Raw genomic sequence first — 72,089 nt, 5'->3', positions numbered from 1 at the left:
AAACCGGCTGTATCCCACCAAGGCAGGGTGGCCCAAAAAGAAAAACGAAAGTTTCTCTTTTTAAATTTAGTAATTTATACGGGAGAAGGGGTTACTAGCCCCTTGCTCCTGGCATTTTAGTCGCCTCTTACAACACGCATGGCTTACGGAGGAAGAATTCTGTTCCACTTCCCCATGGAGATAAGAGGAAATAAACAAGAACAAGAACTAGAAAGAAAATCGAAGAAAACCCAGAGGGGTGTGTATATATACGCTTGTACATGTATGTGTAGTGTGACCTGAGTGTAAGTAGAAGTAGCAAGACGTACCTGAAATTTTGCATGTTCATGAGACAGAAAAAAGGACACCAGCAATCCTACCATCATGTAAAACAATTACAGGCTTTCGTGTTACACTCACTTGGCAGGACGGTAGTACCTCCCTGGGCGGTTGCTGTCTACCAACCTACTACCTAGAAAGACAGTATATATGACTAATTTTGTTAAGACACTGGCTGTTTCCCACCAAGGGAGGGTGACCTGAAAAAGAATAAACACTTTATCATTCACTACATCACTGTCTTGCCAGAGGCACGTTCACACTTCAGTTATAAAACTGCAACATAACGCCCATCCTCCAGAGTGCAGGCAATGTACTTTCCCACCTCCTGGATTTGGTCAAGTCTGGCTAACTGGTTTTCCTGAATTCCTTCATAAATGTTACCTTCCTCACACTCCAAGTCATAAAAACTATTTGTCTCCACTTGCTCCTAACATGCTTGCTGGGAGTCCAAGCCCCTTGCACACAAAACCTTCTTTACCCCCTATCCCACTTTCCTTCCACTACAGATTCGTACATCCTCCAAGTCATTTAATTTTTGTTTCGTTCTCTGTTAATGCCTGAACTACCTCAACCCTCCGTATAATACTTTTAAATACCTTGATCCTCCTAATCTTCAAGCTATGGATTCTCTGCATTAAATTCACACTGCACAATGCCCTCGGACACATCTGCACTGCCTCCAGCCTTCTCCTTGTTACATCATTCACCAGCGATGCTTCACACCCATACAAGAGTGTTGGTACCACTATACTCTCATACATCCTAGGGAAAACTACTTTATCTCCTCAGTGCACCACTCAGGTTTTTCTCCCTCTCTAATTCTGATTCACATTGCTTTTCATCAGGCCATCTGCTGAAAAGTTCACTCTCCAATATGTGATTATTCATTTCCTTCACACACCTTCCTCGAATCTGATATCCAGTCTTTCAGTACCTAAATTTTTTATCCTCATCACCTTGCTCTTCACTGTGTTCACTTTTAATTCTTTTTTTTTTTTTTTTGCCTACCTATCAAAACTCGTCCACCAACCTATTGGCATAATCTCCCAAAAGCACAGTGTCATCAGCAAAAAGCAACTGTGATGAGTTATAATTTGTGTTAGATTCTTTATCTTTTAACCCCACACCTCTTGCCAACACCCAAGCAATTACTTCTCTTACAACACCATCGATAAATACGTACATTGAAAAACCTTGGTGACATCTTGTGCGATTAACAATCGTAAGTTCATTCATGAAGAAAGGTAATGACAAAACTGGTTCAGTGAGCTTGAGTTTTGTGTAGTGATTATGCTGCATCTTTACAAGTCCTATTCAAAGTTGATATAGTGGGTGATCACACAAGTTATTTTTTACACTATGGTAATTTAGTAAGGTTTCCTGTGTAATTTTAAGTGATTTTATTAGAAGTGTGAGGTCAGTATTACGTAGATAATGAGTTTGGGAAAACTTGCAGTAAGGTTGCCGTCACTTGCTAGATTATTTAAAGTTGGGATTTTGCTAGCTAGTATGTTGTGTGTTTCTGCAGGGTGGAGGTGAGGTTCATGTGGTTGAGTTAAGATAATATCTCTGGTTTTGAAGAGTTTTTTTTTTAGAGATTTTGCCACCGAAGTGGCTAGTTTATTGTGCACCCCGTATCCATTCTGTGGACGGTAGCGCAAGAACATGTGGATACACAAAAGGCCTAGGAACTAGGCCCCAAAGGGTTAACAGGAATACATATGGATTTATATCTACATATCTATAGTTCACTTATCTGTTACAAGCAAATTTAGGAAATTTGCTTAGTATATCTGGTATCTTATTTTCATTAATAAGATATCTTGACATGTCACATAGGTTATTATACTATCTGTCTCTGTATTCCTCAATAAGTGGACAATTAAGCACATAGTGTTCAAGACAGTGACCATATGTCTTATATAATTTACATTTAGTTTGATCATCATCTGTGTGTTTCCCAAACTGCCAGAAGTACTTGTAACCAAGCCTAAGCCTGGCCACTAAAACATCAGTCAGTCTGTTCACATTGCACGTTGCTCCATAAACATACTTATCTACGTTCATGTTATCATAGTGGGTTATAGATCTACTCAGGCTTCTAACTGCATTCCTATAACAATAATTTTCATTATTTACCTCTCTCCTAATATTATTCCTAATGTTAGACACAGATTTTTTTTTTTTCAACAAGTCGGCCATCTCCCACCGAGGCAGGGTGACCCAAAAAAGAAAGAAAATACTTTCATCATCATTCAACACACTCACACATTATCACTGTTTTTGCAGATACACCAAAGTTATATTCTACATTCTCCTTCTGGGTACTCTTCTTGGCTAACATATCAACTTTATCATGAAATCTTTTTCAAAATATTTTTTTTTAACAGTGGCCATCTCTGACTGAGGTAGGGTGGCCCAGAAATGAAACACATTTTGACCATCATTCACTCTATCACTGTCTTGCCAGATGCATGCAGATACCCCTCCAGACAGCAAATATTGGGACCCCCTCCTTCAGGACTAGTTGAGCTGTTTTTTCTGAATCCATTCACATTTGTTTACCTTGGTCAGAACCCAACAGCTTGTTAAGTGCCTTCACTCGTTATGTAACACACTTGCACAGACCTGTTGTATGTCGAAGCCGCCTCACACACAAGATCTCTCTTAACCCATATCTCCAACCTTTCCTAGGGTGAGGCCTCTCCAACCTTCCCTCCACAACAGATTTATATAGCCTCCAAATCATCCTATTTTGTGGGATCCTCTGTAAATGTACAAATGACCTCAGTTCTCTCCATAATAGTTTTAGCAATCCCAAATCTATAAACTTTGAATTCTCTACATAATAATGACACCACACATTGCCCTCAGAGATGACATCTGCACTGCCTCCAGCCTCATCCCGTGTGTAACATTCACAACCCATGCTCGACATGTATATAAAAGTGTTGGTATCACTTGACTGTGGGGATCGTCTTTCATAGATCCGTCCACTGACAAGATCATTCCTAAATATCTGAAGACATTCTGTCCATACTCCCTGCAGCGTTTCACTATCTAATTTATTTGTTACTCTTGTAATCTTGGTCTTCTGTGTCAACTGCTACAAGTCCCGTTTTGTATTAGATTGTGATATTTAAATCCCACAACTCTCCTGAGTAGCCTATCATTAACTTCTGTGACAACCCCATCTATAAATGTTTAATAGCATTGGTGACATCTTGTGTCCCTATTTAAGACCTATGTTTAGTGACAATTTCCCCCTAACCCAAGCCTTAGTATTCTGAAAAATATTCAACTGTTTGTAATCTACATCTGCCGGATTGCTCCCCTGTCATATTTATTTTCTAATTCCATGAATGTAACATAAACTTGCTTCTTCTTTTAACAAACTGGCCGTATCCCACCAAGGCGGGGTGGCCCAAAAAGGAAAACGAAAGTTTCTCTTTTTAAATTTAGTAATCTATACAGGAGAAGGGATTACTAGCTCCCGGCATTTTAGTTGCCTCTTACAACACGCATGGCTTACGGAGGAAGAATTCTGTTCCACTTCCCCATGGAGGATAAACTTGCTTACCTTTATTAAAATATTTTTCATATGTATGCTTGAATGTCAACAGTTGGCCTACATGTGCCTAAGCCTCCTTTTTCATCTGTGATCATTCTCTCTTAGTATGCTCAACAGGATAATTTCCACACACTTTTGTTTATACAAAGGAACTATATGCTTTGTGCCAATCCCTAGGTACCTTTTCTTTGATAGATGTATTGAAGGGAAGTACCATTGACTTTGAAAGTATATCACAAACTGCTTTAAACATTTGTCAAGGTTGCAGCTGGTCTGCACTGCCACATGCATCTTGTATTTAATAACTAGTAAACGATGTTTTACTTTCCTTGGCTCCTCAAGGAAGGTTCCTTGATGTTGGTGAGGGGCTCTTGATTTAGGGAATTGGATCTGTGCTCCAGTTCCCCAAATTAAGCCTGAATGCCTTCCACATCCCCCCCCCCAGGCGCTGTATAATCCTCCGAGTTTAGCGCTTCCCCTTTGATTATAATAATACTTTCCTTGGTTCGTTAACCTATGTCAGCCATTTTGAGGGGTGTTAATGTTGCACTTTTGTAATTGTGCCTCTGGCAAGACAGTGATGATGGTGAAAGTTTTTTTTCGAGCCACCCTGCCTTGGTGGGACACAGCCAATGTGTTAATAATGATAAAAAAATACTTTGTGTTCGTTAAATTCATTTGTGTTGTAGGCTCAAGATATTGTAACTAAAAAAAAGCATACCTGGTTGAATCTTGACAAAATTTGTTGATAGTACATCATTCACCAGTGATGTGAATATACTCCTCCTTTATATTGCTTGTGCTTCATAAAAACCTCTGGTACAGTAATTTTTTGTATATGAACATTCAACCCTCATACATGTGTACACTTATAAAACCGATACTAATTTAACCTCCTCATTACTTAGACTTTCGCTCGCCCATCTTTCTCTCAGTAGTACCTTATATCTTAGCCTAAGCGCCTCCTCCTCTAACCTATAAGCTGTCAGTCGCTGATGCAATTCTCTTCGTACCCCATATATATTTTACTTTCACTGTAGCTACAACTAAAGAATAGTGTGATATATCTCATCCCTATATAAACATACACATATAGAATTGAACTGATAAACTTTAGTGAAACAAACTATTGTCATTATGACATATATTTAGGCATTTTTTTTAAACATGTATTAGATAATATCAAACCTTTTTCGAAAGTTCTCATTTACCTGTGGGAGGACAAACTTGCGTACTGCTCCCTCTTCAAAAGTTCCCGCCACAATTAGTTTCTCACTAAACACCTCCCAAAATGTCTCTCTTCTGTACACTTCTCCAGGTGCATAAACAATATAACCCACTTTCCATACATACAGTGGACCCCCGGTAATCAGCCATAATCCGTTCCTGAAGGTCAGCCGATAACCAGGGGTCCACTGTATAAGCCTTGACTGTAGACATACAACCAGGCTTACATTATTGTGAAAGTGCACAAATAATTTTATTTGTTTCCCCGCTGCAAACTGTACAAATTATGCACACAAATTACATATAATCTGACCAATTGACAGCAATCATGATTTGCAGTAATAGTGACGTAGCTGTATTTTTCCTGCCATAGCTTTAGTGCATATGCTATTATCATGTATAGGATTAATGTGTAACATGAGATGTCCACTGTTGATAACTCCTTATACATATAATGCGTGTTGTAAGAGGCGACTAAAATGCCGGGAGAAAGGGGCTAGTAACCCCTTCTCCCGTATAAATTACTAAATTTAAAAGAGAAACTTTCGTTTTTCTTTTTGGGCCACCCTACCTTGGTGGGATATGGCTGGTGTGTTGAAAGAAAGAGTATATATATATTATGGAGAGTGATAGTATTTGAAGTTGTTTAGTCATATCATTGTTACATGTACATGAAATAATCTGCCCAGAGAATAATGAAACTTAAGCCAATGTTTTGGTCAACTTTGACCATTAACTATTTAACTGACCCAATTTGATGTAAATGGTGTCATAAGTTTCCAAGTGCAGGTTATTTGTATCACTCAGTGTATTGGCTGTGTTAAAAACAGTTCATTAGATTGTTTTGTTTAAAGTGTATCTAGTACAGTGGACCCCCGCATAACGATCACCTCTCACTACGACCAATTATGTAAGTGCGTTTGTACGTGTATGTTTAACGGTCTGAAATAGACTAATCTACTTCACAATATTCCTTATGGGAACAAATTCGGTTAGTACTGGCACCTGAACATACTTCTGGAATGAAAAAATATCGTTAACCGGGGGTCCACTGTACAGTGGACCCCCGGTTAACGATATTTTTTCACTCCATAAGTATGTTCAGGTGCCAGTACTGACCGAATTTGTTCCCATAAGGAATATTGTGAAGTAGATTATTCCTTTCAGACCCCCAAACATACACGTACAAACGCACTTACATAAATACACTTACATAATTGGTCGCATTTGGAGGTAATCGTTATGCGGGGGTCCACTGTACTTATAAAGGCTACACGTCACCTGTTCATTCCCATTTGAATCCTTAAAGAATATATTATAGGAAGGTTTTAGCTGATCTATACAACTCGTTGAAAGGTTGTCTTGTGTAGCAGTGATGTATTAAATTGTTAGATCTCACAAATGATGGAATGTCCTTTGGTCGTCCTGAGTGACAAAACTATTAACACAGCAAGAAGTGGAGGGTAATACATTTTGTATTTAAGGCAAGAGAAATGTATAGTTCTATGGTATACTACTGGAGGTATTATCATGGTAGCAGTGAAGATAGTGCAAGGTGAGGGTAGAAATTGGTGGCTTCAGTGGAGAGTGGTAAATGCTTCCTTTATCATAGACACTCACACCGTAATGGTATCGTTGGTAAATATAGCCTTTCCTCGCTTAACGCAGGAGTTCCGTTCCTAAGGCCATGTCAGTAAACAAATCTGTCACTAAGTGACAGATTCGTTTACTGACATGGTAGTGGGTTTGTGCCAACAATCTTTGATATTCTTTTAATGTCACCTTTGCACCATATTTTTGAATGTATTAAACAGAACAGAGGAAATCGGCTCTAACATACATTATTTAGGTATGCAGGCTGGTCAGAAAGACTGTTGTAAGTCCAAGCCGTCAATAAACGAGTACCTTGCTGAGTGAGGAGAGGCTGTATTCACTTTTGTAAGTCCAAGCCGTCAATAAACGAGTACCTTGCTGAGTGAGGAGAGGCTGTATTCACTTGACACTTGGTAATCCTGTACTCGGAAATACGTACTCAAGTTGATGAGTGGTAAATGTGTTGTTGTTACTTCGTAAATCTGCCCTCACAACTTTGTAATCTTATCTTGGAACATAATTATTTAATGGAATGCCACTTTGTATTAACATGTTAGAAACTTAAGTGTGTGTTATATATAGCAGTAGTTTAAATATACTAGATGTCTATATTTATATTGCTTTGGATAAAAAATGTATTTTATGAGGAGCTAAACTAGGCAAGTGGGTTTAACGCTTAATTCTGTTTGTAATAATGTTTGTCAAGGAATAATAAGTAGGGAAAGAAATGTTTATAGAATATAGGCAAGCTACGTTTACTTGATGTGATTATTGAAAGCTGGATTACGGAAATACAGTGGTACCCTGAGTTTCGGCCGTAATTCATTCCAGAAGGCTGTTTAAGTGTGATTACCGAACAAATTTGTTCCCTAAGGAATAATGTAAATTAGATTAGTCCATTTCAGACCCCCAAAAATACACTTGCAATAATTATTCGAGTTGGGAGCTGTACAAAACTCGGGATACCAGTGTATATAAGAACAAGAAATTTGCATAAATGGAAGGAAGAGCTATAAGAGGCAGATGTTTTCTAAATGAGTGTCGTGCTGGTAATAATGACCCTGGTGGGTTTAGCACACTGTTCTCATTAGAAATAAATACACTTGTCATTCCATGACTAGATTTGTAGTTTATATTGCTTGGCATAGTTAGTGTTTTACTAAGAGGTGTAGGTTTAATACTTAGCTGTGATTGTTATAATATTGTACAAAGAATTAGTAGGAAAAGAGACTGCTATATAATATAAATATATTTGATATAAGTACATGGAGTAATGAAATTTTTCTGAAAAGATTTGTACATATGGATGGTAGAGCTATAATAATAGATAAATGTTGTATGTGTAAGAAAGAGGTGTATTGCTGATATGTTTAGTAGGAGAACAAATGAGGTACTGAGAAAGAGAACAGGTTAAGTTTTTTGTGTAAATTAGGTTAGGTAATGAAGACCGTAATGGTGGCAGCTCCTGGTGTATATGTTTACCCTGAGTAAATGTGTGCAGTGACTGAGAGGAGTAATGTGCAAGGTGTTCACCAGCTCTGAAATTGTTTGATGATTTAATTATTATTTCTAAAAAGTTTGTAATTGTTTTCTACCATGTTATTTCTTGATTATAAAATGCAATTAGTGTTATAATTACAGGCAGTGGTGTGCCTCTTATAGTGACAGCAATAGCACTTCCAAGATATCTGGAAGGCCAGTCTATAATTTTTATATATTCCTATAGATAATAAATAGTACATGGTCTAATATTTCTATTTTTTTTCCTATTGATTTATTTAATTATATGATAAAAGAAATGAATATTAATTGACATTCAAATAATGAAAATAGATTGTCCACATCTGAAGTGAATTCAGATTGAAGTTATAATGAGAAAAATGAATTCTTTTGACTAGTACATGAATCATTTTCACTAGTAAAATTTAATTCCTTAGATCATTTATCTTCCCAGTCCTTGGATTGACTATTATTCTCAAGGAATGGAATGAATTCATAGCTTTGCACCATAAATAATTGAATTCCCACCTATTGGCTTAGTAGTCAATTATGAAAATTAATGTGAATATAGTTATATGAGCCCTTGAAGAATTAGATCTTCAATATGTATTGCCTCCCATCCCTACTTAGGCTCTGTATAACTTCTTTGGCTTTAGTACTGTTCTCAATCCCCTTCCTTAGTAGATTTGAGGTTTCAATCTTTTTAAATGTGAAGATAATTATAGGAACTAGATATTTCCTCTTGTTCCTTGGACTAACACTTAGAGGTTTCTTCTCTTCCCTCAAAGGTCTATGTAGGTGAGGGGCTCTATCTTTACTTGGATCAAACCCCAGTGCCATTATCTATTACCTTTGGTGCTGTATTACTCAAATATTTATTGCCTCACATACAAGCTGTATGAACCCTATAAGTCTGACATCCGACCACAACGGAGAGAGACAGTGATAAACACTTCTTCATAATCTCCCTGGGCCACGACACAGTCTTTCAGAATTTTTTTAACAAGTCGGCCGTCTCCCACCAAGGCAGGGTGACCCAAAAAGAAAATACTTTCATCATCGTTCAACACTTTCACCTCACTCACACATAATCACTGTTTTTGCAGAGGTGCTCAGAACACAACAGTTTTGAAGCATATATGTATAAAGATACACAACATATCCCAAAACCCCTCCTTTAGAGTGCAGGCATTGTACTTCTGATTTCCAGGACTCAAGTCCAGCTATATAAAAATAACCGGACTTGAGTCCTGGAAATGGGAAGTACAATGCCTTCACTCTAAAGGAGGGGTTTTGGGATATTAGCAGTTTGGAGGGATATGTTGTGTATCTTTATACGTATATGCTTCTAAACTGTTGTGTTCTGCGCACCTCTGCAAAAACAGTGATTATGTGTGATTGAGGTGAAAGTGTTGAATGATGATGAAATTATTTTCTTTTTGGGTCACCCTGCCTCGGTGGGAGATGGCCGACTTGTTGAAAAAAAATTTTCTGAAAGACTGTGTCCTGGCCCAGGGAGATTATGAAGAAGTGTGTATATCATTGACAAAACATTTTCCAACCTGATCTGTGAGCAAAGTAACATTTATGAAGGGGTTCAGGGAAACCGGCAGGCCGGACTTGAGTCCTGGAGATGGGAAGTACAGTGCCTGCACTCTGAAGGAGGGGTGTTAATGTTGCAGTTTAAAAACTGTAGTGTAAAGCACCCTTCTGGCAAGTGAATGATGGTGAAAGTTTTTCTTTTTCAGGCCACCCTGCCTTGGTGGGAATCAGCCAGTGTGATAATAAAATAATAATAATAAAATCTGTGTTTATTACTAAACACACATACTTTCTACAATGTTGAATTATATGCACATAGGAGAGAGGAACATATGGCATTGTTTTAGTCCAACTTGGACCATATAACAGACAGGGACAGGACAAGAAACGTAGTAGAGTCAGACACAGAGCTAAGCGTCCAAAAACACGAGGGAGGAGAAAAAAGAATCGGGTTAAATCACAGCTGTTTGGAACATTCTAATGTCATGGGAAAGGCATCTACAGAGACAAAGCCAGCACTGAGATTCATACAAGGGAGGATTCAACCAGACAGTAACTGTGAAACTTAGAAGTAGGGTAAACAGTTTTAGCAGAAGACCAGTCAATAGGATGACTGTAATCTCTGACATTACAGAAAAGAGCATTGTTGGTGTCAGCAACCCTAACACTAATATTGTGCTCCTTGAGTCTGTCAGAAAGAGAACAGCCAGTTTCTCCAAATTATTCAAGAGGAACAAGGAGAGGTATGAACTAGATTGGTGCAAAAATTAAGTTTGATGTCTAAGGAACAGAGAGATTTGTTGAGACTGGAAATATAGGGAAGGCAGGAGTAGTGTTTAGCACATGAGAAGGGTAGCCAAGATGAGAGAATGAATTACAAAGAGTGGAAATTTCCAATTCAAGGAACTGAGGGTCACAAATGTGGAAATAAGAACACTTTCCTTGACAGAGGGAGAATGTACATGCCACTGTGCATAGGCTTGCGGTACATGGAAAAAAACAAAACCTGTATCCGAGCGGTGGCCATGAACATCAAGGAAAGAATTAAGATTCCCATTCACCTTTAAACTTAGTGGAAGGGGCAAAATTAGGGTATCAAGAAATGGTTGGAAGACACTAGAGTCTTGAGAGGAAAGATGTCATCTAATTAGGGAAGGCTGCACACCAATAATAGGTCACAGTATTGCGCCTTTTTGTTATTTATTGAATTACATTTAGGGGAATGAAATGCAATCATATTCAATTCAAAGACAGGGAGGATAGGATGAGTCCATAGTGACCCAGAAAGCAAAATATTCTAAGGTAATTAGGCAGAGAAATACAGAATTATAGCAGCCACAAAGAATATAATAGAAGTACAATGTTGCCTGCACTTTAAAGGAGGGGTTTGGGATATTGGCAGTTTGGAGGGATATGTTGTGTATCTTTATATGTATATGCTTCTAAACTGTTGTATTCTGAGCACCTCTGCAAAAACAGTGATAATGTGTGAGTGAGGTGAAAGTGTTGAATGATGATGAAAGTATTTTCTTTTTGGGGATTTTCTTTCTTTTTTGGGTCACCCTGCCTCGGTGGGAGACGGCCGACTTGTTGAAAAAAAAAAAAAAAAAAAATACATTTCACTCAACTAAAGACACCAAGGACTGGAGGTCATACATCTTGTGAAAAGTGAAGAACAGGAGCTATACCTTACATCAAGCAACCTTCTGGATTTGTTGTTCTTGACCACACACTGCCTTCTTTATGCAGAGATCAATCCAGTCCTGCAATGAACATATACATTTATTAATCAATGACTATGATATTTCTCTATGAGGTTAACAAAAAGATTAGGTGATATCAGATTGGAGGGAGAGAGTATGGAGGAGGTGAATGTATTCAGATATTTGGGGGTGGACGTGTCAGCGGATGGGTCTATGAAAGATGAGGTGAATCATAGAATTGATGAGGGGAAAAGGGTGAGTGGTGCACTTAGGAGTCTGTGGAGACAAAGAACTTTGTCCTTGGAGGCAAAGAGGGGAATGTATGAGAGTATAGTTTTACCAACGCTCTTATATGGGTGTGAAGCGTGGGTGATGAATGTTGCAGCGAGGAGAAGGCTGGAGGCAGTGGAGATGTCATGTCTGAGGGCAATGTGTGGTGTGAATATAATGCAGAGAATTCGTAGTTTGGAAGTTAGGAGGAGGTGCGGGATTACCAAAACTGTTGTCCAGAGGGCTGAGGAAGGGTTGTTGAGGTGGTTCAGACATGTAGAGAGAATGGAGCGAAACAGAGTGACTTCAAGAGTGTATCAGTCTGTAGTGGAAGGAAGGCGGGGTAGGGGTCGGCCTAGGAAAGGTGGGAGAGAGGGGGTAAAGGAGGTTTTGTGTGTGAGGAGCTTGGACTTCCAGCAGGCATGTTTGATAGGAGTGAATGGAGACAAATGGTTTTTAATACTTGACGTGCTGTTGGAGTGTGAGCAAAGTAACATTTATGAAGGGATTCAGGGAAACCGGCAGGCCGGACTTGAGTCCTGGAGATGGGAAGTACAGTGCCTGCACTCTGAAGGAGGGGTGTTAATGTTGCAGTTTAAAAACTGTAGTGTAAAGCACCCTTCTGGCAAGACAGTGATGGAGTGAATGATGGTGAAAATTTTTCTTTTTCGGGCCACCCTGCCTTGGTGGCCACCCTGCCTTGGTGGGCCAACCTGCCTTGGTGGCCACCCTGCCTTGGTGGGAATCGGCCAGTGTGTTAATAAAAAAATAATCTGAAATTTTGTCAACTTTTCAGGCAAAATAGAAAAATGAAAGACTAATGAGCGATCTGGTTACTGCTATTTATGGGACACTATGGTGACACATGTACATTTCAATCCCACCTTTTCTCAGTTCACCAAATTAGATAAATACTACTCTCCCTTACCTATACGGACTCTAATACGTGTTTCCACCAAGTGCCCTGTTCAATACATGATTTGACCAGCAATGCTTTCTCACTCATATATGATACATTCACCTGTAATCTATGATCATGTCGTCTTTATCTTTCAATGATACCATATTTCCTTATAAATGCATGACCATTTAGTTAGGATTCTAGCTAACAGAACTTGGGCAGCAGTTTTATCCCTCTCTGAATCCTGGTTGGATGATACGGTGACTGATGACTAAGGTTACAATATAAAACTCTTACATAGGAATAGAAAAGGTAGCAGGATATGTACCTATATAAGAAGTGACTTAATCTACAAACCAAGACCTGACCTAAATGACAATAAACTGGAGATTCTAAAGTTTGAAGAGTTGCTTCCCAAGACCAAACCGATCTCAGTAGGAACTAGTTACTGCCCTCCCACCCATGACCAGTTCTTTGAGGACATTTCGAGAATCTTGTCCGGACTTGATAAAAATTGGGCGACTTCAGTATCTGTTTTCAACGGCAAAATAACAGTCTATGTAAAAGGTATCAGCAAATTCTAGGCTTAAATAGTTACACTCAACTAATTAATACACCAACCCACATCACACAGTTCTCAGCCACCCTAATTGACAACATACTTTGTAACTGTGCTCAGAACATTGGTCAATAAGGCGTGATTATTTCATCATTAGGGACAACCTCCCACCATGGCAGGGTGACCTGAAAAAGAAAAAACAGTCTTTTTACATTTAGTAATTTCTACAGGGGAAGTTGTTACTAGCCCTTTACTCCTGGCATTTCAATTGCCTCTTACAACATGCAAGACTTGAGGAGGAAGGATTCTAACCCACTACCCCTTGGAGACTCGTTACATATCCATGGTTTCAATTTACTGTGGCCTGAGAATAATGGCACAAGAGTAGTGACGGTGACAGTTCGTCAAAGCCACCGTCAAGTGCTTCTCATGAGTGAATAAAGTGATAATTCTTCACCTTTGCATAATTTATCAATTAAACTTTATCATAGGTATGAAAAATGACTTATATATAGGGTCTGCTACTATCCATGGAAGGTCTTGGAACACATCGCCTGCAGATACAAGGGGGCTACAGTAAGTCCTTGACTTACCAACATGTTGGGGCCTAGTAACCCCTTCTCCTGTATAAATTGCTAAATTTAAAAAGAGAATCTTTCGTTTTTCTTTTTGGGTCACCCTGCCTCGGTGGGATACGGCCATTTTGTTAACCCTTTCAGGGTCCGTCCCGTAGATCTATGGCTTCACGTTGAGTGTCCAAACCGTAGATCTATGCCAAAATTCTAGCGCCGTCAAATTTAGCGCGAAAGCGCTCATAGGCCTACATGTGAGAGAACGGGTCTGCGTGGTGGGTGTGCACCATAAACAAAAAATCTAGGTGCCCGCATAGCATTGTGGGAACGCCGGCTCAGTTACCCTTGTTCACCATGCCTCGTCGCAAGTCAGCTCTCACTCCCCGGAAAACTGGGACTCTCCTCTTCCTATCTGATAGTTCTGACACTGATGAAAGTGGAAATGACGAATTCTACGGCTTTGATCAGTTAGTGACCGAAAAGAATGACCAGGATATCGATAATAGTGCAGAAAACCCTGACTATCCTCAACCTTCTACCTCTGGTGTGGGCACTCGTGACTCACGGTCGGGTGTTCCTCAACGCAAGAGAAAACTAATATTTTCGCGTGGCCAGGCCTCTGACTTCAGTAATGATGATGATAGTGACGTGGATTGTGATTTTATTGCGCTCGACGATCATTCGAGTAGTGATAGTGAGGAATCATATTCACCAGTGAAGCGTCTGTATGTTCGTCGCCGCATGCGCTCGGGTAATGTACCCTATGCTGTGCCCAGGGGACGGAGTACATCCCGTGGCCCTACACCAGTTTTAGGTAGTGATCGTGAGGATGATGTGGCTACACTTGGCATGGATAGACCACAGGCATCAGTGGATGGTGTTAGTGGCACCGCCATGCGTGACTCACCAGCCCAGGGTGGGACCCACGCTGCTGACTCGTCAGTTCAAGGACAAAGCGGAGCGTCAGCCACCAGCCCACCACAACCACCCGCACAACCAGCCTATGATGTCCAGTATCCACCAGCAAACCGTATGTGGGATTGTCAGCAAAATCCCAATTTTGTTCCCAAGCCTCACCACTTTGATGACTCTCAAAGTGGAATTCTACCTACTTGTCCCCTTGGAACCACGGCCAATGAACTGGAATTCTTTGAATTATTCTTTGACCAGCCATTGATGGAAACTATTGTCAGGGAAAGTAATAAGTATTTTGAGTACACCATGGCAAATATGATCATATCACCACAGTCACGACTACACAGGTGGAAAGAGACAACTGTTGCAGAAATGTATTTGTTTTTTGCAACAATAATGCTTATGCCTCATGTCTAAAAGCATACTGGTCCACAGATCGGCTAATTTCTACCCCGGTCTTCAGTGAAATCATACCAGTGAACAGGTTTATCTTACTCTTACGTATGTTGCACTTCTCTGACAAAACCAGGCCTGACAGAACTGACAGGTTATACAAGATTAGAAATGTTTTCATGTATCTCAAACAAAAGTTCAGCATATACTTTTATCCATTCAAGAATCTTGTAATTGACGAGTCTTTGATTTTGTTCAAAGGTAGACTGTCATTCAAGCAGTATATACCGAGCAAGAGGAAACGCTTTGGTATAAAACTGTTTGTACTCTGTGACTGTGACAGTGGCCTGGTGTTGGATATTGTTGTATACACGGGAAGTAAAACATTGAAAGATACCAAGATGTTATTGGGTATCTCAGGTGACGTAGTGAGAAACATGATGGCACCTTATCTTGGTAAGGGGCATACATTATATACCGATAACTGGTACACAAGCCCATTACTCAGTGATTTCATGCGAGTGAACAAGACAGATGTGTGTGGCACAGTGCGTTCTAATCATAAACATATGCCCAGGCTCAACGCAGGTGCTCGTGGTGATGACGTGCAGGTGTTTACTGCCAATGACATCATGGCATTACGGTGGCATGACAAACGAGATGTCACATTGTTGACAACCATTCACCGTAATGAAATGCAAGACAGTGGCAAAGTTGATCGAGTGACTAATGAACGTATTCGAAAACCAGTGACAGTGATTGATTATACACAAAACATGCGCTTGGTTGACAAATGTGACATGCAGATTGGTTTTGTTGACTGTGTTCGTAAGAGTTACAAGTGGTACATGAAACTTTTCTTCCATCTCATGGACATTTCAATGCTCAATGCATATAATATTTACCAAATAAAGACTGGCAACAGACCACCGTATGGTGAATTTTGTTTGTCTGTTGTCAGACAACTCATAATGAAGTACCAGGTAACAACACCTGTTATACAACAAGGTCCTCGAATTCCTCAGAATATACCCAAGCGTTTGAGGAGGGAAGGTGATCATTTCATAATACAGCTTCCTTCAACTCAGAAGAAATGCATCGTCTGTGCACAAACAAAACGACGGCAACAAAGACGCAAAGACACTCGGTTTATGTGTGAGGAATGTAAGGTGCCTCTGTGCATGGTGCCTTGTTTCAAGGAGTTCCACAAGCTCCAGCAGTTCTAAAACCATGTCCAGTGATTGTAAATATATGATAGAACATTAGTATTATACAATATTTGTGCATGTTTATTGTAATAAACAACAGTGGTAAACAATAATATGATAATAACTTTAGTGCGGTTATTGTGTTCAATACAGTGAGTTTATATATATACATTATATACAGTATTGGTCTCTCAGGCCCCAAATGTTAGTAGGAATAGAAAAAAATTGGAAAAGAAAAGAAAAAACTATAAAAACCGCTAAATAATGTAACGCGCATATGTGGAATTCGTCGATGTTGCCACCACCACATCATTTTGGACAAACTTCTTGGCACTGTATCTCGGTAAGTACTGATCAGAATTTTTTTTTTTTGTCTTATTACCTTCACAAAAATATGCTCTTTAATTCTGTAAGAAAAAATATTTTTTTTTTTTTTTTAAATTTCTTGGACACTGGAGCACCACTTCAGATTTTGGCCTTGGACCCTGAAGGGGTTAAAAGAAGACGATGTACAATAAGCATGAGTGAGCGTGTTAGACAGGAGTGAATGGTTTTTAGGACTTGACAAACTGTTGGAGTGTGAGTAAAGTAATGTTTAGCGAAGGAATTCAGGAAAAGCGGTTAGCCGGGCTTGAATCCTAGAAATGAGAAGTACAATGCCTTCACTTTAAAGGAAAGGTTCGGGTTGTTGACAGTTTGAAGTGACATCTAAACTGCTGTATCTGAGTGCCTCTGCAAAGACAATGATTATGTACGAGTGGTGTAGAATGATGATGAAAGGTTTTTCTTTTAGGGTCACTCAGCCTCGGCCAATGTGTTAAAAAAATTAATACACAATAAACAAGATTCTCAACATTTTTGTAAGTCGAGGAATTACTATGCAGAAAAGGTACATGTGCATTTTAGGCAGAAATGCACATATACCTTTCTGTACTTTACAACAGTACAGCCTCCTCAATGGAGATGCGTTCATAAGACCACGTTGGTAAATAAATTCATGGCTAAGTGAGGATCATACTATAATGGTAGTGGGTTTGTGTCGACCATCTTTGATATTGTTTTAATGTCACCTTCATAACATTTCTGGTATATTTTAAATGTTTATACAGTAGTGTACTGTATACAGTGGACCCTCGACCAGCGATGGCATCGATTAACAATAAATCTGACTAGCGATACATTTTATCACAAAAATTTTGCCTCGATTAGCGCTAAAAAACTCGACCAACACTATTCCTTCCCTCTGAGACGCGTCCACTTCTGGCCAGTGTTTACAAGCCAGCCAGCCACCGCGGTCGCTTCCAAGCATACAATCGGAACATTTCATATTATCACAGCCTTTTTAGTGACTGCACCTGCATAATAAGTCACCATGGGCCCCAAGAAAGCTTCTAGTGCCAACCCTACAGCAAAAAGGGTGAGAATTACTATGGATATGAAGAAAGAGATTATTGCCAAGTATGAAAGTGGAGTGCATGTCTCCGAGCTGGCCAGGCTGTACACAAAACCCCAATCAACCATCGCTACTATTGTGGCCAAGAAAACGGCAATCAAGGAAGCTGTTCTTGCCAAAGGTGCAACTATGTTTTCGAAACTGAGATCGCAAGTGATAGAAGATGTTGAGAGACTGTTATTGGTATGGATAAACGAAAAACAGATAGCAGGAGATAGCATCTCTCAAGCGATCATATGTGAAAAGGCTAGGAAGTTGCATGACGATTTAATTAGAAAAATGCCAGCAACTAGTGGTGATGTGAGTGAATTTAAGGCCAGCAAAGGTTGGTTTGAGAGATTTAAGAATCGTAGTGGCATACATAGTGTGATAAGGCATGGTGAGGCTGCCAGTTTGGACCAAAAAGCAGCTGAAAAATATGTGCAGGAATTCAAGGAGTACATAGACAGTGAAGGACTGAAACCTGAACAAGTGTTTAATGGTGACACTGACAATGTTGTGAAACACTTTAGGAATGTCATAAAGGAACGGGAGGTACAGGCCTCTATGGGCAGATATGTTGTGCGACAGAGGTCCAGTGACTCTCAAGCTGGTCCTAGTGGCATTAAAAGAAGAAGGGAAGTAACCCCGAAAAAGGACTTGCCACCTCAAGTCCTAATGGAAGGGGATTCCCCTTCTAAACACTAAGACCATCAACACACTCCCCTCTTCCCATCCCATCAATCATCACCAGATCTTCAATAAAGGTAAGTGTCATGTAACTATGCATGTCTTCTTCAGTTTGTGTGTATTAAAATTAATATTTCATGTGTTAAATTTTTTTTTTCAATACTTTTGGGTGTCTTGCACGGATTAATTTGATTTCCATTATTTCTTATGGGGAAAATTAACTTGACTAACGATTATTTTGACTAACGATGAGCTCTCAGGAACGGATTAATAGCGTTAGTCGAGGGTCCACTGTATTGTAATAAACAGAACAGAGGAAATTAGCTGTTATATACCTTATTTAAGTATGTATACTGTGAGGAGAGGCTGTAATCACTTGAGACACCGATCTCGCTGTAGAGGCCTCGGATCGCAACCAAAATGATCCAAATTTGACTCGTATGATGCAAGATGTACAGGCAGGTCCCCATTCACCCATCAGTAAATAGGTACCAGCACTTTATCCTACGGTATATTCCTGGATAAAACTGTGTTTTCAGTTACGTTGAAAAAATAAAGACTAATAAAAATGAAATTAAAAAATAACTAGAATTAATAAGTGAAATAAAAACGACAAGTTTCTTTCATCCCAAAATACTTTTTAACTTGTTTCCCCAGGAGACTATATAAGTCGAAAAGCAAAATAATTTTCCAGGAAAATCTTAGTGGATATTGAAGAAAAAATAAAGAAAATATGACAGGAAGAAAAAAAGTGAAAATACTATACGACGAAAACAAAAAAATACAATATGATGAAAATAAAATACAGTAGAAAATACAATATGACAAAATAAAAAAAAGGCAGTAAATTTATTGTATAACCAAGACCCTAGTGGGTTTAGTGCTTTGTTTTAATAATAATTTATAACTGAGTAAATCTAAACTTCAAATCAAAAAATTATTTTTGGTTGGCCCAATAAATTGTTATTATTACAATCAAAACCAAGTGCTAAACCCACAAGGGTCATACAGTGCTGAAGATCATACACATGCAGTCCCTGATTAGGTAAGCACTAAGCCCACAAGGGTCAACAGCATAACAAAATAATTCAGTACATGAGTGAGTGTATTTATTAGCCTCGAAGGGAAGGTCGTACATATGAATTATGGGTAAGCACTAAACCCACAGAGGCCATGTAGTGCCTGGGAGACATTCAGGTTCGATCCAAGGAAGAGGAGAGCCATTCCGAGTTCTTGGATCAAGAGCCCCTGGAGAATCAGAGGTTACCACATTAGGATAGGTGAAGAATACACAAATAACCGGCACATAGAAGAGAGAAGCTTACGACGATGTTACAGGCTTTGTAAATGGTCCAAGTCAGACCGAAACGTTGTCGTAAGCTCCTCTCTTCTATGTGCGGGTTATTTGTGTGTCGTTCCAGTCATGGTATTGTGCCTTATTTTTTTTGTTACATGAAGGACAGTCGATAAGTGTGGAACACGTGCACAGCCGAAGGATGGGCTACAGCAAAGACCCAGAGTTAAAATGTACCAAGTAAGACAACATATGAGGGAAAATATAAACTTTCTATTACCATCATATATATATTTCTTACATTCCATACAGCATATATTTCGTGCATTTTTAATATACTCTATTTCAAACGTTTCTGAAATATACTCTTTATTGTTAAGTATACATAGAGAATGTTATGTATCAAATATCTAAGATACACATTATGTTCTGGCAAAATTGGATTTTATTTTTTAACCTTCAACCGGGTCATGGGGGGCACTGCCCCCCAAGATCACCCTCCACGTATACGGTACATGATAATGGTATACAATACTGGCAAGTTGACATGACATGTGTAATAGTTGGGAATCTTTATTCTGAAATGTTTTAACTATGCATTAAGCTTCTTTAGTCAAATACAGAGGCAGTAGAGATGAAAAGACGATATAATCAGTCTGTCACCCTTGAAAACATTGCATTGAGGTGGTCAGTCCCTCAGTCTGGAGAAGAGTACTGCTCCATAGTCTGGAACACTGTTCCAGTTGTTCCATAGTCTGGAACACTGTTCCAGTTGTTCCATAGTCTGGAACACTGTTCCAGTTCTGTTCCATAGTCTGGAACACTGTTCCATAGTCTGGAACACTGTTCCAGTTCTGTTCCATAGTCTGGAACACTGTTCCAGTTCTGGTCCATAGTCTGGAACACTGTTCCAGTTGTTCCATAGTCTGGAACACTGTTCCAGTTGTTCCATAGTCTGGAACACTGTTCCAGTTCTGTTCCATAGTCTGGAACACTGTTCCATAGTCTGGAACACTGTTCCAGTTCTGTTCCATAGTCTGGAACACTGTTCCAGTTCTGTTCCATAGTCTGGAACACTGTTCCAGTTCTGTTCCATAGTCTGGAACACTGTTCCAGTTCTGTTCCATAGTCTGGAACACTGTTCCAGTTCTGTTCCATAGTCTGGAACACTGTTCCAGTTCTGTTCCATAGTCTGGAACACTGTTCCAGTTCTGTTCCATAGTCTGGAACACTGTTCCAGTTCTGCAGAGGGACTGACCACCTCAAAACTACACCTTCAAGGGTGATGGACTGCTAATATCATCTTTACATCTCTGCTGCCTCTGTATTTGACTGAAGAAACCTACCATGTAGATAAAACATTTATGAATTAAGATGTCTAATTTACAATATAATAACTGTATTGAGAACAATCATCATTTAGACAACTCAACAAACACCGGCACTTCGGAGAGTCACCTTATAAACATTTTCATTATTATTATAATCATAAACCCATAAAGATCAACCTTATGAACATATTTTTATGATCTATTGTCTTTTACTCAAGTTTCATGATCTATTGTTTGTTACTCAAGTTTCATGATCTATTGTTTGTTACTCAAGTTTCATGATCTATTGTTTGTTACTCAAGTTTCATGATCTATTCTTTGTTACTCAAGTTTTATGTTCTATTGTTACTTACAATTGTTTTGTTCTACTGTTACCTACAAGTGTTGTTTTGTGTTCAGTTTTTTTTGTTACTCGCAAAGATGTGCAACTTGCCTACGTTATTATACCTCTTTTGTATCCTCATCCGTTCCTGTACCTTCTCTATATCTTCATCTGTATTATTATGCCTTTTCCACATCCTCATCTATGTATATTTTGCTAGTCGTTCCAAAATAGCAGAAAATTTTAACATAATACATGTACTCTGAGTACTAACATATCTTCCAAATTTCCAATTGGCACACAAGTTTTGCATTAACAAATTAGTATAAATTTTGGTAATTATTAACAAATTGGTTTAAAAAGGCATGTGAGCAAACACTAGGGCATATTTATTAGAGAATAATTTGGTCCTGGGACCTTAATCACTTCTAACATGGTTTGAAAAGAGAATAATTTGGTCCTGGGACCTTAATCACTTCTAACATGGTTTGAAAAGAGAATAATTTGGTCCTGGGACCTTAATCACTTCTAACATGGTTTGAAAAGAGAATAATTTGGTCCTGGGACCTTAATCACTTCTAACATGGTTTGAAAAGAGAATAATTTGGTCCTGGGACCTTAATCACTTCTAACATGGTTTGAAAAGAGAATAATTTGGTCCTGGGACCTTAATCACTTCTAACATGGTTTGAAAAGAGAATAATTTGGTCCTGGGACCTTAATCACTTCTAACATGGTTTGAAATGATAGTATATATAGATGGAACTCTATGGGGAAGTGGAACAGAATATTTCCTCCATAAGCCTTGCATGACGTAAGGGGCGACTAAAATGCCGGGAGCAAGAGGCTAGTAACCCCTTCTCCTGTATACGAAAGTAAAATTTTCATTTTTGTTTTTAGGTCATCCTGCCTCGGTGGGATATAGCCAGTGTTAAAAAAAAAATATAGGAGAGTGGAGTGTGACACTTGGTGTTTTACAAGTCACTTGCATTTTTCAGGTCACCATGAGTCACTTACACCCCACTTATCTCCTATATATACTGTTATTTATAAACTCTATGCGTTAGAAATGAAGAAGGTCCCAGGACCAAAACGTTTCCTAATAAGTATGTCCTATTATAAACTCTATGCGTTAGAAATGAAGAAGGTCCCAGGACCAAAACGTTTCCTAATAAGTATGTCCTATTATAAACTCTATGCGTTAGAAATGAAGAAGGTCCCAGGACCAAAACGTTTCCTAATAAGTATGTCCTAGTGTTTGCTTATGTGTCTTTAAATCAACAAATTCATTCATCCACAAGCTTCTTACAGAGTGGATCATTAGTGGGTACTGAGAGAGCACTGTACTGTCCTTGCTACACCCAGTGTTTAAAGCAATTTACGGTACCGGGAAATACTTTTGGCTTGCATTATTACAATCTACAAACACTTCACATCTAAGAAAAAATAATAATCCTAAGTAGAAAGAACTATACATGATTACCGTTTAATCTTGAGTCAAGCACATAAGAAAAGTTGAGAGGCTCTAGACCATATGAGCCTGGTCCAGGGCTGGCCTCGGGGGGGGCAGAGAGATACTCCTGAAATTCATCGAAGGTAAAAGTATGTGCATATTACCACAGCCAGTGTTTATAATAAAAGAAACTTAATGAAACAATAATAAATACAGATCGTAGATTATCCTGGATTCGGTTTTCTGGCTACCAATATTATCTGACGGCCTTGTTTGATCTAGCACCCCAAATAAGAAATGCTAAACAAGGATACCACAAAAGAATGTGATTATCCAGGCTGTCAAAAATCTGGTGAATCTTTTCCCAAAGGAAATGGATAATCTCTGATCAGTATTAATATAAAATTGACATAGAATTTTTGGAAGAACGACAACAGCAGTTTAGGAGTTTCTCTCTACACAGGAATCTCAATAAACACTCAAAATACTTACATGACCAACCACCCTTCAAGGAGGGCTACCTTATGCCAGTAACAGGCTCTTGATCCAAGGAAGTAGCTATATCATCCCTTTCCTTGAATCAAAGCTGATTACCCACCATACCCTAGGCACTGTATGGGTCATCCTTCTCTGGAAGATGACCTATTGTATAATAACAATATACAGGAATTGTATTATAACAACATACAATAAGTGAATTAGAACAACATACAACAAGTGAATTAGAACATACAATAACTGAATAAGAACATACAACAATTGAATTATTTAAAAGGCTTTTGCACTTGACTATTTTGAGATTTCAGGATGGAAAAAACTCCTTAAACAGAGAAATAATCTTGCAAGAGAACATTTACCAAATTCAACCATACAATATATATGTTATATATACATAGATATATATACACAGTGTATAGGAACATTCATAGTGATGATGGAATTCAAAATTGATGCTATAATGAGAGATTTCCATCGAGTGTTTAACAATGTAGATAATCAGCTAACTATTCTATTATTTTCTTTTCATTGGGGTGTGACCAATGCCTTCACACTCCAAATATATACAGTCACTGCCTTCTTCTTCGGTGATGCTGAATTCAACCTGTAGAGGAAACAATATATAAGCACAATATAGACTCATTTTTTTTTTTTTCAACATACTGACCATCTCCCACTGTCTTGCCAGAGGTGCACAGATACAACAGTTCAGATGTCACTCTAGGCAACAAATACCTGGAGAGGGTTTTGGGGGTCAATGCCCCCGTGGCCCGGTCTGAGACCAGGACTTGATTTGATACATCTGATTTATATATTTAGTCCTGCCAAACCCTTCCTTTAAAGTGTAGTAACTGTACTTCCCACTTCCAGGGCTCAAGTCAGCTAACCAGTTTCCCTGAATCCCTTCACAAAATATTACCTTGCTCACACTCCAACAAGTCCCAAAAAACCATTCGTCTCCACCCACTCCTAACATGCTTACACATGCCTGCATATTAACCCTTTGAGGGTCCATGCAGTTGTTACACAGGTTTAAAACCAGAGACTGTGCCGTAGTACTACACGATGAGTTCAGCTCATTCAGATAAGCTGCGAGCGGTAAATCTGGCCTAGATACGAGAGAATGGGTCTACGCAGTAAATGTGGACCATATAAAAATATCCTGCAGCACACAGTGCATGAGGGAAGAAAACTTCAACAGTGATTTTGGCTTAAAACAGCAACTTTGCAGTGTATTTTCATGTGGTTTCTATGTTGTAGTTGCAGTTTCTTGGTCTCATTTGATAGAATGGAAGATTTATTACAGAACTAGAAATGATTTGTCTTTAGGACTGGAAATACCTTGAAACTGAGCTCAAATTAGCGGAAATGTCTGATTTTTGCCGATGTTCAAGAGTAAACAAATCACATCACGCATGCAATAAATGTGAACTGGTGGGTCTAAAAGGCATTCACGAATGCCCTGATATTATTTATACAATTATTACGATACTGCATTACAGTAAATCTTCTATTTTTTGGTGTGAATAAAAATTCATTATGTGAATAAAAAATCCAAATGGAATTCATGTGTAAAGCCTCGAAACATAACTAATAAACAAAGTAAATGTTATTTTAGTGCCGGGAATGTCTGCATTGTTTATTCTGACACTATTTTGAAATTTTTGTGAAATTACCCAAATTACCAATTTCTGATCACTTTATACGCTAGTTGAAACAGTTGATTGGGCAGTTTCTTGTGATCAATCGATAAAATAGAAGTAATATTAGCGAAACAGTTAAGGATTTGGCCGGCTAGAGCAATACAATTGGCCTAAAATAGGAGTCAAAATGGGCAAAATCGTTGATGCATAAATAACCCTGACACAACAAAATTTGTGATAGCGTAACTTCGTTAATTTTCTATCAAGTTTTGTACTTTTTGTTTTATTAGCTTCAGAAGATTCTCTACCGTTTCATACCTGGAGTTTACCTGGAGAGAGTTTCAGGGGTCAACGCCCCCGCGGCCCGGTCTGTGACCAGGCCTCCTGGTGGATCAGCCCCTGATCAACCAGGCTGTTGCTGCTGGCTGCACGCAAACCAAATAACATTTTTTTTTTAATTCTTGGGCCGTGTGGGCAAGTTTCAGATCAGCGGTCTGAACTTTCAAGGAGTTAACACATGTACATTAATACATTAAATAATACATGGAAATGGCACGTTCTGACTGTTTTTTGTGTGGAGAGTGCTAAACCCATAGGAGTCATACAGCACCTGGGGAATGGGAGATAATTAGGCTTGATCCAAGGGGGGGGATAGCTCAGGCTCCTTAGATCAGGTCTGAAAACAATAACATGGTCGCAGTTTTTTTCCCGTCACGTATTTGGGTACTAGAGGATTTTTTTGTATGGTCAAAACTTACCACAAAGACCCATTCTCTCATATCTAGGCCTAAATTTGCCTCTCACACTTTATCTGAGTGAGCTGAGCTCATCACCTTATCTGAGTGAGCTGAGCTCATCATCTTATCTGAGTGAGCTGAGCTCATCACCTTATGAGTGAGCTGAGCTCATCACCTTATCTGAGTGAGCTGACCTCATCACCTTATCTGAGTGAGCTGAGCTCATCACCTTATCTGAGTGAGCTGAGCTCATCACCTTATCTGAGTGAGCTGAGCTCATCACCTTATGAGTGAGCTGAGCTCATCACCTTATCTGAGTGAGCTGACCTCATCACCTTATCTGAGTGAGCTGAGCTCATCATCTTATCTGAGTGAGCTGAGCTCATCACCTGGTTCTACAGCACAGACATAAAACTCAAAGCCATAGTACTACAGCAAACAATTACTGTAACTATGTACCAATATTGAAAAGTAAATAAATAAATACAAGTTAGAGACCTGTCACCTTCATGTTGGGTAATTATCTTAAGTTTCAGCTCCAAAGTAATTGCTGCCGCACCATCGTAAAATTGAAATATCGTAAGTTGAACCATCGTAAGTCAAGGAGCATCTGTATGTACCATATTTCGTAGCTTATAAGACTAGTTTTAGTTTCAATGACTCGGCATCGGACATAACTGGGAGAGCTACAACCCACCCCAAACTTATAGCTCCCGTCACTGACCTTCAGTTTGTAAAACGCAGGCTGGTTTTTGGAGACATTTTAAGGAAAAAAAAAAAAATGCGTCTAATAAGCCGCGAAATACAGTACACTTACAGTATTGAATAATGTTTACTAAAATTCATATAAATGTTCCTTAGGTTTTAGCCTCACCTTGGTCAGGAGTTTTGCAACCCACATTGCTGTTTTGGTGTGATCAGTAAGGGGTCCCGTGCGGATCCTGGATTTACCCTCTGCCAATGCCATAAATAGAATCACCTGATAAAAAATAACAAAAATATATGAGATGCTTGATAAAAGTTTTGGGGAAAAAAAAATCAACACACTATATACAAATAACCCGCACATAAAAGAGAGAAGCTTACGACAACATTTCGGTCCGACTTGGACCATTTACTGTGACTTTGTAAATGGTCCAAGTCGGACCGAAACGTCGTCGTAAGCTTCTCTCTTTTATGTGCGGGTTATTTGTGTATCGTTCCAGTCACGGTATTGTGCCTTTTTTTGTTATTTAATCAACACACTAGTCATCTCCCACTGAGGTACGGCACCCAGAAAAACAACACTTTCACCATCATTCACACTATCACTGTCTTGCCAGAGACATGCAGATAATAGGTACAAATAAACACACTCCAGAAATAGGGAAATATATATGAGAAGACTTTCAAAATTCTTAAGGATTCTTCATAATTGCTATGGGAAAATAACTGGAAAACTATAAGGATTGTGACTCACAAAATGTCTGCAAACAAACCAGCTGGCCAAGTGGCTTATGCACTGGCCTGGACCTTATGACTCACTTACCATGGAGTCGAACCTCACCCATTCCATTGCTTGTTTACAAGGTTCATGGGCCAATCCTGAGAGCTTGTGGGAAATATTACCCACAAAGCCTTAACTCCAGCTCACACTCCAACATCTCGTCAGGTCCCAAAAACCATTTGTCTCCATTCACTCCTATCTAACAAGCTCACACATGCCTGTGGTATGTCAAAGCCAATTGCACACAACACCTCCTTTACCCCCTCCCTCCAACCTTTCCCAGGCTAACCCCTACCTCTCCTTTCTTCCACTACAGACTTATACACCCTCCAGGTCATTCTATTTTGCTCCATCATCTCTAAATGACTAAACCACCTCAACAACCCTTCTTCAGCCCTCTTGACTAACACTTTTAGTAACTCCGCACCTCCTCCTAATTTCCACACTACGAATTCTTTGCATAATATTTACACCACACACTGCCCTTAGACATGACATTTCATACAATTATAATACAATCTCGTTATTTTTTTTTATTAACACATCGGCCGTTTCCCACCAAGGCAGGGTTGCCTGAAAAAGAAAAACTTTCATCATCATTCACTCCATCATACAATCTTACTAACAATTATAATACAATTATAAAGTGTTTCAAGGCAGACTGACCTGATCTTGTGCATACTTGTCCAAGCAAGCACGTCTCTCCACACTCTCCAGAATTTCCTTCGCTGCAAGCAGTCCATCCTCCTCTGCATCTCTTCCTTTCTTCCCTAGAGCAGACCCACCGAGCACACACCCAGAGTCCGTTTCCGCCCACAACCTGACGAGAATTAAAAATATTAAATAAAAGACTAGTTTCTAAACAGAATATATGGGATATTGGCAGTTTGGAGGGATATGTTGTGTATCTTTATATGTATATGCTTCTAAACTGTTGTATTCTGAGCACCTCTGCAAAAACAGTGATAATGTGTGAATGTGGTGAAAGTGTTGAATGATGATGAAAGTATTTTCTTTTTGAGTCACCCTGCCTCGGTGGGTCACCCTGCCTCGGTGGGTCACCCTGCCTCAGTGGGAGACGGCAGACTTGTTGAAAAAAAAAAAAAAAAAAAAAAAAAAAAAAGAATCCCCGTATCCCCAGATTTGGTTTCCATGGTTTCAGTTATCCGTGGCCCAAAAATAGCTCTTAATAATGACTGTGGCAGTTCTTCAAAGCCTAAAAGAAACTGTGAAGTGCTTCCCATCAGTGAAAAATTGATCATTCTCCACTTGCTGTGCATAATTTGTCAATTAAACTTTATAATAGGTACATATAGGACATATATGTAAGGTTCACTACCATCCAGTTTTGGTATCCACAACAGGTTCTGGGAACATATCCCCCACAGATATGGGGGTCCTACTGTACAGGTACTCCTCAGCTTACGATATTGTGACTTTACAATTGTACAAAATCAAGGTTGGTAGACAGCAACCACCCAGGGAGGTACTACCGTCCTGCCAAGTGAGTGTAAAACGAAGCCTGTGATTGTTTTACATGATGGTAGGATTGCTGATGTCTTTTGTCTGTCTCATAAATATGCAAGATTACAGGCATGTCTTGCTACTTCTACTTACACTTAGGTCACACTACACATACATGTACACATTTATTTATACACACTCATCTGAGTTTTCTTTGATTTTATCTTAATAGTTCTTGGTCTTATTAATTTTCCTTTTATATCCATGGGGAAGTGGAATAAGAATCTTTCCTCCGTAAGCCATGCGTGTTGTAAAAGTCAACTAAAATGCCGGGAACAATGGGCTAGTAACCCCTTTTCCTGTAAAGATTACTAAAAAGAATAAGAAGAAGAAAATTGTCAAAGTGGGAAGTCTGAATGTGCGTGGATGTTGTGCAGATGATAAGAAAGAGATGATTGTGGATGTTATGAATGAGAAGAAGCTGGATGTCCTGGCTTTAAGTGAAACAAAGCTGAAGGGGGTGGGAGAGTTTCAGTGGAGAGGAATAAATGGGATTAGGTCAGGGGTTTCAAATAGAGTTAGAGCTAAAGAAGGAGTAGCAATAATGTTGAAGGATAAGCTATGGCAGGAAAAGAGGGACTATAAATGTATTAATTCAAGGATTATGTGGAGTAAAATAAAGATTGGATGTGAAAAGTGGGTTATAATAAGCGTGTATGCACCTGGAGAAGAGAGAAGTGTAGAGGAGAGAGAGAGATTTTGGGAAATGTTGAGTGAATGCGTGGGGAGTTTTGTATCTAGTGTGAGAGTAATGGTGGTTGGGGATTTTAATGCTAAAGTGGGTAAAAATGTTATGGAGGGAGTAGTAGGTAAATTTGGGGTGCCAGGGGTAAATGTAAATGGGGAGCCTTTAATTGAGCTATGTGTAGAAAGAAATTTGGTAATAAGTAATACATATTTTATGAAAAAGAGGATAAATAAATATACAAGGTATGATGTAGCACGTAATGAAAGTAGTTTATTAGATTATGTATTGGTGGATAAAAGGTTGATGGGTAGGCTCCAGGATGTACATGTTTATAGAGGGGCAACTGATATATCGGATCATTATTTAGTTGTAGCTACAGTTAGAGTAAGAGGTAGATGGGAAAAGAGGAAGGTGGCAACAACAAGTAAGAGGGAGGTGAAAGTGTATAAACTAAGGGAGGAGGAAGTTCGGGTGAGATATAAGCGACTATTGGCAGAAAGGTGGGCTAGTGCAAAGATGAGTAGTGGGGGGGTTGAAGAGGGTTGGAATAGTTTTAAAAATGCAGTATTAGAATGTGGGGCAGAAGTTTGTGGTTATAGGAGGGTGGGGGCAGGAGGAAAGAGGAGTGATTGGTGGAATGATGAAGTAAAGGGTGTGATAAAAGAGAAAAAGGTAGCTTATGAGAGGTTTTTACAAAGCAGAAGTGTTATAAGAAGAGCAGAGTATATGGAGAGTAAAAGAAAGGTAAAGAGAGTGGTGAGAGAGTGCAAAAGGAGAGCAGATGATAGAGTGGGAGAGGCACTGTCAAGAAATTTTAATGAAAATAAGAAAAAATTTTGGAGTGAGTTAAACAAGTTAAGAAAGCCTAGGGAAAATATGGATTTGTCAGTTAAAAACAGAGTAGGGGAGTTAGTAGATGGGGAGATGGAGGTATTGGGTAGATGGCGAGAATATTTTGAGGAACTTTTAAATGTTAAGGAAGAAACAGAGGCAGTAATTTCATGCACTGGTCAGGGAGGTATACCATCTTTTAGGAGTGAAGAAGAGCAGAATGTAAGTGTGGGGGAGGTACGTGAGGCATTACGTAAAATGAAAGGGGGTAAAGCAGCTGGAACTGATGGGATCATGACAGAAATGTTAAAAGCAGGGGGGGATATAGTGTTGGAGTGGTTGGTACTTTTGTTTAATAAATGTATGAAAGAGGGGAAGGTACCTAGGGATTGGCAGAGAGCATGTATAGTCCCTTTATATAAAGGGAAAGGGGACAAAAGAGACTGTAAAAATTATAGAGGAATAAGCTTACTGAGTATACCAGGAAAAGTGTACGGTAGGGTTATAATTGAAAGAATTAGAGGTAAGACAGAATGTAGGATTGCGGATGAGCAAGGAGGTTTTAGAGTGGGTAGGGGATGTGTAGATCAGGTGTTTACATTGAAGCATATATGTGAACAGTATTTAGATAAAGATAGGGAAGTTTTTATTGCATTTATGGATTTAGAAAAGGCATATGATAGAGTGGATAGAGGAGCAATGTGGCAGATGTTGCAAGTATATGGAATAGGTGGTAAGTTATTAAATGCTGTAAAGAGTTTTTATGAGGATAGTGAGGCTCAGGTTAGGGTGTGTAGAAGAGAGGGAGACTACTTCCCGGTAAAAGTAGGTCTTAGACAGGGATGTGTAATGTCACCATGGTTGTTTAATATATTTATAGATGGGGTTGTAAAGGAAGTAAATGCTAGGGTGTTTGGGAGAGGGGTGGGATTAAATTATGGGGAATCAAATTCAAAATGGGAATTGACACAGTTACTTTTTGCTGATGATACTGTGCTTATGGGAGATTCTAAAGAAAAATTGCAAAGGTTAGTGGATGAGTTTGGGAATGTGTGTAAAGGTAGAAAGTTGAAAGTGAACATAGAAAAGAGTAAGGTGATGAGGGTGTCAAATGATTTAGATAAAGAAAAATTGGATATCAAATTGGGGAGGAGGAGTATGGAAGAAGTGAATGTTTTCAGATACTTGGGAGTTGACGTGTCGGCGGATGGATTTATGAAGGATGAGGTTAATCATAGAATTGATGAGGGAAAAAAGGTGAGTGGTGCGTTGAGGTATATGTGGAGTCAAAAAACGTTATCTATGGAGGCAAAGAAGGGAATGTATGAAAGTATAGTAGTACCAACACTCTTATATGGGTGTGAAGCTTGGGTGGTAAATGCAGCAGCGAGGAGACGGTTGGAGGCAGCGGAGATGTCCTGTTTAAGGGCAATGTGTGGTGTAAATATTATGCAGAAAATTCGGAGTGTGGAAATTAGGAGAAGGTGTGGAGTTAATAAAAGTATTAGTCAGAGGGCAGAAGAGGGGTTGTTGAGGTGGTTTGGTCATTTAGAGAGAATGGATCACAGTAGAATGACATGGAAAGCATATAAATCTATAGGGGAAGGAAGGCGGGGTAGGGGTCGTCCTCGAAAGGGTTGGAGAGAGGGGGTAAAGGAGGTTTTGTGGGTAAGGGGCTTGGACTTCCAGCAAGCGTGCGTGAGCGTGTTAGATAGGAGTGAATGGAGACGAATGGTACTTGGGACCTGACGATCTGTTGGAGTGTGAGCAGGGTAATATTTAGTGAAGGGATTCAGGGAAACCGGTTATTTTCATATAGTCGGACTTGAGTCCTGGAAATGGGAAGTACAATGCCTGCACTTTAAAGGAGGGGTTTGGGATATTGGCAGTTTGGAGGGATATGTTGTGTATCTTTATATGTTTATGCTTCTAGACTGTTGTATTCTGAGCACCTCTGCAAAAACAGTGATAATGTGCGAGTGTGGTGAAAGTGTTGAATGATGATGAAAGTATTTTCTTTTTGGGGATTTTCTTTCTTTTTTGGGTCACCCTGCCTCGGTGGGAGACGGCCGACTTGTTGACGAAACTAAAGATAATTACCCAGCATGAAGGTAGCGTGCTGGGTTAAGCCTCATCTTCAAAGTACAGACACTCCTCATTTAGCAACCTACCTGTTTAGCAACCATACGGACTGACGACCAGCTCTCTAACCAGTCGGTTGAAGTTGAAGATATTCAAGAATTAGTGGAATATATCAAAGGAGAGTTAACTAATGAAGATTTAGTAGAGTTGGAAGTGCAGCAGCTTGAAAGAGGAAGAGGAGGAGGAAAGAATGATATATGGAACGGAACTTGGTTATGTGAGGATTGCCCGTAATTGCTCCTGCACCATCATAAAGTTGAAATATTGTAAGTCAAACCATCATAAGTCAAGGAGCACCTGCACAGAGCAACACCTTGACCCAAAAAAAAAAAAAATAATAGCAGAGTGACTATTATTACCAGAGCACCATTTAGATTTAATTTTAACATATTTCTTAGTTATTTCACTTACACGATGCCTGAACCATTGCCTACAGCTCTCTCGGGATGCTCCTTGATTCGCTCGATGAAAATATCAACATCTCTGGGCAGTTTTTCTCTTAAAAGTTGTTCGGCAGAGTCGGCCATCTTGTGTGCTATCTGGAATGAAGAATATAGTCTCATGTAGATAAATGGTTCAGAGAACAAACAGGATAAATAATAATATAATACAGTGGACCCCCGTTTAACAATCACCTCCCAATGCGACCAATTATGTAAGTGTATTTATGTAAGTGCATTTGTACGTGTATGTTTGGGGGTCTGAAATGGACTAATCTACTTCACAATATTCCTTATGGGAACAAATTCGGTCAGTACTGGCACCTGAACACACTTCTGGAATGAAATAATATCGTTAACCGGGGGTCCACTGTATCTTTATTTACTACATGTACAAGGTATACAGACCATAGCTGACATCAATGACATACTACTGTATAGAAAGCAGCTTGTTATGCAGAGCATTTCCCGCAAATTAGGTCAGTTTTGTCCCAGGATGTGACCCACACCAGTCCACCAACTCCCAGGTACCCATTTTACTGATGGGGAACATAGACAACCAGTGTAAGGAAACGCCCATGTTTCTACCCTCGCTGGGAATTGAACCCAGACCCTAGCCGTGTGAAGCATGAGCTTTAGCCACCAGGCCACGGGGCACTTGTGCAACACTTGGGTATCTTATGGAAATGTTTCACTAGCCACTGGCTTCCTCAGTCCAATGCAGAAAGAAATGGTTGAAGATCAGGAGTTTGAAGTAATCAGTCTCTCAGCCTGGAGTCGATGTGACCAGTCCACCAACCACTCTTCTCCGTACTCACTCACCTAATTGTGGTTGCAAGGGTCAAGTCATAGCTCCTGGCCCTGGCTGAAGAAGCCACTGGCTGGTAAAACATTTCCAAAATAAAGATACAGTAGGGTCCCACCTTCTGGTGGTAGCCTGGAACCTAACCTGCCGTGTAAGTGGGGCCCTACTGTACCCAGGTGTCTAACTGATCAAATTAGTTTCATGTAATATACTGAACATCAAATATAAACAAAAATACATTATACAATAAAAGAACTATTTTTACAAATAATCTATCCATTCTAAAAACAATTTAAATCTCCTTTTTTTTTTTTACTGAATTACTAAATACCTCCGACGTAATAAATACTATGTACAGCCTCTAGTCACTCAGTGACGTACTCATTTACCAACCGCTCGGACTTACGACCAGCTCTCCAACTAGTATGCAAACCTAAACAATATATGTTAGAGTTGATTTCCTCTATTCTGCTTATTGCAGTATATAGTACATAGTACACCAGTCTGTAGTGGAAGGAAGGCGGGGTAGGGGTCGGCCTAGGAAAGGTTGGAGGGAGGGGGTAAAGGAGGTTTTGTGTGCGAGGGGCTTGGACTTCCAGCAGGCATTCGTGAGCGTGTTTGATAGGAGTGAATGGAGACAAATGGTTTTTAATACTTGACGTGCTGTTGGAGTGTGAGCAAAGTAACATTTATGAAGGGATTCAGGGAAACCGGCAGGCAGGACTTGAGTCCTGGAGATGGGAAGTACAGTGCCTGCACTCTGAAGGAGGGGTGTTAATGTTGCAGTTTAAAAACTGTAGTGTAAAGCACCCTTCTGGCAAGACAGTGATGGAGTGAATGATGGTGGAAGTTTTTCTTTTTCGGGCCACCCTGCCTTGATGGACCACCCTGCCTTGGTGGGCCACCCTGCATTGGTGGACTACCCTGCCTTGGTGGGCCACCCTGCCTTGGTGGCCACCCTGCCTTGATGGACCACCCTGCCTTGGTGGGCCACCCTGCATTGGTGGGAATTGGCCAGTGTGTTAAAGATAATAAAAAAATAGTACACCACTTCATAAACATTTAAAAATATACTAAAAATGTTATAAACGGTGACAAAAAAATTGTGAAGATGGTTGACACAAACTCACTACCAGTACAGTATGCTTCTCGCTTAACGATCAATTTGTTTACTGACCTACTCTTAGGAACACAACCCCGTCGTTAAGTGAATAGAGGCTGTATTCTTATTCTCATATACAGTGGACCCTCAACTAACGATATTATTTCATTTCAGATGTCTGTTCAGGTGCCGTTACCGACTGAATTTGTTCCCATAAGGAATATTGTGAAATAGATTAGTAAGTTTCAGACCCACAAAAGCACTTACAAAAATACACTTACATAACTGGTCGAGTTGGAAGCTGATCGTTAGTCAAGGGTCCTAGTAATAGTAATAGTACTAGTAATAGTAATTTAGTTTTAAGGGTATCTAAAAGGCCTGAATAATAAAGGGCTTTCTATAAATTAGTTTATATATGTCAGTCAGGATAATTGTATAATACAATGTTGGATTAGAAAGACATGTAAGTAAACAGAGGCGTCGTAAGGGGGGGGGCGAGGGCGGGCCGCCCCAGGTGACACCATTTAGGGGGTGACACCATAGAGCCTCTAAAGAAGGTAACACTAATGCACAAAACAGTGCTGCACCAACATATTATTATTATAATCAAGGGGGAAGCGCTAAACCCATAGGATTATACAGCACCTGGGGGGGGGGATGTGGAAGGCATTCAGGCTTAATTCGGGGAACTGGAGCACAGATCCAATTCCCTAAATCAAGAGCCCCTCACCAACATCAAGGAACCTTCCATGAGGGGTGCACCAACATAAGAGAAGAATCCTTCGTTGATTTTGATGATGTGATAGATGATTTTGCATAATTGAAGGCAAGGAAATGTAATATCAGATTTACTGTGATGTTACCTGTACTCAAGGTCATATCGGAACTAGTGTCTCTCTGATATTGCAATGTTTTTCTTTATTTTTCAAATCTTTTATTTTTAAGTTTTTGCATTGTTGATGAATAAATATAGGATCTGTTGGCTGTACTCAAAGTGGTATTTGAGTTTATGTTTCCTCAATATTATTACCATTATATATTTTATCATTAATAAAGTTGAGAAATATTCTCCTGTTCAGTTTATGCCCCTTAAACGTTCTTATTGCTAAACATTTGTCACTGGTCATGTAGTAGTGACATAACTGCAGTTTACCCCCCCCATCCCCCCGCCCTTGAATTACATGGGGGTGACACCAAACATGCCACCCTGGGTGACACCGGAGATTCCGCCCCGGGTGACACCGGAGATTCCGTCCCGGGTGACACCAAACATGTCGCCCCGGGTGACACCGGAGATTCCGCCCCGGGTGACACCGGAGATTCCGCCCCGGGTGACACCGGAGATTCCGCCCCGGGTGACACCGGAGATTCCGCCCCGGGTGACACCGGAGATTCCGCCCCGGGTGACACCGGAGATTCCGCCCCGGGTGACACTGGAGATTCCGCCCCAGGTGACACCGGAGATTCCGCCCCGGGTGACACCGGAGATTCCGCCCCGGGTGACACCGGAGATTCCGCCCCGGGTGACACCGGAGATTCCGCCCCGGGTGACACCAACTCTAGCGATGCCTCTGTAAGTAAACACTAATATATTTTCTAATATGTCATAGTGTTTGCTTAGTGTCTTTCTAAACCAACTTGTTGGTTTTTATTACCAAGGTTTATACCATAATACACTCTACTTCTAAGAAATAATTCTTTGAAAGGTAAAAAAAAAAAAGGTAAGTGTACAATGAATGTAAGAATTTTGTAAGATCATAAGGAGCACTGCAGCAGGCCTACTGGCCCATGCTTGGCAGGTCTAAATCACACTCACTTAAGCACTGCAGCAGGCCTACTGGCTCATGCTTGGCAGGTCCAAGTCACACTCACTCAAGCACTGCAGCAGGCCTACTGGCCCATGCTTGGCAGGTCCAAGTCACACTCGCTTAAGCACTGCAGCAGGCCTACTGGCTCATGCTTGGCAGGTCTAAATCACACTCACTTAAGCACTGCAGCAGGCCTATTGGCCCATGCTTGGCAGGTCCAAGTCACACTCACTCAAGCACTGCAGCAGGCCTACTGGCCCATGCTTGGCAGGTCCAAGTCACACTCACTCAAGCACTGCAGCAGGCCTACTGGCCAATGCTAGGCAGGTCCAAGTCACACTCACTCAAGCACTGCAGCAGGCCTACTGGCCCATGCTAGGCAGGTCCAAGTCACACTCACTTAAGCACTGCAGCAAGCCTACTGGCCCATGCTAGGCAGGTCCAAGTCACACTCACTTAAGGAGGAACACTGCAGCAGGAAGGCTACTGAATTACTGTAATAAATGTATAAATAACGTCAGTGCATTTGTGAATGCATATTAGATGGCCAGTTGGATGCATATTAGACGAAGTGGCATGATTAGCATCCCCTGGAATATTGACAAAAATCGAATATTTCTGCCACTTTGAGCGCAGTTTCAAACTACTTCCAGTCCTGAGATCAATCAAAATCATCTCTAATTCTTTAACATATCTTCCATTCTATCAAATGAAAAAAAAAAAAACTACAAATAAAACCACAAACATCCTAAAATGTACTACCAAGTTGCTATTTTAAACCATACATGGTCACAGTTTTGTTTTCCCATCATGCACTGTGTGGGGCAGGATCAGACCCATTCTCTCGTAACTAGGCCCAAATTTACCTCAGCTTATCTGAGCTTATCACAGCTTATCTGAGCTTATCACAGCTTATCTGAGCTTATCACAGCTTATCTGAGCTTATCACAGCTTATCTGAGCTTATCACAGCTTATCTGAGCTTATCATAGCTTATCTGAGCTTATAGCTTATCTGAGCTTATCACAGCTTATCTGAGCTTATCACAGCTTATCTGAGCTTATCACAGCTTATCTGAGCTTATCACAGCTTATCTGAGCTTATCACAGCTTATCTGAGCTTATAGCTTATCTGAGCTTATAGCTTATCTGAGCTTATCACAGGTTATCTGAGCTTATCACAGCTTATCTGAGCTTATCACAGGTTATCTGAGCTTATCACAGCTTATCTGAGTGAGCTGACCTCACGGTGTACAACTACAGCACTGACCCCAAAAAGGGTTAAGCAAATAGACATGTACGGTATAAAAACAAATGTGTGAAGTATAAAATCAAATATGTAAATAAAATATAAAAACAAGTGTAAATAAAGCATAAAACATGCGTAAAGTGTAAAAAACAAATGTGTAAATAAAAAGTAAAAACACGCGAAAAAAAAGTGTAAAACGTAAAAAAAAAAACACGTTAACAAGTGTAAAAAAAAGGTATTACCTTGACAGGAAGGGCCCCGGAAACATACGCTCTTCCATGCACTGATACAAGTTCGCCGAAATCCGTAAAGTCCGCTGCATAGAGGCCTTTTAAAGCTGGTTTTACATCTAACGATATTTCACCTTTTCCCACAGGATAAAAACCTCTGTAAGGAGAGCAGAAATAATTATCATCATTGTATAAATTGGGCAATGTCGTAACTGTGCGCCTCTGGCAAGATAGTGATGGTGTGATTGATGGTGAAAGCATTTCTTCCTTTTTGGGTCACCCTGCATGTTGAAAGAAAAAAAAAAATAGAAAAATATATAAACCTCTTAAAGCTGGCTTTGTCTAAAGATATTTTGCTTTTTCTCATAGGTACAAACCTCTGAAATAAGAACAGGGAAAAATGATGATAATTGTATAAATTATCCATAAATATATTGTTTTTAACACACTGGCCATCACCCACCAAGGCAGAGTGACCCAAAAAAGAACTTTCACCATCATTCACACTATCACTGTCTTGCCAGAGGTAAATAGCAACGACAGTTTAGATGACCAAACAGCTAATATCCCGAACCCCACCTTTAAAGTGCAGGCATTGTACTTCCCACCTCCAGGACTCATGTCCGGCTCAATCCTTCCATGTTTGAGTGCCGTTACCGAACGAATTTATTCCCATCGGGAATAATGTAAATTAGATTAGTTCATTTCAGACCCTCAAAAATACACTTATATATATAAATACACTTACACAACTGGTTGAGTTGGGAGCAGTTCGATATTTGAGGTTCCACTGTATTACCCTGCTCACACTCCAACAGCTTGTCCGGTCCCAAAAACCATTCGTCTACATTCACTCCTATCTAACACGTTCACATATGCCTGCTGTATATCCAAGCCCCTTGCATACAAAAACCTCCTTTACCCCCTCCCTCCACGAACACGCAAATAAGATCAAAATAACTGATAGTAGGGCAGTATCAGGGCGGTCGGAAAGCAGAATAACCTGAACCAAGAAGTAATGAAGGCCAATTCCAGTTCTAAAAGCAGACACAAGAGGGCCTAAGAGGCTAGGAGAGTGAATCTGGTAAGCGGAGAGTTGAGAGGCAGGGCCAGGAGCTAAGACTTGACTCTTGCAACTACACATATTAGAGTACATATAGGGGAGTACAAAAAAAATAAAAAAAAAACTAGCAGAACTTCACCTTTTATTTAGGAATACACCTACCATCCGACTTACGACCGAGTTCAGTTCCGAAAAACCGGTCGTAAGTCAAAATGGACGTAAGTCAAAATTTACTAATGAATATCAACATTGCATTTTTGTAATGACTTTATTTTATATCTTTATTATGGTATTTCATGTTTTACTTTACTTTTTATGTTGTTAGTACTGTATTTTATACTGTAAGGTTTAGGATAAACACCGTGTACAACACAAATAGTTGTTTATTTCCCAGAAATTTGGCATAAAAAAACGATTGTAAGTCGAGTGGTTGTAAGTCGAGCAGGTCGTAAGTCTGATGGTAGGTGTATATATATTTATGCATATACAGTGGAACCTTGGTATTCAAACAGCTCCTTGCTCAAACAGTTCGGTATTTGAATGCTTTGTTTGGTAAGCAAATCGCTCGGCACTCAACCAAACATGACCTGCCAGAACTTTTCTGTAATTTATTTCATGTTTCTTCGCATTTTTTGGTGTTTTTTTTTATTTTCTTTCTTTCAACACATCGGCCATATCCCACCGAGGCGGGGTGGACCACCGAGGCAGGGTAGACCACCGAGGCAGGGTGGCCCAAAAGGAAAAATGAAAGTTTCTCCTATTACATTTAGTAATATATACAGGAGAAGGGGTTACTAGCACCTTGCTCCCGGCATTTTAGTCGCCTCTTACAACACGCATGGCTTACGGAGGAAGAATTCTGTTCCACTTCCCCATGGAGATAACAGGAAATAAACAAGAACAAGAACTAGTAAGAAAATAGAAGAAAACCCAGAGGGGTGTGTATATATATGCTTGTACATGTATGTGTAGTGTGACCTATGTGTAAGTAGCAGCAGCAAGACGTACCTGAAATCTTGCATGTTTATGAGACAGAAAAAAGACACCAGCAATCCTACCATCATGTAAGGTACCTACATCTTTTAGGAGTGAAGAAGAACAGGATGTGAGTGTGGGGGAGGTGCGTGAGGCATTAGGTAGAATGAAAGGGGGTAAAGCAGCTGGAACTGATGGGATCATGACAGAAATGTTAAAAGCACGGAGGGATATAGTGTTGGAGTGGTTGGTACTTTTGTTTAATAAATGTATGAAAGAGGGGAAGGTACCTAGGGATTGGCGGAGAGCATGTATAGTCCCTTTATATAAAGGGAAGGGGACAAAAGAGATTGTAAAAATTATAGAGGAATAAGTTTACTGAGTATACCAGGAAAAGGGGACGGTAGGGTTATAATTGAAAGAATTAGAGGAAAGACAGAATGTAGGATTGCAGATGAGCAAGGAGGTTTCAGAGTGGGTAGGGGATGTGTAGATCAAGTGTTTACACTGAAGCATATATGTGAACAGTATTTAGATAAAGGTAGGGAAGTTTTTATTGCATTTATGGATTTAGAAAAGGCATATGATAGAGAGGACAGGGAAGCAATGTGGCAGATGTTGCAAGTATATGGAATAGGTATTAGTAAATGCTGTAGATAGCTATTATGAGGATAGTGAGACTCAGGTTAGGGTGTGTAGAAGAGAGGGAGACTATTTCCCGGTAAAAGTAGGTCTTAGACAGGGATGTGTAATGTCACCATGGTTGTTTAACATATTTATAGATGGGGTTGCAAAAGAAGTAACTGCTAGGGTGTTCAGGAGAGGGGTGGGATTAAATTATGGGGAATCAAATACAAAATGGGAATTGACACAGTTGCTTTTTGCTGATACTGTGCTTATGGGAGATTCTAAAGAAAAATCACAAAGGTTAGTGGATGAGTTTGGGAATGTGTGTAAAGGTAGAAAGTTGAAAGTGAACATAGAAAAGAGTAAGGTGATGAGGGTATCAAATGATTTAGATAAAGAAAAATTGGATATCAAATTGGGGAGGAGGAGTATGGAAGAAGTGAATGTTTTCAGATACTTGGGAGTTGACGTGTCGGCGGATGGATTTATGAAGGATGAGGTTAATCATAGAATTGATGAGGGAAAAAAAGGTGAGTGGTGTGTTGAGGTATGTGTGGAGACAAAAAACATTATCTATGGAGGCAAAGAAGGGAATGTATGAAAGTATAGTAGTACCAACACTCTTATATGGATGTGAAGCTTGGGTTGTAAATGCAGCAGCGAGGAGGCGGATGGAGGCAGTGGAGATGTCCTGTCTAAGGGCAACGTGTGGTGTAAATATTATGCAGAAAATTCGGAGTGTGGAAATTAGGAGAAGGTGTGTAGTTAATAAAAGTATTAGTCAGAGGGCTGAAGAGGGGTTGTTGAGGTGGTTTGGTCATTTAGAGAGAATGGATCAAAGTAGAATGACATGGAGAGCGTTTAAATCTGTAGGGGAAGGAAGGCGGGGTAGGGGTCGTATTCGAAAAGGTTGGAAGGGGTAAGGGAGGTTTTGTGGGCGAGGGGCTTGGACCTCCAGCAGGCATGCATGAATGTGTTCGACAGGAGTGAATGGAGACGAATGGTTTTTGGGACCTGACGATCTGTTGGAGTGTGAGCAGGGTAATATTTAGTGGAGGGATTCAGGGAAACCAGTTATTTTTATATAGCCGGTCTTGAGTCCTGGAAATGGGAAGTACAGTGCCTGCACTCTAAACAAGGGGTTTCGGGATATTAGCAGTTTGGAGGGATATGTTGTGTATCTTTATACGTATATGCTTCTAAACTGTTGAGTCCTGAGCACCTCTGCAAAAACAGTGATTATGTGTGAGTGAGGTGAAAGTGTTGAATGATGACGAAAGTATTTTCTTTTTGGGGATTTTCTTTCTTTTTGGGTCACCCTGCCTTGGTGGGAGACAGACGACTTGTAAAAAAAAAAAAAAAAAAAAAAATCATTAGATACTCAAACAGATCGGCACTCAAACAACCTTCAGGAACAAATAAGGTTTGAGTACCAAGGTTCCACTGTACAGTATTAATATAGCTATTAAAGCCTTACCTTTTATTTATGAATAACTTAAATTCTACACCAAACCAAGAAGCGACTTTCCGGAAAACCTGCAAAAAATTATATATATAAGACTTCAACTTAATTTATAGATACACATAGTAGACATTTGCTGTTTAGAGTATCTGTGTGCCTCTGCAAAGACAGTGATAGTGTGAATGATGGTGAAAGTGTTTCTTTTTATTCTGGGTCACCCTGCCTTCATGGGAGACATCCAGTGTGTTGAAAAAAAATTAGAAATGTAGCATATAATGGGGTCTACCTCTAATGCAAATTGTGGGACCCATCAAGACTAAAAAGGCACAATACAGTGACTGGAACAATACACAAATAACCTGCACATAGGACAGAGAAGCTAAAGATCATGTTTTGGTCCACCTCGGGCTATTTACAGTCACACAATGGGACCCATAGCCTCAAAAAAGTGGGTAAAAAGGCTTCAAGAAAAAATTTTGAATTTCTTCCTAAAGCCATTTGAATTTTTCACTTCCCCTACCACCCCACCTTTTTTTTTTTACCAACTGACAAGCTGAGCTTGAAGCAAGTCACGCACTTATGAATTCGTAATAACACGACAGGAAACAACCCACGGAATGGGTGAGATTGAACCCAAGGTAAGTTGTAAAACTCTAGGCCAGTGCATCAACCACAAGGCCTGTGAGTTTTACGACTTGTTTGCCGTGGGTTGAAACCCCCCCCGTTCCATGGTTGTCTTCTACTTCCTGAAAACAAGCTTAAAAATCATTAATGCATCTACAAAATTAAAGACACTTAAATATTTTCTATGCAGCTGGATATTTTCCATAGGAACCTAAATGTAATACAGAAACTCCTGTATCACAGCCCTGGTCACAGACCAGGCTGCAGGGGCACTGATCCACGAAACCCTCCTGTATCACAGCCCTGGTCACAGACCAGGCTGCAGGGGCACTGATCCATGAAACCCTCCTGTATCACAGCCCTGGTCACAGACCAGGCTGCAGGGGCACTGATCCATGAAACCCTCCTGTATCACAGCCCTGGTCACAGACCAGGCTGCAGGGGCACTGATCCACGAAACCCTCCTGTATCACAGCCCTGGTCACAGACCAGGCTGCAGGGGCACTGATCCACGAAACCCTCCTGTATCACAGCCCTGGTCACAGACCAGGCTGCAGGGGCACTGATCCACGAAACCCTCCTGTATCACAGCCCTGGTCACAGACCAGGCTGCAGGGGCACTGATCCACGAAACCCTCCTGTATCACAGCCCTGGTCACAGACCAGGCTGCAGGGGCACTGATCCACGAAACCCTCCTGTATCGCAGCCCTGGTCACAGACCAGGCTGCAGGGGCACTGATCCACGAAACCCTCCTGTATCACAGCCCTGGTCACAGACCAGGCTGCAGGGGCACTGATCCATGAAACCCTCCTGTATCACAGCCCTGGTCACAGACCAGGCTGCAGGGGCACTGATCCACGAAACCCTCCTGTATCACAGCCCTGGTCACAGACCAGGCTGCAGGGGTACTGATCCACAAAACCCTCCTGTATCACAGCCCTGGTCACAGACCAGGCTGCAGGGGCACTGATCCACGAAACCCTCCTGTATCACAGCCCTGGTCACAGACCAGGCTGCAGGGGCACTGATCCACGAAACCCTCCTGTATCACAGCCCTGGTCACAGACCAGGCTGCAGGGGCACTGATCCACGAAACCCTCCTGTATCGCAGCCCTGGTCACAGACCAGGCTGCAGGGGCACTGATCCACGAAACCCTCCTGTATCACAGCCCTGGTCACAGACCAGGCTGCAGGGGCACTGATCCATGAAACCCTCCTGTATCACAGCCCTGGTCACAGACCAGGCTGCAGGGGCACTGATCCACGAAACCCTCCTGTATCACAGCCCTGGTCACAGACCAGGCTGCAGGGGCACTGATCCACAAAACCCTCCTGTATCACAGCCCTGGTCACAGACCAGGCTGCAGGGGCACTGATCCACGAAACCCTCTAGTTACACTAGGACACAAGTGCAACTAGTGTGACGTTTTATTGTGGCAATGTTTCGCATTGCAGGAGCTTTGTCAAGCCATTATGTAATGGCTAAACAAAGTCATTACTAGTGAAGTAGCTATGAGTTTGGTCAACTGGAATAATGGAACTGACCAAAAACAGGGCTCAAAGTGGGCAAAATCGCCGATGCATAAATACTGCCGAGAGGATAATTCTGTAAATTTTCAATCAAATTTTGTACTTTTGGTTTCATTACCTTCACAAAAAGATTTGCTTTCATTTCATAAGAAAATTTTTTTTTTTTTTTTGAAAGGTCTGCAACCCTGAGAGCAAGTCTGAAAGCAAGGGTCGCGACCCTCAATTTCTGATTATTGTTATCATTATTATTATGTTCATGGGAAAAGGGCAGTTGGAATGCTAAATGCACCTGGAAATGCCGGCCCTTGAAGAGATAATTATCAACATTAACACCTTTAAAGTATTTTTCAAATATTCATCAAAGAGTTTTTCTCTAATTTTAGTCTTTTAAATAAATAACTACTGTTACTATGTAAATAAAAAAAATACTGTGACTAAATACCATGTAAATAAATGAATACAAGTTCGGAACTTGTCACCTTCATGTTGGGTAATTATCTTAAGTTTCATCTCCAAAGTAATTGCTGCCGCACCGTCGTAAGTTGAACCATCGTCAAGTCGAAATATCGTCAGGCGAATCATCATAAAGATGAAATATCACAAGTCAAGGAGTACCCGTATTACTGAAAATGACTACTGATCTATTACAGTGGTCCCTCATTTTTCGTAATTAATCCATTCCTGGAAGTGTGACTATTATCGAAATTGACGATTTTTGAATCCATTTTCCCTATAAAAAATAATGTAAATCCAATTAATTCGTTCCAGACACCCAGAAGTATCAACAACAATTTTTTTTTTACCTTAAAGATAGATTTACATGCACAAATGAATGAACATTCAACATGACAGTTACCTTTATTGAAGGCTGTTGTTGATGAATGGAAGACAAGGAGAAGGAGAGAGAGAAGAGAGGTTATTGTTTGGAAGGGTAATCCCCCTCCATAAGGACTCTAGGTCTCAAAACTCCAGCCCGTCGCGTTAGCCACTAGACCAGCTAGCCACAATAAGATTCATCCAACTAGGTATATTTCTACACCATAGGAAAGTTAGCACAGGCACCTCTGTGACCACAAATGCAAGTTTTTACAGACGAATCTCCAGCTAGCGTGGCCGTGACGAACTCTAGCTCAAGTCCCTTCACTGCCGTCAACATGACTTAAGAAATCGTAATGACACGATTGGTCACAGAGGTGCCTGTGCTAACTTTCCTATGGTGTAGAAATATACCTAGTTGGATGAATCTTATTGTGGCTAGCTGGTCTAGTGGCTAACGCGACGGGCTGGAGTTTTGAGACTCTATGACCGCGGGTTCAATCCCGGCCGGGGGTATGGACTCTAGGTCACTTCAGGGGTCACTTACCTAGCTTAAATACAGATTTACATGCAGAAAAAAATGCCAAATAAATGTAGAGCACTAATAAAATGTATAAATGAACATTGGTAATAAGGGTAGTTGATGAGTGGAACGGTCTGCCTAGTAGGGTGATCCAAGCTAAAACATTGAGTAGTTTCAAATTTAGGTTGGATAAATACACAAGTGAGAGGGGTTGGTTTGAATCGGTCTTGCACATGAGTAAATAGGTTTATCAAAGCTTATTGCTTGGGTATAGCAGTTATGCTGTTAGTGGGTTGGATTTGTGAAGGACCGGCCTAGTATAGGCCAACAGGCCTATTGCAGTGTTCCTCCTTTCTTATGTTCTAAAAGCTATGGCTTGGGTAGTTTCAAATTTAGGTTGGATAAATATACAAGCGAGTGGGGTTGGATTTGAGTCGGACTTGCACCTGAGTTTATTGCTTGGGTAGCATTTGTTCTGTTAGTGGGCTGGATTTGTGAAGGACCTGCTAGTATGGGCCAGCAGGCCTGTTGCAGTGTTCCTACTTTCTTAATCTTTCTTTCTTATTTAACATCATACTTACCAGTAGGGTGATCAAGGCTAGGACCTTGGGTAGCTTTAAAAAGAGATTGGACAAATATATGAGTGGGAGGAGCTGAGTTTGATTTGTGTCATTGGGTACGGGAGTAAATTCTTGGGTAGCATTGGGTAGAGGTCATTTTGATAAGGACCTGCCTTGTATGGGCCAGTCGACCTGCAGTGTTCCTCCTTTCTTATGTTCTTATTGGCTATTTGTTTGTGTGAAGGAAGGATGGCAAGTTTATTGTTGGAGAATATGACACTAATATCAACCCTACGGCTTATTTATCTATCATAATTCAACTAATATGACATAATAAACAATATTAAAAACATAGAAACATTGCATATACTCTAGAATGAATAAAATAAGTCATTATATATGTCACGAGAGGTGCTGTGTTGTGTTGTTGTTGGGTATATAAAGGCCACTGAGAGCAAGCCGTCCATAATGGTGGTGAAGCAGCAGCTGAGGCGGCAGTGTTTTCTGTAGCCCTATATAACTCCAACAACATTGGAGGAGTTAGTAGAATTGCTGAATCACTGAAGAAGACCCTCTACCACCATCACAACCACTACCACCCTCTACCACTATCACTACCACCTTCTACCATTATTACAACTGCTACCACCATCTAATGCTACCATCACTACCACCTTCTACCACTATTACAATGCTACCACCATCACTACCACCTTCTACCACTATTACAACTGCTACCACCGTCTATCATCACTACCACCATCAACCACTATTACAACTGCTTCCACTCTACCACCACCACCTTCGTATTTTTCTACAAACTTTTTCTTAAATTATGTGTGTTTCTCACATTCTTTATCAAAGGACTGGCACTAGAAGCTTTCTTTGGAGCCATGGTGACTTATTTAGCAGTTGCAAACACTAAAACAAATGGAATATTATGAAATATATCGTATGAACTCGTGGGATCATCCTCATTCACTGATAAACAATAGCACACTGGCTGGGAATGGAGTGTGAGGTGGCTCGGGGCTGCGTGTACCTGTCCCAGACGAACAACTATTTGCAAGTCAAACAATGATTCACGAGCCAATGTTTTGACGAAAATAACGTTACGATTTTCGAAAATTACAATTATCGAGGGACCACTGTACTAATGTAATACAGTGGTACCCTGGGATACGAACAGCTCAAAACTCGAACAATTATTTAAGTGCATGTACATCAGCGCTTTTTTAAGTGTATTTTTGGGGGTCTGAAATGGATTAATCTAATTTACATTATTCCTTATGGAAACAAATTCGTTTGGTATCGGCACTCGAACAGCCTTCTGGAACAAATTAATTTTGTATCCCGAGGTACCAATGTATTAGTAAAATGACTACTAATCCACTACTAACGCTAATATTACCGAAACACCATCATAATTTTCTCCTATGTACATGGTGTGTACAAGTCCTAAAGTTCGCACGTACAAAACAACTGCCCTCACCTGTATGGTATAGTCCACCTGTGGAGCAAAGTCAGCATTCGTGCCGCCGCGTAGGATGAATCGTGAGGGAGAGTCGGCGAACAGAGCACAAGGTAACACTGACTGCACTAATAAACACACACTCCTGAAATTACAGAAACTGAAATTAAAAAGCTATTGCTGGACTGTTAGCATAATGATACAGCTGCTCTCAGCATACTGACATAGCTGGACTCTCAGCATACTGATATAGTTGGACTCTCAGCATACTAACATAGCAAAAAATGAGACACTTACTGAATATTTGTGAATCTCTAGTGAGGAAACATTTCGCCAGCCAGTGGCTTCTTCAGTCCAATATAGATAATGGTGAAAGAGGAGGAGTTTGAGGTAATCAGTCCCAAAACCTTTCTGTTGTCAAAGCCATTTACATCATACTGACAGAATACTGCTCTCCCAGGATTTTCCAACTTAGTAGAAATTAAAAAAATTTTTTTCAGCGCAATGGCCATTTCCCACCAAGACAAGAAGAAAGACTTTCATCATTACTCACTCCATCACTGTTTTTCCAGAGGTGTGCCAACACTAAGGATCAAAATTTAATAACCTGAAGTTTGACTTTCAGAATACTGACATTATACCAATGTCCCAGAATTTTTCAATACAGTAAAATGAAAGAAATTTTTCAATAATCACTGACAAAAATTAAAGAAATTAAGTACAGAAATTCACTGGAGATTTTAAAAATTGAAAATTCAAAAGTCGTGAAGTACTTCCCATAAGTGAAAAAGTGATAATTCTTCACTTAATGTGCATAATTTAACAAACTTTATACAGGTCGGTCATCACTAATCCGGCATCATAGGGACCTGTAGTGTGCCAGATTAGTGAGTTTGCTGGATTACAGTGTGGTTAGGTTAGAATACAGTGGACCCCCGGTTAACGATATTTTTTCACTCCAGAAGTATGTTCAGGTGCCAGTACTGACCGAATTTGTTCCCATAAGGAATATTGTGAAGTAGATTAGTCCATTTCAGACCCCCAAACATACACGTACAAACGCACTTACATAAATACACTTACATAATTGGTCGCATTCGGAGGTGATCGTTATGCGGGGGTCCACTGTACACTTAATTAACCTATCAATACTATTTCTGTTATATCTTCCTCGTTTTCATCACTGCTTTCTCCTCCACTGGCTTGCTGCTGTGGATTTACTACCATCTGCACAATTTCTTAGTATAGCAATCTGAGTCAGTATAATTATGAAATTTGAAATTATGCTAGCTGAAATTAGTGCCGGATTATTGATGGAACCGGATAACTGACTGCTGGATTAGTGATGGCCGGCCTGTAATAAGTATGAATGTAAATGAAAATGACTTATACACAGACTCTCCTCACTGTCAGGGGCCCGAGACTGTTCAACTGCCTCCCAGCACACATAAGGGGGATTACCAACAGACCCCTGGCAGTCTTCAAGCTGGCACTGGACAAGCACCTAAAGTCAGTTCCGGATCAGCCGGGCTGTGGCTCGTATGTTGGTTTGCGTGCAGCCAGCAGCAACAGCCTGGTTGATCAGGCTCTGATCCACCAGGAGGCCTGGTCTCAGACCGGGCCGCGGGGGCGTTGACCCCCGGAACTCTCTCCAGGTAAACTGAACAATGAAGCTGTGTCCCTAAGACCACGTCGGTAAACAAACTCGTGACTAAGTAAGGATCATTATAATGGTAGTGGGTTTAAGAGTAAGAATAGGAACTTCATTTTAACATGATACGTAGTTGTACAAAGAAATATAATAGTTGGGTATACATGCCAAAAGCCCTTTTGTGTGCCGGGCATTTTGGGCAAACTTAATACAGTGGACCCCCGCATAACGATTACCTCCGAATGTGACCAATTATGTAAGTATATTTATGTAAGTGCGTTTGTATGTGTATGTTTGGGGGTCTGAAATGGACTAATCTACTTCACAATATTCCTTATGGGAACAAATTCGGTCAGTACTGGCACCTGAACATACTTCTGGAGTGAAAAAATATCGTTAACCGGGGGTCCACTGTATTAGCTTAGATTAATAAGTCAATAACAGATAATTATATGGACATTGATGAGTTACAGTGAGTACAGTAATTAGTTTTAAAGTCAGATTATAAAAATTACATTATTACAAACAATGGTACACCATCTTTGATATTGTTTTAATGTCACCTTTGAACCATTTATAACATTTCTGGTATATTTTTAAATGTTTATACAGTAGTGTACAGTGGACCCTCGGATATTGGCTGTTCCTGTTATTGGCCAGCTCAGTCATCAGCAGGTTTTTTGGTGCCCGGTGATTGGCCATTATTTCAGTGATAGGCGGTTTTGGACGTGTTCGTCCGCCAGCGGGGGCCGCCTGCACGTCAGTCTAGCTTAGTCTCATGGTATATGAGGAACTTTCTGCTCATACATCCAAACATTTTTGCTTGTCTTCCATTTTGTTTTTCTTGCAGTGCAACTGTGAAATAAGTAACCATGGCTCCAAAGAAAGTTCCTAGTAAAGTTCCTGTGGTAAAGAAAGTGAGAAACACCATGGAATTTAAGCGTGAAGTGATAGAAAAGTTTGAGAGTGGTATGAAGGTTATGGAACTTGCCAGGATGTACAGCAAGAATAAATCAACAATTACATCCATCCTGGCAAAGAAAGAACAAATCAAGGATGCTAATGTTGCGAAAGGAGTAATTTTTATGAAGAAACAAAGATCACCGATAACGGAAGAGATGGGAAAGTTGTTGTTATTGTGGATTAAGGAAAAAGAATTAGTGGGAGACAGTATATTATGGAGTCAATTATTTGTGAGAAGGCAAACCAGGTACACGAGGATCTTCTACAGAAAACTCCTGGAACAAGTACTGCAGTTTGTGAATTTAGGGCCAGCAAAGGATGGTTTGATAGATTTAAGAAGCGTAGTGGCATACACAGTGTTGTAAGGCATGGAGAGGCTGCAAGTTCTGACAAAAAAGTGGCTGAAAAGTACGTACAAGAGTTCCAGGACTATGTAAAGGCTGAATAATTAAAACCCCAACAAGTGTTCAATTGTGACGAAACAGGCCTGTTTTAGAAGAAAATGCCAAACATCACACAGGAGGAAAAGGCACTGCCAGGACACAAGCCTATGAAAGATAGGCTTACTCTTTTGTTGTGTGGTAATGCAAGTGGGAATTTTAAAGTGAAGCTTTTACTTGTGTATTACTCAGAAAATCCCAGAGTGTTCAAGAAAAACAATGTCGTTAAGAATAGACTGTGTGTGATGTGGAAAGCTAATCGTAAGTCATGGGTCACAAGGCAAATTTTCAAAGACTGGGTTTACGATGTGTTTGGCCCAAGTGTGAAAAAATACCTCCTGGAAAAGAAATTGCCACTCAAGTGACTCCTGGTACTGGACAATGCTCCTACACATCCTCCAGATTTGGAAGACCGAGTGTTCAGGGACTTCAGTTTTATAACAGTGAAGTTCTTGCCTCCTAACACCACTCCTCTTCTCCAGCCCATAGACTAGCAGGTCATTTCTAACTCAAAAAACTCTACACAAAAGCAGTGTGTGAAAAGTGCTTTGAAGTGACCTCGGACACTCAGTTGGCCCTAAGACAGTTCTGGAAAGATCACTTCACTATCCTCAATTGCATAAGCCTTATTGGTAAGGCTTGGGAGGGAGTGACTTCCAGGACTTTGAACTCTGCCTGGAGAAAACTGTGGCCAGGTTGTGTCCATGAGAGGGATTTTGAAGGGTTTGAGGCTGACCCTGACCCTGACCCTGACCCTCTGCCTGTTGTTGACTCTATTGTGGCACTGGGGAAATCCGTAGAGTTGGAGGCGAGAGGTGAAGATGTGGAAGAGTTGGTGGAGGACCACAGGGAAGAGCTTACCACTGAAGAGCTGCAAGAGCTTCAACTTAAGCAGCAACAGACTGCAGCTGAGGAACTTGCTTCAGAGGAGGAGGCAGAGGGAGGGAAGGAGGTGCCTTCTTCAGAGATTAAACAGATGTGTGCAATGTGGACCAGGGTGCAAGCTTTTGTAGAGAAACACCAAGCTGAAACAAGCCATATCTGCATCATGTTGTGACAAAACCCTGTCCCACTTCAGGGAAATCTTAAAGAGACACCAGAAACAGTGCACTTGAGTTAGTTTGTGAGGCAGGGGTCTAGTGACTCTCAAACTGGTCCTAGTGGCCTTAAAAGACAATGAAGGGAAGTAACCCCAGAGAAGACTTTGGTACCTGAATTATTATTATAATCAAGGGGAAGCGCTAAACCCGGAGGATTATACAGCGCCTGGGGGGGGATGTGGAAGGCATTCAGGCTTAATTCGGGGAACTGGAGCACAGATCCAATTTCCTAAATCAAGAGCCCCTCACCAACATCAAGGAACCTTCCTTGAGGGGTTAGGTACCTGAAGTCTTTATGGAGGGAGATTTCACTTCCAAACACTAACTCCTTCCTCTTTCCTCTTCCCTATCTTCCAGAAACCAACATTAGCCTTCAATAAAGGTATGTAATACTTATGTAACTGTTAAAAAAAATATTTTTTGTGAATATTTTTGTCTGGAACTTATTAATTGTATTTCCATTAATTCTTATGTGAAATATTAATTCGGTTCTCGGCCATTTCGGTCTTAGGCCAAGCTTCTGGAACGGATTACGGCCGATAACCGAGGGTCCACTGTAGTGTATATTGTAATAAACAGAATACGTACAGGAAATCAGCTCTAGTATACATTATTTAGGTTTGCACACTGGTCAGAGAGCCGGTCGTAAGTCTGAGTCGTAAGTAAACGAGTACGTCGCTAAGTGAGGAGAGGCTGTATAGGGTTTGCTACTTTCCCCGATTTTGGGTATTCAAGGTAGGTTTTGGAATCCATCCCCCGTGGATACGGGGGATCTACTGTTGGACCCCATATCCGAGGGGGATACTTTGCAAAGACCTTCCACAGATGCCAAACCTTGGAAAGTAGCAAACTCTATATATAATTCATTTTTCATTTACATTAATAGCTATTACAAAGTTTATTTAATAAATTACACACAATAAGTGGAGAATTTTCACATCTCCACTGATGGGAAGCACTTCAAGGCTTCTCTTAGACTTTGAACACTGTCACCATCACTAATTTTGTACTTTGAGGTCGTTATTAAGCAAAATTATGGATTATTTTTGGGTCACGGTAAACAGCGGATAATTGAAACCGTGGATACCAGATCCACAAATATGGGGTCTTACTGTACAAATAACCTTAATATAGAGTTCGAATCCATAGAGCAGGGAGAAAGGGGACCCAGTAGCGGTCAGTGAAGAGGCGGGGCCAGGAGGTGAGTCTCGACCCCTGCAACCACAATTAGGCGAGTACTGGCCCGGAGTTTAACAACTAGCTGGCCATGGGTTCGAACTCCACTCGTTCCGGGGTACACAATCAACCACTCACCCGGCTGTCTGGGTGTCAGCCATGTATCTGCCGCCACAAATCCGTCCAGGATAGAAGGTCACTTCACACGATCCAATTTGTCCACCGTCCAGTTGACCGTTGCAAGCATCTCGCACCACCTGCAGCCCTGACGACAATTATCAAACATTTACATGTCAATTTGGAGCTGCATTCTTCCTCGGAACTTGAATTGAGGATGTAATGGTGATAAGTTGAGGATTTATGTGTCAAACATTGAGGATTTATGGGACAAACACTGAGGATTTACTGGACATATATTGAGGATGTAAAGGTGATATAATGGGGACTAACTGATCTTATATTTAGGATTTACCGAACTTATATTTAGGATCTACCGAACTTATATTTAGGATTTACCAAACTTATACACCTACCATCCGACTTACGGCCGAGATTGGTTCCGACCAACCGGTCCTAAGTCAAAATGGACGTAAGTCGAACTTTACTAATGAATATCAACATCGCATTTTTGTAATGACTTTATTTTATTGTTTTATTTTGGTATTTCATGTTTTACTTTACTTTTTATACTGTTAGTATTGTATTTTATACTGTAAGGTTTAGGATAAACACTGTGTACAACACAAACGGTCGTAAGTCGAGTGGTCGTATGTCGAGCAGGTCGTAAGTCGGATGGTAGGTGTATTTAGGATTTAATGAACATATATTGAGGATTTACCTAACATAATTAGGATTTACTGAACTTACTCCCTGGATTTACGGCAATAAAAAGACGAACTTTACCGGTCAAGTGCTGGGGTCGCAACCCTGGGGTCTTCCTCCCAGCTCGAACTTTATTAACAGTAATAGGGATGTCTTTGACAGCGCTGAGAGCTAAACCCATGCGGAGTATCTGGCCGCCCTGCAAGTGCAAAGTTCAATTACTCGGGAGGAATTGAACGATTATATTAGCAAGTTTATTTGGGTATGAGTAGACGTATGTCGTACATAGTTTATTTGGGTACGGGTCGACGTATACATGTCGTACATAATGTATATTATGTAGTAGTAGTATTGTAGTTGTAGGAATAATAATAATAATAATAATAATAGAAATAATGGTAGTAATAATAATAATAATAATAATAATAATAATAGTAATAATAATAATAATAAGAGCAATAATAATAATAATAATAGCAATAATAATAATAATAATAATAATAGAAATAATGGTAGTAATAATAATCATAGTAATAATAATAATAATAATAATAATAATAATAATAATAATAGAAATAATGGTAGTAGTAATAATAATAATAATAATAGAAATAATGGTAGTAATAATAATAATAATAATAATAATAATAATAATAATAATAATAATAGAAATAATGGTAGTAATAATAATAATAAAAATTATAATAATAATAATAATAATAATAATTATAATAATAATAATAATAATAATAATAATAATAAATAATAAATATTATATATTAATAATAATAATAATAGTAATAATAATAATAATAATAGCAATAATAATAATAATAATAATAATTGTAATAGCTATAATAATAGTATTAATAATAATTCAGTTCTTTACAGGAAACAACAAAAGTTTTATAAGAAAATAAATCCTGGAAATGATTTACGTAAATATAAAAATAAAATGCAAAAAAATAATAATTAACAATTTTTCTTATATATAAGACAATGACAACATCTACACATGAATGAATAATGAAGCACACATGTATATGTATGTATATACACATGTATACAAAGAAAATCCAATTGAGACGCCCCCCCAAAAAATTTTTGAGAATGCCTACGTCATAGGCCAGGCAGCCAAGACGCCTCAAAAAACATCAATTTTAAGGCAAATTACACAGCCTCATCAATCACTTACACCTTCTAAATAACTGCCATCAATCACTACAGGTGTGGCAGCCGCCATAGTGGAGAAAATTGTACGAAATATGAGGAAAAACGAGGAAATAAGAGGGTTGTTGCAGGCGGCTCCGCACCTCCTAGACACCAGCAACAACCTGCCTAAAATATTTTCTGGCCATTATTATTATTTTCTATTTTTTTATAATGATTTTATGGTGGAAGTTATGTAGAATTTAGTGACTGATAGCCCAGTATAGGCTATATATCTTTTTAGTTAGGTATTTGAGAGTTATTGAGAGATATAGATGGGTTGTTCTTGCGGGTTTTAAAGAGGTAAATATTGTTTAATATAGATTAATGGTAGTTTTTAGGCCTATGTAATGAGAATAGATATTGTATTTTAATTTTCTAGCACTGTACTTCCCACCTCCAGGACTGTAACATCCTCACTCATCCTTCAGAGTACAGGTACTGTACTTCCCACCTCCAGAACTGTAACATCCTCACTCATCCTTCAGAGTACAGGTACTGTACTTCCCACCTCCAGAACTGTAACATCCTCACTCATCCTTCAGAGTACAGGTACTGTACTTCTCACCTCCAGGACTGTAACATCCTCACTCATCCTTCAGAGTACAGGTACTGTACTTCCCACCTCCAGAACTGTAACATCCTCACTCATCCTTCAGAGTACAGGTACTGTACCTCCCAGCTCCAGAACTGCAACATCCTCACTCATCCTTCAGAGTACAGGTACTGTACTTCCCACCTCCAGAACTGTAACATCCTCACTCATCCTTCAGAGTACAGGTACTGTACTTCCCACCTCCAGAACTGTAACATCCTCACTCATCCTTCAGAGTACAGGTACTGTACTTCTCACCTCCAGGACTGTAACATCCTCACTCATCCTTCAGAGTACAGGTACTGTACTTCCCACCTCCAGAACTGTAACATCCTCACTCATCCTTCAGAGTACAGGTACTGTACTTCCCACCTCCAGAACTGTAACATCCTCACTCATCCTTCAGAGTACAGGTACTGTACTTCCCACCTCCAGAACTGTAACATCCTCACTCATCCTTCAGAGTACAGGTACTGTACTTCCCACCTCCAGAACTGTAACATCCTCACTCATCCTTCAGAGTACAGGTACTGTACTTCCCACCTCCAGAACTGTAACATCCTCACTCATCCTTCAGAGTACTGGTACTGTACTTCCCACCTCCAGGACTGTAACATCCTCACTCATCCTTCAGAGTACAGACACTGTACTTCCCACCTCCAGGACTGTAACATCCTCACTCATCCTTCAGAGTACAGGTACTGTACTTCCCACCTCCAGAACTGTAACATCCTCACTCATCCTTCAGAGTACAGGTACTGTACTTCCCACCTCCAGAACTGTAACATCCTCACTCATCCTTCAGAGTACAGGCACTGTACTTCCCACCTCCAGAACTGTAACATCCTCACTCATCCTTCAGAGTACAGGTACTGTACTTCACACCTCCAGAACTGTAACATCCTCACTCATCCTTCAGAGTACAGGCACTGTACTTCCCACCTCCAGAACTGTAACATCCTCACTCATCCTTCAGAGTACAGGTACTGTACTTCCCACCTCCAGGACTGTAACATCCTCACTCATCCTTCAGAGTACAGGTACTGTACTTCCCACCTCCAGAACTGTAACATCCTCACTCATCCTTCAGAGTACAGGTACTGTACTTCCCACCTCCAGAACTGTAACATCCTCACTCATCCTTCAGAGTACAGGTACTGTACTTCCCACCTCCAGAACTGTAACATCCTCACTCATCCTTCAGAGTACAGGTACTGTACTTCCCACCTCCAGAACTGTAACATCCTCACTCATCCTTCAGAGTACTGGTACTGTACTTCCCACCTCCAGGACTGTAACATCCTCACTCATCCTTCAGAGTACAGACACTGTACTTCCCACCTCCAGGACTGTAACATCCTCACTCATCCTTCAGAGTACAGGTACTGTACTTCCCACCTCCAGAACTGTAACATCCTCACTCATCCTTCAGAGTACAGGTACTGTACTTCCCACCTCCAGAACTGTAACATCCTCACTCATCCTTCAGAGTACAGGCACTGTACTTCCCACCTCCAGAACTGTAACATCCTCACTCATCCTTCAGAGTACAGGTACTGTACTTCCCACCTCCAGAACTGTAACATCCTCACTCATCCTTCAGAGTACATGTACTGTACTTCCCACCTCTAGTACTGTAACATCCTCACTCATCCTTCAGAGTACAGGTACTGTACTTCCCACCTCCAGAACTGTAACATCCTCACTCATCCTTCAGAGTACAGGTACTGTACTTCCCACCTCCAGAACTGTAACATCCTCACTCATCCTTAAGAGTACGGGCACTGTACTTCCCACCTCAAGAACTGTAACATCCTCACTCATCCTTCAGAGTACAGACACTGTACTTCCCACCTCCAGGACTGCAACATCGTCACTCATCCTTCAGAGTACAGGTACTGTACTTCCCACCTCCAGGACTGTAACATCCTCACTCATCCTTCAGAGTACAGGCACTGTACTTCCCACCTCCAGAACTGTAACATCCTCACTCATCCTTCAGAGTACAGGCACTGTACTTCCCACCTCCAGAACTGTAACATCCACACTCATCCTTCAGAGTACAGGTACTGTACTTCCTCCTCCAGAACTGTAACATCCTCACTCATCCTTCAGAGTACAGGCACTGTACTTCCCACCTCCAGGACTGTAACATCCTCACTCATCCTTCAGAGTACAGGTACTGTACTTCCCACCTCCAGAACTGTAACATCCTCAGTCATCCTTCAGAGTACAGGTACTGTACTTCCCACCTCCAGAACTGTAACATCCTCACTCATCCTTCAGAGTACAGGTACTGTACCTCCCACCTCCAGAACTGTAACTTCCTCACTCATCCTTCAGAGTACAGGTACTGTACTTCCCGCCTCCTGGACTGTAACATCCTCACTCATCCTTCAGAGTACAGGTACTGTACTTCCCACCTCCAGAACTGTAACATCCTCAGTCATCCTTCAGAGTACAGGTACTGTACTTCCCACCTCCAGAACTGTAACATCCTCACTCTTCCTTCAGAGTACAGGTACTGTACTTCCCACCTCCAGAACTGTAACATCCTCACTCATTCTTCAGAGTACAGGTACTGTACTTCCCACCTCCAGAACTGTAACATCCTCACTCATCCTTCAGAGTACAGGCACTGTACTTCCCACCTCCAGGAGTGTAACATCCTCACTCATCCTTCAGAGTACAGGTACTGTACTTCCCACCTCCAGAACTGTAACATCCTCAGTCATCCTTCAGAGTACAGGTACTGTACTTCCCACCTCCAGAACTGTAACATCCTCACTCATTCTTCAGAGTACAGGTACTGTACTTCCCACCTCCAGAACTGTAGCATCCTCACTCATTCTTCAGAGTACAGGTACTGTACTTCCCACCTCCAGAACTGTAGCATCCTCACTCATCCTTCAGAGTACAGGCGCTCTACTTCCCACCTCCAGAACTGTAACATCCTCACTCATCCTTCAGAGTACAGGTACTGTACTTCCCACCTCCAGAACTGTAACATCCTCACTCATCCTTCAGAGTACTGGCACTGTACTTCCCACCTCAAGAACTGTAACATCCTCACTTATCCTTCAGAGTACAGGCACTGTACTTCCCACCTCCAGAACTGTAACATCCTCACTCATCCTTCAGAGTACAGGTACTGTACTTCCCACCTCCAGAACTGTAACATTCTCACTCATCCTTCAGAGTACAGGCACTGTACTTCCCACCTCCAGAACTGTAACATTCTCAGTCATCCTTCAGAGTACAGGTACTGTACTTCCCACCTCCAGAGCTGTAACATCCTCACTCATCCTTCAGAGTACAGGTACTGTACTTCCCACCTCCAGAACTGTAACATCCTCACTCATCCTTCAGAGTACAGGTACTGTACTTCCCACCTCCAGAACTGTAACATTCTCACTCATCCTTCAGAGTACAGGCACTGTACTTCCCACCTCCAGAACTGTAACATCCTCACTCATCCTTCAGAGTACAGGCACTGTACTTCCCACCTCCATAACTGTAACATCCTCACTCATCCTTCAGAGTGCAAGTACTGTACTTCCCACCTCCAGAACTGTAACATCCTCACTCATCCTTCAGAGTACAGGTACTGTACTTCCCACCTCCAGAACTGTAACATCCTCATTCATCCTTCAGAGTACAGGTACTGTACTTCCCACCTCCAGAACTGTAATATCCTCACTCATCCTTCAGAGTACAGGTACTGTACTTCCCGCCTCCTGGACTGTAACATCCTCACTCATCCTTCAGAGTACAGGTACTGTACTTCCCACCTCCAGAACTGTAACATCCTCCGTCATCCTTCAGAGTACAGGTACTGTACTTCCCACCTCCAGAACTGTAACATCCTCACTCATCCTTCAAAGTACAGGTACTGTACTTCCCACCTCCAGAACTGTAACATCCTCACTCATTCTTCAGAGTACAGGTACTGTACTTCCCACCTCCAAAACTGTAACATCCTCACTCATCCTTCAGAGTACAGGCACTGTACTTCCCACCTCCAGGACTGTAACATCCTCACTCATCCTTCAGAGTACAGGTAATGTACTTCCCACCTCCAGAACTGTAACATCCTCAGTCATCCTTCAGAGTATAGGTACTGTACCTCCCAGCTCCAGAACTGCAACATCCTCACTCATCCTTCAGAGTACAGGTACTGTACTTCCCACCTCCAGAACTGTAACATCCTCAGTCATCCTTCAGAGTATAGGTACTGTACCTCCCAGCTCCAGAACTGTAACATCCTCACTCATCCTTCAGAGTACAGGTACTGTACTTCCCACCTCCAGAACTGTAACATCCTCAGTCATCCTTCAGAGTACAGGTACTGTACTTCCCACCTCCAGAGCTGTAACATCCTCACTCATCCTTCAGAGTACAGGTACTGTACTTCCCACCTCCAGAACTGTAACATCCTCACTCATCCTTCAGAGTACAGGTACTGTACTTCCCACCTCCAGAACTGTAACATCCTCACTCATCCTTCAGAGTACAGGTTCTGCACTTCCCACATCCAAAACTGTAACATCCTCACTCATCCTCCAGAGTACAGGTTCTGTACTTCCCACCTACAGGACTGTAACATCCTCACTCATCCTTCAGAGTACAGGTACTGTACTTCCCACCTCCAGAACTGTAACATCCTCAGTCATCCTTCAGAGGACAGGTACTGTACTTCCCACCTCCAGAACTGTAACATCCTCACTCATCCTTCAGAGTACAGGTTGTGCACTTCCCACATCCAAAACTGTAACATCCTCACTCATCCTCCAGAGTACAGATTCTGTACTTCCCACCTACAGGACTGTAACATCCTCACTCATCCTTCAGAGTACAGGTACTGTACTTCCCACCTCCAGAACTGTAACATCCTCACTCATCCTTCAGAGTACAGGTACAGTTCTTCCCACCTCCAGAACTGTAACATCCTCACTCATCCTTCAGAGTACAGGTTCTGCACTTCCCACATCCAGAACTGTAACATCCTCACACATCCTTCAGAGTACAGGTACTATACTTCCCACCTCCAGAACTGTAACATCCTCAGTCATCCTTCAGAGTGTAGGTACTGTACTTCCCACCTCCAGAAATGTAACATCCTCACTCATCCTTCTGAGTTCAGGTTCTGTGCTTCCCACCTCCAGAACTGTAACAACCTCACTCATCCTCCAGAGTACAGGTTCTGTACTTCCCACCTCCAGGACTGTAACATCGTCACTTATCCTTCAGAGTACAGATACTGTACTTCCCACCTCCAGAACTGTAACATCCTCACTCATCCTTCAGAGTACTGGCACTGTACTTCCCACCTCCAGAACTGTAACATCCTCACTCATCCTTCAGAGTACAGGCACTGTACTTCCCACCTCCAGAACTGTAACATCCTCACTCATCCTTCAGAGTACTGGCACTGTACTTCCCACCTCCAGAACTGTAACATCCTCACTCATCCTTCAGAGTACAGGTACTGTACTTCCCACCTCCAGAACTGTAACATCCTCACTCATCCTTCAGAGTACAGGTACTGTACTTCCCACCTCCAGAACTGTAACATCCTCAGTCATCCTTCAGAGTACAGGTACTGTACTTCCCACCTCCAGAACTGTAACATCCTCACTCATCCTTCAGAGTACAGGTACTGTACTTCCCACCTCCAGAACTGTAACATCCTCACTCATTCTTCAGAGTACAGGTACTATACTTCCCACCTCCAAAACTGTAACATCCTCACTCATCCTTCAGAGTACAGGCACTGTACTTCCCTCCTCCCGAACTGTAACATCCTCACTCATCTTTCAGAGTACAGGTACTGTACTTCCCACCTCCGGGACTGTAACATCCTCACTCATCCTTCAGAGTACAGGTACTGTACTTTCCACCTCCAGAACTGTAACATCATCACTCATCCTTCAGAGTACAGGTACTGTACTTCCCACCTCCAGAACTGTAACATCCTCACTCATCCTTCAGAGTACAGGTACTGTACTTCCCACCTCCAGAACTGCAACATCCTCACTCATCCTTCAGAGTACAGGTTCTGCACTTCCCACATCCAGAACTGTAATATCCTCACTCATCCTCCAGAGTACAGGTTCTGTACTTCCCACCTACAGGACTGTAACATCCTCACTCATCCTTCAGAGTACAGGTACTGTACTTCCCACCACCAGAACTGTAACATCCTCAGTCATCCTTCAGAGTATAGGTACTGTTCTTCCCACCTCCAGAACTGCAACATCCTCACTCATCCTTCAGAGTGCAGGTTCTGAGCTTCCCACCTCCAGAACTGTAACCTCACTCATCCTCCAGAGTACAGGTTCTGTACTTCCCACCTACAGGACTGTAACATCCTCACTCATCCTTCAGAGTACAGGTACTGTACTTCCCACCTCCAGAACTGTAACATCCTCACTCATCCTTCAGAGTACAGGTACTGTACTTCCCACCTCCAGGACTGTAACATCCTCACTCATCCTTCAGAATACAGGTACTGTACTTCCCACATCCAGAACTGTAACATCCTCACTCATCCTTCAGAGTACAGGCACTGTACTTCCCACCTCTAGGACTGTAACATCTTGACTCATCCTTCAGAGTACAGGTACTATACTTCTCACCTCCAGGACTAACATCCTCACTCATCCTTCAGAGTACAGGTACTGTACTTCCCACCTCCAGAACTGTAACATCCTCACTCATCCTTCAGAGTACTGGCACTGTACTTCCCACCTCCAGAACTGTAACATCCTCACTCATCCTTCAGAGTACAGGTACTGTACTTCCCACCTATGGAAAATTTTCTAGGGTGCTTACCTGTATGTACCTCAACATTATATACATACCAGTAATCTCATTGGGAGACAACCATATTGTTTACCGTAGTCACCCCGTGTAGACATGTGAGAAAACTTAACCACCCCTGGTCGCGGCAAGTGGTTCCTTCGACCTCACAATCTTATCCATATCTATCCGAGACCAGTATGGATTGGATAGCACCCACAAGTACGGTGCTACTAATTAATTGTGGACTGTATAGATTATATTAGTGTAACTGAATGAAGGGGGGGGGGGTAGGTTACACATGGATATATCCATCAAGGAAAACCACTTGTACATAATCTCTCCACTTACCAGATATTCTCTGGTGGTCACTTGATGTAGCTGGATCACTCATAACCTATCCAATTACAACATACCTAACTGGCCAGTATCAGTCTGCTATAACTAGAAGGGTTACTTAACTGTGGGTGATTGATACTCCTTATTTCCTCCATTCACCATCTCATTTCGATGTTCTGCTACACCGACACGGTTCTTATTCCAGCAGGACGAGGTATCCGTCGGTTTGTCCCGGTTTAGAAGTCGTGATTCCATAAAGCTTCATTATCCTCGGTATGAATCACACATTCACTCGGAACAGGGCGATCTATTTCACATCCCGCATTCTCTTAACTCAATGTTATTATCACTGATTACATTACCATTCACAAGACGATTTAACCTCTCATAATTATTATACACATTAGAGGTCACTCCATTAAGATCTGAGGCCGATGAGCGAAGATTAACACACGGGTATTTCCCCTGGACACACACCATGGCCGTGCACCAGTCACACCCCGTCAAACCATTATTCACTAATTTTACCACCCTTTTACGGTGGTCCCCTAAATCTCGTTCCCTCACTCTTCACCAGGAACAGTTACGACACTTCCTATTATGAAATGAGGCCTATATTAATCCTTAGGCCGCCGTGAATGCCAATTTCGTGGTTCCATGCTTTCCCAGCCTCCTCACCACATTCAAAACACTCCCGCCTCCCCCATGGCCCGAGTCCCCCTATACCCCCGCACATCCGTGCATGCGCAAAGGGAACTCTTGGTTCTACCCTATTGTCAAATACATTTTTGACTCATATCGACACATTAAACACCTATTAGGCGCTATAGCTTCGGAAAATCAAAAATTTTCCACACCACCTCCAGAACTGTAACATCCTCACTCATCCTTCAGAGTACAGGTACTGTACTTCCCACCTCCAGAACTGTAACATCCTCACTCATCCTTCAGAGTACAGGCACTGTACTTCCCTCCTCCAGGACTGTAACATCCTCACTCATCCTTCAGAGTACAGGTACTGTACTTCCCACCTCCAGAACTGTAACATCCTCAGTCATCCTTCAGAGTACAGGTACTGTACTTCCCACCTCCAGAACTGTAACATCCTCACTCATCCTTCAGAGTACAGGTACTGTACTTCCCACCTCCAGAACTGTAACATCCTCACTCATTCTTCAGAGTACAGGTACTATACTTCCCACCTCCAAAACTGTAACATCCTCACTCATCCTTCAGAGTACAGGCACTGTACTTCCCTCCTCCAGAACTGTAACATCCTCACTCATCCTTCAGAGTACAGGTACTGTACTTCCCACCTCCAGAACTGTAACATCCTCACTCATCTTTCAGAGTACAGGTACTGTACTTCCCACCTCCAGAACTGTAACATCCTCACTCATCCTTCAGAGTACAGGTACTGTACTTCCCACCTCCAGAACTGTAACATCCTCACTCATCTTTCAGAGTACAGGTACTGTACTTCCCACCTCCAGAACTGTAACATCCTCACTCATCCTTCAGAGTACAGGTACTGTACTTCCCACCTCCAGAACTGTAACATCCTCACTCATCCTTCAGAGTACAGGTACTGTACTTCCCACCTCCAGGACTCAAGTCCTGTCTGCCGGTTTCCCCGAATCCCTTCATAAATATTACCTTGCTCACGCTCCAACAGCACGTCATGTCCTAAAACCCATATGTCTCCACTTACTCCTATCTAGCACACATGCTTGCTGAAAGTCGAAGCCCCTCGCAAGCAAAACCTCCTTTTACCTCCTCCCTCCAACCTTTTCTACTCTGACCCCTACCCAGCCTTCCTTCCACTACAGATATATACGTTCTCCAAGTCATTTTATTTTGCGCCATCCTCTCTAAATGTCTGAACCATCTAAACAACCCCTCTTCAGCCCTATGAATAATACTTTTAGTAACCCAGCACCTCCTCCTAATCTCCAAGCTATGGATTCTCTGCATTATATTCACACAGACATGACATCTCCACTGCCTCCAGCCTCCTCCTCTACTGCCTCCAACCTCCTCCACTGCCTCCAGCTTTCCCCACTGCCTCCAGCCTTCTCCTTGTTGCAACATTCACCACCCAAAATCACTCCATATGAAAGCAAAAGACTCGGCATGAGATGCAACATTCCCCTGATGAAAAGCAGAGGCGCCACGAGTACACTGAGAGACAATGCAGTGTCAGGGGCCCAAGACTGTTCAATTGCCTCCCAGCATACATAAGGGGGATTACCAATAGACCCCTGGCTGTCTTCAAGAAAGCACTGGACAGGCGCCTAAAGCCAGTTAGTCAGTACCTGACCAACCGGGCTGTGGTTCGTACATCAGCATGCGTGCGGCCAGCAGTAACAGTCTGGTTGATCAGACCCTGATCCACCATGAGGCCTGGTCTCAGACCGGGCCGCAGGGGCGTTGACCTCTGAAACCCTTTCCAGGTAAACTCCAGGTAAACCCATGCTTCACACCCATATAATAGTGTTGGTATAACTATACTCTCATACATTCCCCTCTTTGCTTCCAAGGACAAAGTTCTTTGTCCCCTCAGACTCCTCAGAGCACCACTCACCTTTTTTCCCCTCATCAGTTCTATGATTCACCTCATCTTTCATAGACACACATCCACTGACACGTCCACTCCCAAATATCTGAATACATTCACCTCCTCCATACTCTCTCCCTCCAATCTGATATCCAATTTTTCACCACAGTGCGCTATCAACCCAGCTACTACACGGGTTATACAGCACCTGGATAGTAGAAGGTAATCTGGTTTGATCCGAGGAATGGAAGGAAGCTCCAGTTCCTCAGATCAGACTATTAAGGCACCTACCTACCTTCAAGGGAGAGTGCCTTCACTGAAGGTAGGAATATCACAGATTTTGTCTAGCAAGAGGTACAGGCACTGGTACTGGCACTAGTGTTATCAGCAGTGGAGGTATCAGCAGCAGTGCCATCAGCATTATTATAGTCATGGGGAGCGCTAAATCCGTAGGATTATACAGCGCCTGTAGGGGAGAGGATGGAAGGTATTCAGGCTTAATTCGGGGAACCGGAGCACAGATCCAATTCCCTAGATCAAGAACCCCTCACCAGCACCAAGGAACCTCCCTTGAGGGGAGTGCCATCAGCAGTGCTATCAGCAGTGTCAGCAGCAGTGACCCAAGGCACACTCCATTAGTTCTGGTATAACCTGTGATTAAACATTATTTTGTAAGTAGCAGCAGTGGAAGTGTGATCAGGGAAAACCGCTAAACCCACAGGGGTCATATAGCGTCTGAGCAAATGGAGACACTCAGATTCAACTCAAGGGGAGTTTAAGACTAATAGTAGTAGTAGTAGTAATAGTAGTAGTAGTAGTAGTAGTAGTAATAGTAAGAGTATATTCTGAACAGTGCTGAAACCCACATGGGTCATACAACACAACTTTGGTTAGACATGTTAGGGAAGGTTAAGTGCAAAACTAACATCGGTGCGAGTTAATTTCTGCTTAAAGAAAAGCCAGAGTAACATTGGCCTGAAAGTGGGACTTTCGGTGAGGAGGGACGTGAGATTGCCCCAAGAATCTCAAGACTTATTTATCTATTTTGTATTTGCAAACAGTACATTGAAATTTTATATTTTCAATAGTGGGTTGTAATGCAAAGAGAGCCTCTATTAGGCCTAGGCATTATGGGCCAACTTAACATTATTGGCTTACAGTCTACTGTAAAGCTCTTAAAGGAGTGACCTGGCAGTCCAGGACAGAAATTTCCACCAATCAGTACACAGGAAAAACATGGCGCCATTTTGGTCCAAGTTGGACCACTAGTCACTACTTAAGGGCCCAAGTGGGACTGAAGCGTCGTTATACCGGGAGTATAAGAGACAACATAATAGTGTCAGGGGCCCAAGACTGTTCAACTGCCTCTCAGGATACATAGGGGGGGGTTAGAAATAGACCCCTGGCTGTCTTCAAGACCACTGGTTGTCTTCAAGACCACTGGTTGTCTTCAAGACCACTGGTTGTCTTCAAGACCACTGATTGTCTTCAAGACCCCTGGTTGTCTTCAAGACCACTGGTTGTCTTCAAGACCCCTGGTTGTCTTCAAGACCCCTGGTTGTCTTCAAGACCCCTGGTTGTCTTCAAGACCACTGGTTGTCTTCAAGACCCCTGGTTGTCTTCAAGACCCTTGGTTGTCTTCAAGACCCCTGGTTGTCTTCAAGACCCCTGGTTGTCTTCAAGACCCCTGGTTGTCTTCAAGACCCCTGGTTGTCTTCAAGACCCCTGGTTGTCTTCAAGACCCCTGGTTGTCTTCAAGACCCCTGGTTGTCTTCAAGAAGGCACTGGACAGGAACCTAAAGTCAGTACCTGATCAGCTTGGCTGTGCTTCATACGTTGGATTACGTGTGGCCAGCAATAACAACCTGGTTGATTAGACCCTGATCCACCAAGAGGCCTGGTCACAGACCGAGTCACGGGGACCTTGACCCCCAAAACCCTGTCCAGGTATATACCTGGAGGGGGGTTTTTAGGGGTCGACGTCCCCGTGGCTCGGTCTGTGACCAGACCTCAAGTTCCTCTCCATGTAAGGGTTATTTGGCTATTGTTCCAATCACGATATTGACCCTTATTGTTTTCTGTGCAATTCTCATCCGAATTATAATTATTAAGGGGTAACACAATTATAAGAATGGCTCTAAACCCACAAGGGTCATTCAGTGCTGCAAAAGGATGTAGGCTGGAATGATTATCATGGGGACGCTAAACCCATAGGGGTGGGGGTATGGGAGGTATGAAGGCTTCATCCAGGGAAGAGCACTGATTCAATTCCCTTGATCAAGAGCCCCACCAGCATCAACGACTCTCCCTTGAGGGGTCCCTAGATCAAGAGCACCTCACCAGCATCAAGGACCCCCCTTGAGGGGGACCTACATCAAGCGCCCCTCACTAGTGTTAGGGACCCTTCCTTGAGGGGGGCCCTATATAGAGAGCTTCTCACTAGCATCAAGGACCCTCTGTTGAGGAACCCTAGACCAAGAGCCCCCTCACTAGCATCAAGGACCCTCTGTTGAGGAACCCTAGACCAAGAGCCCCCTCACTAGCATCAACGACCCTCCCTGGAGGGTCCCTACATCAAGAGCCCCACCAGCATCAAAGACCCTCCTATCTTAAAGTAATATCTGTAGTCAACAGGATAACAAACACGACTAATTCTCTTATTTATTATAGGCACACATTATAGCCCATACAATCAAATTTTATATATATGTTATTCCATATAATTGTATTTAAGGTTCCATATGGAAGACTTGATACCAGGCACATAATTTACGCTACAATTCTGTACAAAAAAAAGTTGTATGAACATGACTTAAAATATTTCTTCGTAGGTTGGTTCTTTAAGATCAGAACTTACTAAATTCTTTACATAATCTCTGTACAAATTCCCTCACCACTACCGTACGGAGCTTCACGACTAGATACGTCTTATGGCACAGTTTTTTTTTTTGGCTCTATCAAGGAATATTGATAGGGAAAATTTGTAGGCCTGAAAAAATGGGCCGGATACTAATGGCAGGTCAGGTAACTCACGAAGTCAAAGATTTTGCCTCGGGTCTCATGATAGAAAAAAGACACTGGTGGCAGAACTTTTTTGGAAATAGTATAAATAAAGTCTGTTGAAAAATGTGTCTGTTCTACCATACCCTTCGGCAACCTTTTTTGACTTACAGCTATCAGGTTTTACATTATACAAGGTAAAGTAGCACTGTAAGGGTTCACTTAGTGGTAAGAATAGCGGTAACTAGTACCACTGGATGACCATCCAGCTCCAGAATCAGATTCAGAATCCACGCGCCGGCGCGATAGTATTCTATCTGTTTCATTCTCACTACCAAAGGAGGCTGAAGACCTGGTGGTACCACGTCTCCAAGTGCCTGGGATGCTGCTGACCCTGGGAAGGCTAGACAGGGAGGCAGAATGGCCTCTCTGATAAGGAGTATCATAACTTTTTCCGATATCCTTAAAGCGGCTGCGATTCCTCCCTGGAGGGCTGTCTCCTAAGGAGCTGGAAGAACTAGCTAGTCCTGATGCACTGACTAAATGATGTCTGAGGGTCATTAGTTGTTCTCTACATTGTTGTGTGGACAAACGGACCCTTGAATTCATACAGTGAGGAGTGTAGGATAGATTCTGAGAGGGAGAAGTATGACAGGAAGCCCAGTGAGTATGTGCAGAGCAGGAACTAGCAGATTTACACTGGCTATGGTAAGGTCGGTGTGTAGGGGATACACAACAGCAAGGAGAATCCTCCTTACTGTGATAAGGACTTTGTGGTCTTACAGTAGGTAAAGAGCCTGTTGACATATAGGACACAGGAGCAGGACTTTGTTCTTGCCCACAGAAAGGGCTTTTGGCAAAGTCAAGAGAAGAATGTAAGGCCAATTTATCATAAATGTTGGAATAATGATTGTGATTGTTGGAAAGAATTTGTTTACGCAGTTGCCTTTTTCGTGCACTGAGTCTTAGTCTTTCTTCGAGATGATAACAAGATTCTTCTAACCGCCGTTGATACATAGCTAGATATCGCTTGCTAGATGCACTTAGGCTGCGCCACTGACTACCAGACTCCGTGAAGTCTCTTTCATGATGTGACTGTGGTAAGTTGTGCAGACTTGTCCTAAGACTGGATATTGGAGAATCTAAGTCTGAGGATAAACTTCTGTCACTTACTCGGCTTCGAGCATGAGAAGGATGGAAGGTTGTCTCATATTGGCCTATTATATGATTTATACGATCACGATCTCTTTGTAAATTATCCAATTCTTGTAAAAATGATACTCCCTTAGACTCTGGGCTGACACCAGTTGAGCTGGAGACTTCAGATGTGCTTGATCTTAAAGATTTTCTCTTGGAAAGGAAATCATGGTAGGTCTGTGATAATCTTAACTTGTTATCTGCAGTCTCACTGTCACTCACTGAATCAAAGCTGGTCTGGGCGTCCATTGACCTCGTATTTACATTTTGATGTTGATCAGTCTGTACAGCAACAGAAGTGACGCTCTTGGTGCCTGAGGTACTTGAGTTACTTCCTCCATTACTTCCTCCGTTACTTCCTCCGTTACTTCCTCCGTTACTTCCTCCGTTACCCTCTTCAATTACTGGCAACAGAGGTGCTTTATGGCTAGGACTGACAATTTGTTGGTGTAGAACCAAAGATGTTTCCGAGAGTGTCTTTAGAATGGTGCCAGCTTCTTGCATAACACGAGAGAGAGCCGTCCATGTATTGGAAAATCCCTCAGCAGCTGGTAGGGCCAAATCTCCTTCACTCATGCATCGAGACATGTTTTCATCCCTTAAATTTGGTACATTGGAAAAAACTCTCTCTCCCAAGGGTGTCGTCGGAGCAGAGAGAGTACTAGTTGGTGATGACAGATCAGCTTGCATAGTTTCAGAGGTGGAGGAAGGCTCAGATGATGTACGAAATTGTTTCCCTCTTAAATTTCGTCTGGACGTGGTCGCCATTACATGACCTAACACAGCAGCATTATTTGCTTGGAGGTAATCAGCAGTAGCATCATGCAGAGGAGACACCCCTCCAGGGGATGACACAGCACCTGATGAAGAGAAGCCAGAACATGACACTCCTGAGGAAGATGTGGCTCTTGAGGTTGGTGAAATGCCAGAGCACAGGGAGATATTAGACGATGTTGATACTGAGAACTGTGAGAAGCCCAAAGATGAACTATCCTCCATAGAAGAGGAGTTCCCCAGAGAGAGAGAGACTCTGTGAGGCCTGGAAACATTCAGTGATGGGGAAGCTTTACAGGTTTTTATGTCACTGAAAGCTGAACGGAAAGTGGAAGTATTTAGACTTGGTGAGTAACTTGAGGGTTTGGAAGTTGTGTAAGGTTCAGAGGTTGCTTGAATTTCAGAAGTATCTAAATGTTTTGTATACGACTTAATGCTATGTGGACGATTACCAGCAACAGTGTCTTGTGAACCCTCATGTGACGGACTAGACGATTTATAAAAGCGGTCACGTATATGCTGTGGTAAGTGTAGAGAAAATATTTCTTTCACGTTTGAACTAGGCAGTTGAAGGTCATCCTCATTAGTATCTTCCTCAAGGGAAGAACTGCCACCTATCCCAAAATTAATAGGATGTGGAGATGCAGGACGTGGAGTGCTGTGAGGTGGAAGAGTTGCCTGCTGAGAAGAGCGTGGTGGTGTTGGTGGAGTGGGAGGCGGTGGAGTGGGAGCAATTGGGGATAACAACGGTTTCTTCATGATTGATCTCAGGTGTATATTAGGCATAACATTCTCTCGAGCTCCCAGAAATTCAGGTACCTCTACCTCCAGTGCTCCACAGCCCTTCAAATCTGTCCATGACACTGATTTTTTGCCTAAATTCTCAGTTTTCTTGTTTGGGTGTAACTGTGGAGATGATTTACTTGACTCTCCTGTAATACTACGTACTGATGAAGGTGGGAGAGGACGTCCAAGTATAAGGCTTTTAAACTCCAGCCAGTTAGCCTGACCAAATGTAGTAGGAGGGGGAGGAGATGCCTTTGTAAACACATCCTCACTAGTATCACTGACGGTAGCTTTATCAACCATAGTCGCTGGACTAAATACTGTGTCTGTATTCTCTTGCTTGCTATAATCTTTCATTGCTTTATATGAAGCTTGTGGTTTTGGCAGCTGGAAATCACTCGTTCCTATGCCTGCGAGAGATTCTTTGGAAGAAAAGAGTCTGCCTCTCTCTAAGATGTCCTCCAGTTCTTGGTTAACATCATCCTCCAGGCTACAAGTACGTTGAAGTGTTGTCTTTAGCCTTGAAATCCTGATCTTATGGAGAACACCACAAATGGAGTCAAGAGAAGTGGTGCGCACTAAATGTCCACAGTTTGCTTTGTAGAGGTCATAGAAATGTACATGTTGTGGATCTCTTTGGTGACCGGTGCTCAAACCTGCATGGGATAAATCTGAGGAGCTGTGGTAATTGGAACTTATTGACTGGGCTATGGTGTCCCTTAGCACATGTCCTGTAGCTGCAGCTTCACCATCTTCTCCAGGAGTCATGAATACAAAGGTGATGCTCTCATCTGAAGCTCCGAAGTCATCACTTGTGCAGTCTCGTGCCATCAAAAACTTGCCCTGCCAGGAAGGTGAAGTCAATTTTTCAATCTGCTTTGGTTCCCTTTTGTCTTTACTAACCAGAGATAAACTTGACATCTGTGTGTGTGTGTCGCTCTTGTCAGGAGTTGCACGATGTAAAACACTTACTCTGTCAGCTGGTTTTGTACAGGAGATCAGAGGTTTAGCTTCTGCCTCTCCTGAGGACCTGTGACCTGACTGTTTG

The 72,089-nt window shown here is 41.5% G+C and overlaps 2 protein-coding genes across 2 annotated transcripts in view; both read right to left on the bottom strand.

Moving 5' to 3' along the window:
* Window positions 1-19,961: 19,961 nt before the first annotated feature.
* On the bottom strand, window positions 19,962-55,127 carry Rtca (RNA 3'-terminal phosphate cyclase). Its single transcript, XM_053799931.2, has 10 exons — window positions 54,979-55,127; window positions 53,865-53,982; window positions 53,100-53,226; window positions 47,653-47,776; window positions 42,121-42,179; window positions 37,991-38,135; window positions 32,758-32,885; window positions 27,828-27,981; window positions 26,550-26,654; window positions 19,962-23,899 (listed from the first exon to the last, which is right to left on the bottom strand). Exons 1-10 carry the CDS (start codon window positions 55,024-55,026, stop codon window positions 23,810-23,812), a joined length of 1,098 nt encoding a protein of 365 aa, XP_053655906.1. The 5' UTR covers window positions 55,027-55,127; the 3' UTR covers window positions 19,962-23,809.
* Window positions 55,128-67,933: 12,806 nt separating this feature from the next.
* The window catches only part of LOC128704740 (mucin-3B), a 270,077-nt gene continuing 265,921 nt past the window's right edge, over window positions 67,934-72,089 (bottom strand). The window contains exon 22 of the mRNA XM_070079522.1: window positions 67,934-72,089. This exon is cut by the window's right edge and continues 17,941 nt beyond it. Within this exon, the coding sequence (XP_069935623.1) occupies window positions 68,507-72,089 (3,583 nt within the window). The 3' untranslated portion in view covers window positions 67,934-68,506.

The sequence above is a fragment of the Cherax quadricarinatus genome, chromosome 99 (assembly GCF_038502225.1).
Source record: "Cherax quadricarinatus isolate ZL_2023a chromosome 99, ASM3850222v1, whole genome shotgun sequence".
Taxonomy (NCBI): domain Eukaryota; kingdom Metazoa; phylum Arthropoda; class Malacostraca; order Decapoda; family Parastacidae; genus Cherax; species Cherax quadricarinatus.
This window is presented reverse-complemented; position numbering and strand designations above follow the sequence as displayed.

Coding starts and splice junctions, on each gene's coding strand:
- Rtca (XM_053799931.2), bottom strand. CDS start 55,026: ATGGCGGCTGCCACACCTGTAGTGATTGATGGCAGTTATTTAGAAGGT. Junction 38,136..42,120: donor AAGTTATTCATAAATAAAAG/GTAAGGCTTTAA, acceptor CTCTCCTTACAG/AGGTTTTTATCCTGTGGGAA. Junction 26,655..27,827: donor ACAAGTATGCACAAGATCAG/GTCAGTCTGCCT, acceptor ATTTTTTATCAG/GTGATTCTATTTATGGCATT.